Source organism: Cebidichthys violaceus, unplaced genomic scaffold (genome assembly GCF_023349555.1).
Source record: "Cebidichthys violaceus isolate CVI_PGR_0920_01 unplaced genomic scaffold, fCebVio1.0.p SCAF_8, whole genome shotgun sequence".
NCBI classification, from domain to species: Eukaryota; Metazoa; Chordata; class Actinopteri; order Perciformes; family Stichaeidae; genus Cebidichthys; species Cebidichthys violaceus.
The window spans coordinates 2,713,214-2,785,302 of NW_027176964.1; the positions used below are offsets into that span (position 1 = coordinate 2,713,214).

General features: G+C 41.1%; 3 protein-coding genes across 3 annotated transcripts; 2 read left to right on the top strand and 1 right to left on the bottom strand.

The window, feature by feature from the left end:
- Positions 1-7,080: 7,080 nt before the first annotated feature.
- LOC137865857 (kinesin-associated protein 3-like) lies at positions 7,081-26,399 on the top strand. The gene is made up of 20 exons (XM_068701395.1): positions 7,081-7,624; positions 8,872-9,003; positions 9,492-9,649; positions 11,099-11,160; positions 12,021-12,162; positions 13,274-13,373; positions 13,521-13,645; positions 14,006-14,104; positions 16,072-16,250; positions 16,656-16,818; positions 16,945-17,045; positions 17,883-17,991; positions 18,626-18,738; positions 18,945-19,110; positions 20,224-20,349; positions 20,575-20,673; positions 20,842-20,927; positions 22,268-22,421; positions 22,942-23,026; positions 24,046-26,399. The coding sequence occupies exons 1-20, from the start codon at positions 7,596-7,598 to the stop codon at positions 24,146-24,148; spliced, it is 2,331 nt and encodes a 776-aa protein (XP_068557496.1). The 5' UTR covers positions 7,081-7,595; the 3' UTR covers positions 24,149-26,399.
- Positions 26,400-29,089: 2,690 nt separating this feature from the next.
- LOC137865855 (protein Niban 1-like) lies at positions 29,090-41,679 on the bottom strand. The gene is made up of 14 exons (XM_068701393.1): positions 41,508-41,679; positions 39,675-39,805; positions 39,407-39,544; positions 39,203-39,320; positions 38,471-38,632; positions 34,202-34,317; positions 33,980-34,084; positions 33,222-33,384; positions 32,897-33,072; positions 32,665-32,811; positions 32,430-32,540; positions 31,477-31,584; positions 31,264-31,375; positions 29,090-30,751 (listed from the first exon to the last, which is right to left on the bottom strand). Exons 1-14 carry the CDS (start codon positions 41,560-41,562, stop codon positions 29,373-29,375), a joined length of 3,021 nt encoding a protein of 1,006 aa, XP_068557494.1. The 5' UTR covers positions 41,563-41,679; the 3' UTR covers positions 29,090-29,372.
- A 9,894-nt stretch (positions 41,680-51,573) lies between these two features.
- Positions 51,574-72,041, top strand: xkr4 (XK related 4). The gene is made up of 4 exons (XM_068701398.1): positions 51,574-52,794; positions 65,760-65,959; positions 67,342-67,696; positions 69,195-72,041. The coding sequence occupies exons 1-4, from the start codon at positions 52,094-52,096 to the stop codon at positions 69,793-69,795; spliced, it is 1,857 nt and encodes a 618-aa protein (XP_068557499.1). The 5' UTR covers positions 51,574-52,093; the 3' UTR covers positions 69,796-72,041.
- The last annotated feature ends 48 nt before the right edge of the window (positions 72,042-72,089 follow it).

The following is a 72,089-nucleotide window of genomic DNA, read 5'->3' on the forward strand; positions in this document are numbered from 1 at the left end:
AAGTCAAAAGTTTGACATAAAAAGTCATAATTATGAGACAGAAATTCTTCATGGGAAAAAAGCAATAATTATAAGATAACAAGTCATAATTTTGACATAAAAAGTCATAATTATGAAATAACAAGACATAATTTTGACATAAAAAGCCATAATTTTGACATAAAAAATCATAATTATGAGATAAAAATTCATAATTATGACACAGAAAATCTGCATGGGATAAAAGTAATAATTATGAGATAAAAAGTCTTAATTTTGACATAAAAAGTAATAATTATGAGATAGAAAATCTGCATGGGAAAAAAGCAATAATTATGAGATAAGTCATAATTTTGACATAAAAAGTCATAATTATGAGATAAAAAGTCATAATTATGAGACAGAAATTCTTCATGGGAAAAAATCAATAATTATGAGATAAAAAGTCATATTTTTTACATAAAAAGTCAGAATTATGAGACAGAAAGTCTTAATGGGACAAAAGTAATAATTATGAGATAGAAAGTCATACTTTTGACATAAAAAGTCAGAATTATGAGACAGAAAGTCTTAATTGTGTGTGTGTGTGTGTGTGTGTGTGTGTGTGTGTGTGTTAGTGTGTGTGTAGGAGGAAGGTGAAGTTAAAGAGGGGTGAGGTAACAAAAAATCTTATCTCATGCTTCCTGTTGTAGCCAGTGGAGCGGTTGCTTTGTCCTCCTTCCCCTCACTGTCTTCTGTCTGAGGCTCCAGGATCTCCTCTTCTGCTCCGTCAGGTGTCGGACATCGTAAACTGTGTGAGCTGCAACTTTTCCCACCCTAAGAGTGGAGACACAGGAGAATCAAGGAGATGACAATCAAAAATAACCATTACTTGTACTTAAAGGTCCTGTATGAATTTATTATATGATTTACCAGCAGGCAGAATCTTGTAGAGTGTGAACATCCAGATGGCGGCAGTCTGTTGGTTGTGAAATTCCACTGAGGTGTTTCTTCGTCCAGGCTCTGTGTCAAAGTGACTGATCAAAGTCACTGATCTGTGAAGCTGAGTCCTATACTGGTGAGGGTTCCAAAATGGATGAAGTCACTATTCTGGAACACTCCTCATGATATCATTGACGACTATCTGTCACATTGCAGAACCCCGCCCCCCCCCCCCCCCCCCCCCCCCCCACCACACACAGACACACACACACACACACACACACCTTTTTTCAAGTGACTGTTTAGCTACTAAGCTAGCTAGCTATTACGCCAGGCTAGCTACTAAGTAGCTAGTTCTGAGAGCTTTCTCAGACACATTTTGTGTTTTTTTCGCATTAAAAGTTATCTGTTTCTCAGATTGTGTACGCAGGCGAACAAAATAGTCCTTGTCTTTTAATGGGACCATGGTACTGTTTGATGGCTTTCCCCCCACACACCAAGCATAACGGAGTCAAAGTGACTCCAAGCAAAAGATAACTTTCGCTGTATTGCCTCGAGGGTTAGAAGGTTTAAAAGTCTGCATTTTTCTTTTTGAAATATTTCTCCATCTCTGTTCTTCACCGCAACATCTCCCGCCATCATTTAATTCTACTATCTTACATTAACAAGGTCATTATTGCACTATCTACTGTCTGCCACCCACTGGCATGGAAGAGTATTTAACTACTTATCCAGCCACTATATTGCAGGCTCAGACGCTCAACAATGGCAAATTATATATAGGCTATATATATGCAAATTCATGTTTTTATGTACCTGACTGATACACAAACACAATTGAAACTGAATTCATATGAGCAGCTGGAAATTATTATAAAAGTAATAATTATGAGATAGAAAGTCATAATTCTGACATAAAAAGTCAGAATTATGACATAAAAAGTCATAATTTTGACATAAAAAGTCATAATTATGAGATAAAAGGTCAATTATGAGATAGAAAGTCATAATTCTGACATAAAAAGTCATAATTATGAAATAAAAAGTCATAATTTTGACATAAAAAGTCATAATTATGAGATAAAAGGTCAATTATGAGACAGAAAGTTTTAATGGGATAAAAGTAATAATTATGAGATAGAAAGTCATAATTCTGACACAAAAAGTCATAATTATGAGACAAAAAGTCTTAATGGGATAAAAGTAATAATTATGAGATAGAAAGTCATAATTCTGACATAAAAAGTCATAATTATGAGATAAAAAGTCAAAATTATTAGATAAAAAGTCATAATTTTTACATTAAAAGTCATAATTATGAGACAGAAAGTCTTAATGGGATAAAAGGATAAATGGGATAAAATGGAAATTAAAATGTGATTAAATGTTCTTATCTGTAATTCAATGACGGGTTCAGAACACAACACAATAATGAATAGTAGCTTAGTAAAATCATGTTGTTTATTGACTTTGTATTACTGTCATTGTAAAATGTAAGCAAGCAATAACAAAAACACAAAAAGCAATCAAAGGCCTTATGTCACAGCAGCCATACTAGAAATTACAGTACTGTATGTAATGTATGTATTGCCTGATCGCCTAAAAACATTAATTTGCATAGTTGAAATATTTTAGCCTGTTTTGAATGTCAACTTGTTTGAAAAATTTAAAAATCTGTATCATGAAACGGAGAACGAAACAGGTTTTGACGATGGAATTCTGAAAGTTGATTTTAGGAAATACTTTAAAATACATAGAAATGGGTTGAAATATTCTTCCCACACTGGCAGATTTAGTTTTCACCTTTTTATAGTGAAACACAATCTTGAACTCAATTCCAGACTCAAGAGGTAGATTTCTCTGAGCAATGCATCATGTTTTATGTTTAGTATAAAGAATAATCTGCAGAATAACGAGTGTCTGTAGTCGTCAGGTAAATGTAGTGGAGCACAATATTCCTCTCTGAAATGCAGCAGATGTACAATTCCACTGATTTAAAAAGCTTATGTCTTATTTGTTTCAGCAAATACAGGAAAGAGAGCAATGGCATTTTTGAGGACTACACTCTGCGCTGCCTTCATGGCAACTGTGGTGATGTCTAAACCGGTGAGTAGCTCTCCTATTCTGCTACAACCACGGTCAAGCAATCTAATGTAAAGAACGTTTCTTGTTGGAATGCTGATTCAGCATTATTCAGTATTGCTCTTCTAATCTTTATTCTTCAACTATTTCTTCCGTACGTATTTTGGCACTTAATACCTTCCACATTTCTTAAGCTACAGAAACCATTCAACTATTTAAATGTTCAGTTCTTCAAGGACATGCCGGTTATATCTCTTCATATTTCTAATCTTTCAGCTTTTTGCAATTTTTTTTCAATGGGATGTCTATGGAGAAACTTTTCAAATCCTCTTAAACTTTTTCAACTTTCAGATCCTTCTACTTCCTCATACTTTCAGCTACAGACACCATTTACACTTTCAAATGTTGAAAAAACCCTGATCAATGATTGTATGTTATAATCATTTTGATTTTGATATCTTTTACACTTTTTGAACTGAAGCAATTTTGCTTTTATGATTTTTTCAGCCCTTTTCTGACTTTATAATGGGTGTGTATTGCGCAGCTTAGAGTGTGTAATGTCACCGCTAGAGTGAAGCGGAGCTTGAGATTCCTGTGAAAAAAATATTTGTCTTTTGCTACTGAGTCCTCAATTTTCACTCTTCATGCATCATTTTTGGATGGAAATGTAGCTAATCTTGTCCTTGTCGTAGATAAATGACTATGGAATCCCACAGATTTACACATTTGGCACAAAAGCCTTTAATTGAGAGGAAAAACAACTTTCTGCTCCATAGAGAGCAATGTTAAAACGTACTTCAAAAAAGTCTTGCACAGACAACCGTACCCCATTTCTAAATCGCCATTGAAGCCACTTTTATTTACACTACAGACACAATTTTCACATGATCTGTTCTTCAAGTCATCCTTGCACCCCAGTCTTAATAACCTCTGTTTGTGTGTTTCATGCATTCTGATTCTGTCTCCTCTCCTCTCTCCCCCACCCAGCCCCACCATTTCAAAATAAAAGCCCCCATGGATTAACTGTATTTAAGCTCAAAATGAGGCTTTTTTCTTGAAATAATTAATGCTCTTACTAATACTGCGACAACTACTACTACTGCTGCTAATATTTCTAGTATTACTACTACTACTACTACTGCTATTACTGCTACCATCAATATTATTACTACCACTACTGCTATTACTACCACTACTACTATTACTTATACTACATTACATTACATTACAGTCATTTAGCAGACGCTTTTATCCAAAGCGACTTAAAATAAGTGCATTCAACATTGGTAATCAAAAGAACTACTAGTCACCAGAAGTCATAAGTACATTTCCTTTTCCAAACTAGCATCTAAGAGCATGAAGCAGAGCATAACTCAGAGCCAAAGTACAGTGCAGAAGCAAGAAAAACAGTTAGTGCTATAAGTAATACAAATACAATAAGTGCAACAAGCTAGTATGAATACAATAAGTGCTGAGTGGAAGGCTCAGGGTAGCACTTCCTGAAGAGGTGGGTTTTCAGTGTGCGCCGAAAGATGGGCAGCGACTCTGCTGTCCTGACGTCAGTGGGAAGTTCATTCCACCACTGTGGGGCCAGGACAGAAAACAGCCGTGACCGGGTCGATCGGCCGCCAGGACCTCTGAGCGACGAGGCAACCAATCGCCCCGAGGCAGCAGAGCGAAGTGGTCGGGCGGGGGTGTAGGGCTTGACCATGGCCTGGAGATACGAAGGAGCTGTTCCTTTCACTGCCCTGTAGGCTAGCACCAGAGTCTTAAACTGGATGCAAGCTCTTACAGGTAGCCAGTGTAGAGAACGGAGAAAGGAAGTTGTGTGGGAGAACTTGGGGCGATTGAAAACCAGGCGAGCTGCGGCTTTCTGGACAAGCTCCAGAGGTCTGATGGCCGACGCCGGGGCTCCGGCGAGTAGAGAGTTGCAGTAGTCCAGGCGGGAGATGACAAGAGCCTGGATGAGAACCTGCGCCGTCTCGTCAGTGAGGAAGGGACGAATCCTCCTGATGTTGTAGAGCAGGAATCTGCAGGAGCGTGTAACGGATGAAATGTTTGCCGAGAATGACAGTTGGTCATCCAGGGTCACACCCAGGTTCCTCGCAGTCCGAGTTGGCGTCACCACGGTATCATCAATGGTGATGGACAGGTCCCGGTGCGGGCAACCCTTCCCCGGGAGGAACATGCCAACCAATTGTAACATGCCAACCAATTGTAATGCATTATACATTTTACTGTGTGGTACTAGTGGTTCCGGTTTTTTGATGTAGAAAAGGCTTATGATATGCTATGGAGGGAAGGTCTATTGATAAAAATGCATTTAATGGGAATCAGGGGAAAACTGTTTAATTGGATAATGGACTTTTTAAATAAAAGAACTATCCAGGTAAAAGTAGGAGCTGAAAGGTCAAGGAAATATGAGGTAGAAAATGGGACTCCACAAGGGAGTGTGGTAAGTCCTATACTATTTTCAATTGCAATAAATGACATCTTTGGAACGGTCTCACCAGATATGGGAAGGTCATTATTGCAGATGATGGGGCTTTGTGGAAAAAAGGAAGAAACTTGGAAAATATTGTTCAAAAACTGCAAGAAGGGATAAAACAAGTTGAAATATGGGGGAACAAATGAGGATTTAAATTCTCATCGGCAAAAACGAAAGTAACGTTCTTTATGAGACGGAGAACTAGGGGAAACTTTCAGCTGAGTCTGTATGAAAACAAGTTAGAAATAGTAGAGTCATTTCGGTTTTTAGGAGTACACTTTGACAGCAGATTAACATGGAAAGACCACATAATAAATGTTAGTGATAAATGTAAAAAAGTTATAAATGTAATGAGATGTCTGGTAGGGTTGGACTGGGGAGCAGAGGTTGCATCCCTGATACACATTTACAAAGCTCTAATTAAATCCAGATTAGATTATAGTAGTATAGCATATGGTTCAGCATCAGAAACCGCACTTAAACAGCGAGATGTTATCCAGACAAGGGCCCTTAGAATCTGTATAGGGGCAGTAAGAACATCACCTGTGTGCGCCATCCAAGTAGAGACAGGGGAAATGCCATTGTGTCTTCGCAGAAAACAACTGTTGATTAATTATTGGATAAATCTGAGAGGTCATGAAGATACTCATCCAACTAAAAAAGTATTACAGGCGTGTTGGGAAAGACATAAAGTACCAAAGACAAGTTTTGGCTGGGTTGGAGAAGCGACAGCAAGAAGCCTAGGAGTCTCTGATATAGAGCTTTGCCCTACTGTCATGTGGCCAGTAACTCCTGTGTGGCTGCTTAAAGAACCAGAGGTGGACATGGAGTTGATGCAAATTAAGGTAAGACAAAGAAATACAAATTTAGTGAGTGAGTTCTATGAATACACAGATAAAAAATACTCAGAACATGTGCATGTTTTTACTGATGGATCAAAAGATCCAGCTACAGACAGTACAGGATCTGCTGTTGCAATTCCTAGTCACAAAGTGGAAATATTTAAGCGCACTTCGAATTTTTTAGCTGTGTATACAGTTGAGTTGTATGCCATTTGTTTGGCCCTAGAGTGGGTTGAACAACACAGACCAGGCAAAGTCCTTATTTGCAGTGACTCCATGTCTGCACTTGTTAGTCTGAAGTCAGGTTTGTCCAATACTCGACAAGATCTGCTATTAAAAATAATGTCAATTCACTCTAGAGCAGTAGAACGAGGCACTGAAGTTGTATTTATATGGATACCGGCCCATGTAGGTATCAGCGGAAATGAAAAAGTGGACAAATTAGCCAAACAAGCGCTGAAGGAAAACAAAGTAGACATCTGTATCAAGTTATCCAAAGCAGAGGGAAAGAGCATCATCAGGAAAAATATCAACAAAGTATGGCAACAACACTGGGACCAGGAGACGAGGGGGAGACATCTACATTCAATTCAGAGTAAAGTGAGCAGTGTAAGATATAGGGGAGGAGACAGGAGAGAAGAAGTTACAATATCAAGATTAAGAATAGGACACAGCAATCTACGCAGCACATTACACATGATAGGGAAACATCATGTGTAGTGTGAGCACTGCCAGGCACCAGAAACTGTTATCACCTCCTGTAGTAGACACAGCTCAGAAAGGAGGGGCATGCTGGGAGAAATGCAAAGACTAGGGATGAGAGGAAGAGAGCTGAATGATATACTGGAGTGGGGATCCAGTAATCAGGGAAGAAGGTGCTTTACAAACGTTTTGCGAGCAACGGGACTGATGGGGAAAGTTTAGTAGTTGTGAACATACGAACTGATTGAAGAAGAAGAAGAAGAAGAAGAAGAAGAAGAAGAAGAAGAAGAAGAAGTAGTGGTTCCGGTTAGATACGTATTTTTTCCCGGACTTTAGCCTTACAGGCAGCTGCTGCCACACACCCTGCTCTACAATGCGAACGCTGCACGAATATAAATGCTGCCTGATAGTCTCTACTTTGGGAAATTAAACCAGGGCGTAACCCCATGTTTGTAGTCCACTCCTGCTGTTTTGACAGTAGTGCTAGCGATTAGCAGGCGGATTTCTATGATCGTGATTTGAGGGTCCGTTAAATGTAACATTAAGTTCATTCAAAATCTCAAAGATTATATTTGGAGAAGATGCAGGATGACGCGCGCTACCTCAAACGGTGAGAGCAAACAAAGCTAACATGATTGTAACGTTAGCGTTATTTCAAGATGTTTTTGGTAAACGGTAACGATGACTAACCTTACTACAATACCGCTCGTATGTTAATATAATTAAGATATGACAGCACAGTGTGTCAGCTTTAATTATAGACGTTTAATAAGCACCCAGGTCAGATGAGACTAAGGAGTGTTTGGTAAGTAGTTTGGCTGGATGGCCGCGGTTCTATGGCATGGAGAGAAACCCACACCAAATGTCAAACTTTGGGGAATTTCTTATTTACTTGCTCGCTGGGTAAAGCTAGTATCAAGTGTAAGATGTCTTAAGGGCATTTGTAAACCACCATGACACATCAATCAATTCGGCATGTAATGTAATCCACAGATAAAATACATCCGTGAAAGAATATTGCATTTTCTCTCCAAAACCAACCCTTCTCTGAGGATAGCGGTAGCTCATAGCTAGCGTTAGTTATCGGGGAGTTTGTCTGTGTGTATCAGCACAATAAACTAAGCTGTATTGTGAGGGGGATTTCAACAATACCGAATCGACCACAGGACTTTAAAAATCCTAAGGAACGTATTTAATTTGCCTACTGACCTATATTTTCGCCGGTATCCACAACGCCATTAAACCGACAGATTGTTAAACGGGTTTGGCATTACGTCCCCTCAATGAAGGGGGCTGGGATACCTGGGTGACAAGCTAACAACAGCTAGCAAGCTAACGTGAAACGGTGACCGATCAAATGCCTTGCTAATTAGCTGCCTAATAATGAATTGGTTCAATGTCTAAGAGTGTGAGCTGAGCTAATCTTTGTTATTATCCAGCCCTTTATGGAAACATGTTAATAAGCAGCCACAACATCACGTCTGTAGGTCGCTGTCTGGGCGTGTCTTCCCATATCGGTATTGTTTGGGTGGATGGTTAAAAGTTAATGGCGTTATCTCCATTTAACTTGTGCATTTTCCTTCTTCTAATTTGCTTTATCAGCATTTGAAATCAGTTATCATTTATTATATTAGCAAAATTACAGTCTACAGTCCAAATGTGGAAAAAGGAGACACGTGAGGTCACGCTGAATGACCCCACTAATTTATTGTAGAATTCACTGATTTGAGACATTAGTCCAATGCGAGGGTTATGAAATATGTATTTGAAATTAGTTCACTGGAGTCTTGGACAGTTACAGGGAAACATATGTTTGAGGTCTTGTTTACTTATCTGTCTGTACATTATCACCCAAAGCAAAGTGACTGCGGGCAGTCTGGATGTCCATCCCACAGAGAAGGCGCTCGTGGTCCACTATGAAGTGGAGGCATCCATACTGGGAGAGGGTGGAGGTCACATGCTGGGCGAACGAAAGGAGGGACAAAAAATGTGAGTGCACTCTTGATTGACTCTCCATCACTTATTCTTTCTTTAATTGAACTGTAATGGAATGATAAAAGTTTGTCATTGAACTTTTTTTTCATGGTTACCATTTATTTTCTATTTGTATAATCTTTCTTCTTTCGCCATCCGCTCCAGATTCCATTGCTCTCTACCTCTTTTAATTCATATTTATTTTTTCTCATTGGAATTGGATAGGTTTTATACAGGCAGGTTCTTGAAATCACCATTGGGTTACTCTTACCTCTCTAGGAGTAGCTTTCCATATAATCTGTCATTTGCTTGGAATGCTTAAATGGAATGAACTAATTTTTCTTTGCAATGAAGGTTACTAAGTTTTGAATTTCACATATTGCCTGCATTCTTATAAACCTTTTGAAAGCTTGAAGATAAATAAATAAATGAAGTCAGCCAGTGTCGGATCAACCTGTTATTGATCTGTCACCATTCTCTTTGTCCTGTCTTTCTCCCTTCAGTATCCGAGTGAAAAGTCTTTCTCCGAGCACAGATGTGGGAGCCTTGGCCAAGAAAGTGGTGGAGGAATGTAAACTCATCCCTCCTTCCCGTTTGCCCCAGGTGGAGCAGCTCCTCTACTACTTGCAGAACAGGAAGTCGTCACCCGTGGAGGGCAAAAGTCAGTCATGTCACCATTTTTACCCCCTTGCTGTAGAGTCTAAAGCGCCTCATGGAACAAGGCTGTGTGCGCAACCGATCATGTATGATTAACGTAAATGTGCTCTCAAAGACAGTAGCTTACATGTATCTATCACAACAATAAATATAAATTTCCCCTTCCCTCTCACAGACCAACTGCTAACCAACCAGCTAGCTAGCCCTACCACATCTACCGGCATCAAAACTGAAAGGAAATTGTTAAGTAGTAAAACCTGCCTCTTGCTCGATTTGATTTGCTGCCTGGGCCACGTGTAACATTGATGAGCGGTGCGACTCCGTGCCTTGCGCTGAAAAATTAAGATTATAAGATATTAACTTTTACCAGCGTCTAAAAAAAAAGCTCTAAAAGTGCAAAATGCTGCGAAAGAGAGGAGCACACGTCAGGCTCGCCAGACAACAGAGAAAAAAGGGTTTTGCTGACAACGTGCCTCCGGCAACGCACTTCTGGCAACCTTTCACACATGAAGCTTTACTTTTAGGCTGAATAAACGTTGTTCAATTGATTGAATTCTTTTATACGTCACTTGAATTCCAATCAGCTAATTCCTCATCGAATGCTACTCTTTCTATGGCCGACAAATCACACCACAGTGTGGTTGTAAAAGTTACTCAACACTGACTTTTCCAATGTAAAGCAGATCATTTCATTTGTCTGCAAACATTCCAAAACCACTAAACATGTAAGGACTGAGGAATGACAGATTTGAGGAGTGTTTACATCAGTGTTTACCAGTACATTCATCAGCCATGTAGATCTTGTTATGTGTACATAGTTAAATACATGGTGAGAAGACTGTACAGCAGAGGTCTTCAACAGGGGGTCCGCGACCCCTAGGGGGTCCGCGGAGGTACTGCAGGGGGTCTGCGAAATTTTTGGTTGATTAGACAATTTTTTTTTTAAACATTTTTCACAACATGAATCTGTCCATTATTTTAATAGTTCAGTATTGTATGCAAGATAACAGGTGTGTTTATGCATGGCAGTGGCACTAATAAACCATCACTCATTTTCATTTCCACATTTATTTTTAAAATAAAAACGTCAATTTGAATAGCTTGCATTCATGATTATCATACAAGGTATGTTTCTAAATGGCAATGGCACGGCCACCCTACTCACTGTACCTTTAAAATAAAAACATGAATATATGAACCTGTGTATTATTTGAATAGCTTAGTATATTTATACATGGCACTAGGCCCAGTTTAATATAAAACACCATTTTATACAATATATATAGTAGGGGGTCCCTGCTCCATCTCTCTATCAGTTTGGGGGTCCTTGGCCTGAAAAATGTTGAAGACCCCTGCTGTACAGTATTTAGTGATGCAGTGAGGACATTTCCCCACTGGTTAATACCTTCTGTAATGTTTCTATAATGTTGTCTGACTGTTTTTGTGTCACCAGCGGAGAAGAAAGAGAAAAGAACAGTGAAACCCAGAGAGCTGACTCCGTTTGAAGGAATGGAGGTAACAAAGGAAAGCACTGACTGACTCTGCCTGTTTGTTCATGTGTCTTGTTGCATCACAGCCATTTCAGTTTGATCTCAGTTCTCAGACAGCACTTTGTAAATTTAATTCTGTATTTTTTATGATCGTTGTTCTTCTCTCTAATCTGATTTGATGCCTCTGTGTCATACAATAATCTATGACTCCCCATTTATTTATTTATTTATTTCTATTGAATCTAACTTACAACATGGCTGGAAGAAAACAACCTCAATCAAATCTCATGTTTATTGTTCTCTGGAAAAGGGTGCTGCAAGAATGAGACCTAAAACCAGAAATGACTCGGCATTGTTGCCTTTCCGATTCCCTCGTATAGAAGTCAATGGGTTCTTTGAACAGGTTTTTGGTGGTCAGACACCTGATCTGTGTTTAAGACGAGTTTAAGAGATTTGATTGTTTTGTTCTGCAATATAAAATAGATCAGGAGACACGGCTCTTGTGAATTTGGAAACTTTTACATATCTCAAAAACACATGAGACTAGTATATGAAGGCAAATCACTGTCAAAATCCAAGAGTGCAAGTGAGATCCACGCGCGCGCACAAATCCGCCTTCATAGCCTCATGTGACCGTGGAATAGTTTGTTTATAGCTTTTTACTTCAGGCTTCAAAAGTCATTATTATTTGTGAAGATTAAGTATCATACATCTTTGTTAGCCACAGCGCTTATTTTTTTTAAATCCCATTGTCTTCTTTTTTGGAAGGAACCAGTGTGACGCTAACTTTCAGGGTTTTCCTACAAAAACATGTCACTTCTCCAGCACTCTATTGTGCCATGCCTTGTTATAAGTCAATGACAGTATTTATGATTGTCTGTGTAGTTGGATGAGGAAGCCAGTATCACCAGAGTGGATGAGTACATTGAACTGCTGTATGAAGGCATCCCAGAGAAGATCAGAGGCTCCGCTCTCATTCTGCAGCTCGCCCGCAACCCGGACAACCTGGAGGAGCTGCTACACAACGGTATTCCATCAGTCCACCGGCTTAGTTTGGTGCCATGTTTAGCGAAGTAGCTCGAACCTATGTTTACATGCAGTACTTGTTTTACTGAATAGCTAAAGATGTGGATCATTTTGCCCTCATTAAGACAATTGTGATCTGTCCTCTCCTGTACTTTTTGTTGGTGAAGGTTGGCTTTACCTATAATTTCTATATTACTGCACATGACTACTTTTTCATTAATCAGGTTTAACACCGCAGCTCTATGACAGCAAACTGAATGCTTATTGCATTTTACACTGCATGAATTAGCCTAGCGGCTAGCAGACTTTAGTTAATTAGTTCCTTTTCCTTTCTCATAGCGCTTCCACACTGTCAGTGCATCTCCTGACAGAACAGCACCACAGTTGAATTTCAGCCTGCATGCTCGTTTTTTTTCAGCTAATATTGGTAGCGAGAGCGATACGTTGGTGGACTGACTTGTCCACTAGATTCGGTAAAGAGTCACTCTGAGCTGAAATGAAGATATTCTGTCAGATATTCTGTCACTCCATTGATGTAGAGTTGCTCACCTCCACATCGTGATGCGTCTTAGTGTCGTGACATTTCCACACCTCTTATTGCTATGTTGTTACCAGTAAATTATTTGAGTCCATAATCCAAACATTGTTACAGAAAATAAGTTTTCATCTGGTGCAGCATTCAGTTAAAGGGACAGGTCCGGGGAGATTCACAACATAATTGACGTCTTTGATGATGTGCATCGGGTAGAATGGCTGCGTCCAATCAAATTTAATATAATACAATATATATATATATGTACAACAGTAATGATGCAACACATTTCTTCCATCATCAATCACTTCTTTTGTACTTTGATATGTTTACTAAGGAGCTGGCTGTAATATACATCAATATGGCCATAAATAATAGAAACATCAGTGAAAACTTCTGGTGAAGTAAACAATCTACTGTTATACGTTTCTGTAACAGGCAACTATGCCGCAACCTGCTGTACTTGTACCTGTTGCCTCACATTGTGTGTGTGTGTGTGTGTGTGTGTGTGTGTGTGTGTGTGTGTGTGTGTGTGTGTGTGTGTGTGTGTGTGTGTGTGTGTGTGTGTCTATATGTATAGAGGCAGCTCTGGGTGCTCTGGCCAGAGTATTGAGGGAGGACTGGAAACAGAGTGTAGAGCTGGCTACCATCATCATTTACATCTTCTTCTGCTTCTCCAGGTAACACACACACACACACACACACACACACACACACACACACACACACACACACACACACACACACAATGGCACACATTCCTCTAGTGTGTCGTACTGTTCCACTCCATCCGTTCACACAGTGCGCCTCTTCTCCCCTTCCTGCAGCTTCTCCCAGTTTCACGGAGTGGTGAGTCATTATAAAATCGGTGCGTTGTGCATGAGCGTGGTGGAACATGAGCTGAAGAGACACGACGTGTGGCGCGAGGAGCTGCGCAAGAAAAACAAGGCTTATATCCTTCTTCTGCTGTCGCCTGTTTTTATTTATTTATTTTTATTTATTTATTTGCACATATACATGTTTATAAGAAGGCAGTTAGGATTTTAGAAAAAGTTTAGACATGCTGCAGGAAAGGTTAGATGCCAAAAATGGCTCATGGAGATACCTCTTCTATTAGATATTAATAGTCATCAACTAATCAAAGTCCTGTTTTTGTATAACGATCATGTAGAGTGTATTGTAGTGATGGAAGCAGGTTGTTCCAAAGAGATGGTCTTCTGGTTTTCAATGAATATTGATTAAGGGAAGTCCAACAATATGGAAGATAAAAGTCACACACACACACTGTGTTCCTTAACACTGGTTTGTGTACGCGAGTCGGCACCAGAGAACGGCTCTCTGAGAAGAGACCAGGACAAAGCTGTGAGGAAGTACCATGGTCTTCTGTCCAAACAGGAGCAGCTGCTCAGAGGTGGGCTGGCCCTTTAACACTCAAACATTGTGCTGGTGCAAGAGCTGGTGTTTTTCTTTGCTGCGCAGTGAATGCAGTGTTGATGCAAAATTGTGAAATCCAAATAAAAGCTTCCATAATAACCATTCAGCATGTTGTAATTCAAGTGGTACACCGGAGTCGGCAGTTTTCTGGAAAAGGAAAATCAACAAAAAAAGAGAATATACAGCCATTGACCTACAGCTCTGAGCACACGTCTTTGTACGCACTTCAAACAGTAACCTGCAGTCACTAATGGCAAACATCCTCCCGATCGTGCATGCTAGCCCGCTGCTGTTCTATGAGAATCACAATCCTGTTCTCTTTGCAAACGTGTGGGCCTTTAAAGCCCTTTGAGACGACATGCTGCGATTCAAGACTCCAGCTACAAGATCAGAGAAGCATTTCAGAGATGGAGAGAAAGTGTTGCTAATAGTTTAGCCTCTAAACCTTTGGCTACAGTTAGCAAAAGGCTAAACTTTCTCTCCATCTCCGGAAGACTTCACTGATTTTCCGAATCTTTTTGATGAGTTCCTTGTTTGGGTTGCTGTGCAGTGGGCGGTTGTTGCCATTACTGGAATAGCAACTCTCTTTTGAATGACCTGTGGTTGGCCAAAGAGGATGCGCAGAAGTCTAGTTTTCTCTCAGACCACTTGAATTAGAATATGCTGAGAGCTTATTATTGATGTTTTACCCAATGACATCAGAAATACACTGCAGACCCCAGCTTTAAGATCAGACAAAAGTGCATTCCTTGTCACATCCCAGCAACTTGTTTACATATAAATTCTGACTTTCTCATCCATATTTACCATATGTAGTGTAGAGCGAAATCATCCCATTATCTCCACCAGTGTTTAGGGGTGGGAATCACCAGAGGTCCTGCGATACGATATTATCACGATACTTAGGTCACGATACGATATTATCACGATACTGTGATATGCTGAGTATTGCGATAACCTATATTGCGATATATTGCAATTTCTTACCTTTTTTCAACTGCAAATCATGTTTTATCTAATAAGAAAGTTTTCAGTCTGTTCATCTCACGTCAATCATTTTTATTGCTGCAAAATGGGATTGTCAAGCAGACAGACTGACCAACACTCATAAATGTTGCATGCACCTGACAAACTGTTTGTATTACAGTCTACATAGTCCAACTTAACTGAATGCAAACGTGTGAGGACAGCTGTACTATTACAATAATTAACAATGCAACTTGTACAAAAAATGCAGCATAAGACTGGGGGATTGCTGACAAAAACCTGGTGGTTGTAACCAACAACGCTTCTAATGTGTGCGTTGCCATTCAGTTAGCGGGATACCTGCATGTGAAGTGTTTCGCTCACCTGCTCAATCTGGTCTCACAACGGACGATCTGTTGACAGCAGCCAGGCTCATGGGGAGAGTGCGGCGCGTAACTGGCCTTTTCAACAGAAGCACGGTGGCGTCCACGTCCGACGCATTTCTGATTTCTCCGATGTCTCCATCTTTTTTTGATCAACTTTCTCCCAATAACGCTGACCCGCGACCTCTGCTGACCTCACCAGAAAACAACTCAGCACCATCTAGTGGACTGAAAAAGCAATTGATTTTATTTTTCTAGTAACAAAAGGTTTATAGTTTATATAATGAAAGATCAGATACTTGGCTTCCGTGTATTGATACAATATCGGCACGCAAAATATAGCGATACTATGCTGTATTGATTTTTTTCCCCACCCCTACCAGTGTTACCCGCCAAGCATTACTCCTAGTCATAGCTAGTAGCTTTGTGAAATGTACAACACAAAGGTTTTGAATGAAAAGTATAAATCAGTATTTTTTTTTTTTTTTTAACGTGACCAAAGAATGCCACCAGAAACAAGAAGTGGCCTACATTGTATCTTATTTCCTTTTCCTTCATATCCTTCTCTCCTGCTTTCCCTTTGAATGTCTCCCAGTGTCTCTTTACCTCCTGCTGAACCTTGCTGAGGACACGAGGACGGAGTTAAAGATGAGGAATAAAAACATCGTTGTTCTGCTCGTCAAAGTCCTTGAGCGGGATGACGAGGAGCTGCTGGTCCTGGTGGTTTCCTTCCTCAAAAAACTGTCCATCTTCCTGGAGAACAAGAATGACATGGTGAGCGGAGATGTTCTTTACAATTCGTCCTGTCAGCCCAGATCAATGCAGAGCGGAGGGATGGAGGGGAACCCTGAATATCATTTCACCTATTAATTTACACTGAGACAAGCGCTGTTGAGGGTGGGTCTTAGGTAACACCCAGTGAGATCTTTACTCTTTGAAATGTTTGCCTGGTGTTCTTGTTGTTCCTGTTCAACTTTATCTTTGTATCCGAGTTTTGCTTCAAGGATACAAAGAGGGAAGCAGTGTTTTTGCGTTAAAAGTTCCCTCAAGCTGTAATTAATTTTTAATCCAGGATTCAAATTGGGATTTTTTTCTTACTGTCGAAACTAAATGTGTGGTAGTGATGTAGTCTGTGATCACAGACCCCCATCAGATAATGTCTGTGTTGATGATTTTCAGGCCGAGGTGGATACTGTGGAGCGATTGGCTCGTCTGGTTCCCTGTGACCATGAAGACCTGTTGAACCTGACTCTGCGTCTGCTGCTCAACCTCTCCTTTGACTCTGGACTCCGAGCCAAGATGGTGGAAGTCGGACTGTTACCTAAATTAACGGCTTTGTTGGGTAACACTAACGTATACTTTATATACTGTCTATAGTACATTATACGTATATGTGAAGAAGTTTTTACATAATATCTTAAGATGGTAGTTTATTTTCCCATTTTAAGGTTTGTTTGTCATCATGCAGGTGATGAGAACAACCGTCAGGTTGCCATGCGTATCCTGTATCACATCAGCATCGACGACCGTTTTAAGGGCATGTTTGTTTACACTGACTGCATACCTCAGGTACGATGTCATCATGTGAAAATCAAACTTCAAGGAGTAATATGTTACACTGACTAGCATTTTTCACATAGTAAATGGACTGTACTTGTATAGCGCTTTTCTAGTCTTTCCGACCACTCATATCGCTTTCACACTACTTGTCATCATTTACCCATTCACACTGATGGCAGGGGCTAGGTGACACCTGCCTATCAGATTCTATCACATTCATACAGGAGCAATTTTGGGGTTAAGTGTCTTGCTCAAGGACACATCGACATGCGACTAGCTGAGCCGGGGATCGAACCCCCGATCCTCGGATTGAAGGATGACCCTGCTCTCCACTTACCCACAGGGGTAGTGCAGGCAAATTTTAAAGTGTTGGAGACACGCGCCCCTCCTCCTGAGATTCGACGCTGACGCAGGTTGCCAGGATTTTCGCATTTTCAAATTTGAGTGAATTTAGTGTAAAACTTTACTTAAAATGCGCATCCCTACTCCTAGCCGTGACAAATTAGTTGAGGTTAGCTAACCTCAGCTGGAGCTCACAGCTTACCCGTTCAGGAGCCAATTAGCCAACTCAGCAACCGTCTTAAAATCTCTCTGGGCTCTCAGCTGTCTCCATCTTTTAATATGCATCTCCAATATTTCCCCTGGTAGAATCCAACGTTATCTGTTGTTGTAGAAGCCAGGATTTCAACTTAGCAGGTTTCCTTGATCTCTGAGGACATCACATGGTGATTTTATGATTTAATATAGTAAATATATTACATTCCTTTAATGAATATGAATTGTTAACCTCAACATTTACATTGATAGTTGTAGAGTTACAGGTGAAATTGGTGTGTGTGTGCCTAGCTAATGCAGATGCTGTATGAGCACGGCGAGGAGGAAACCGAAGCTGAGCTCATTTCCATCTGCATCAACCTGGCTGCAAACAAGAGGAACGCACAGCTCATGTGTGAAGGTATATCTAGCTGAGCTGCATTTACTGCACTTTTATTTCCCCACTTAAGTTATTATTTTTGGGGATTTTTTCCTTTTCCGATGCAATGACGGAGAAAGTCCCCTGTTGTACAGATTGTAAAGCTCTCTGAGGCAAATTTGTGATTTTTGGGCTGTACAAGTTAGTTGACTTGAATTGAATTTTAAGGGCAGATAATGGCTCACTATCTCTGCAAATTCCTCCAAATTACTGACACGAGTAGATCTTGTATTTCCTGCTATTTGTAGAATTAGATTCCAGTGGTGGCTACATAGGATTGTTTCTGACTCAAGCGATCCAAACATTTACAATAACTCCATGGCGTTGTTAAGTCCAAAGGTCAAGAGAGATAGAAGTAATCACTTCCCCATTGTTTTTATCGAACTAAATATTCTGCTTCAATCCATATTTGTTGATGTTTAAGCCTTTCAAAAACACTGCAGATATAAAAACAGTTAGCTCTCCCGCTTACCCCAAACTAAAGGAGACATGCGATGATGAGTTATCATTTAATCCGATGAAAATCATGTGCGTGCGCACACGCGTGTGAGATTTTTGGAAAAACAATTATTTTGTTTTACTGAACAAGAGTCTCTGTTTGTGTCTCCGTTTGTAGGAAATGGGTTGAGGATGCTGATGAAGAGAGCTCTGAAGCTGAAAGACTGCCTCCTGATGAAGATGATCAGAAACATCTCTCAACATGACGGACCGACCAAACCAGTGTTCATAGTGAGTTATACATACACAAGAAAAAGATCTCAAAAGGTTTATGAATAACTGAAGCTTTGAACAAGTATGGTTGGTATTGGTATACTGTAAGTATCAGTATAACTGTATTAGTGGTAAGTGGTAGTAGTGCAAGCAGGAGGAGCAGTCTTTTATTTCACTGGAGGGTCTTTGTGTTATGAATAATGTCTCCTGTCTGCGTCTGTCAGGACTATGTTGGTGACCTGGCAGCAGAGATCCGTGCAGAGGAAGAGGAGGAGTGGCTTCTGGAGTGCCTCGGGACGCTGGCCAACCTCACCATCCCTGACCTGGACTGGGAGTTGGTGCTGAAGGAGTACAATCTGGTACCCTACCTCAAAGACAGACTTAAACCAGGTGCAGCTTACATTTAGAGAATACACATCCCTCCATCCCCTAACTATAGGGGATGGAGGGTGCACACTATGTGCACCAGTTTTAGAGCCCAACTGATGGAGCCACACTTCTATTAAAGTTATTTTTGCATTGGCATATACATGTGTGCAGCATATACTGTATGCAAAAACAAAACCCCTATATCCTTCATTGGCTGCAGTATATGTATAGTATTGCAATTTTTCTTGCATTTTAATTTATAGTTAAATAAATTAAATAAATCATTTTATTTACAGTGAAACTTCAGAATGTCCTGTTACCATATATTCCCTGTTATTAGGGGATATATATTGGACATCTTTTTTTTTTTTTTTTTTTTAAAGAGTCAGAGCTCCTATTGAGGTCTTGAATGAAGCTTTGAATGTCTGACGTTATCCCCCTAAAAATAAAAAAAACTCAATAAAAGTAGTCCTATTGGAATACAATGATTGATCGGATTAAATGACGTAGTTTTTTTTTATTAACTCAACTTTCTGTAATGAATATAATCAATGCATGCTGTTTTTGAAAGGCTAAACGCCAACCAATATGGATTGAAGCAGTATATTTAAATAGTTAGATAAAAACATATTGAGAATTTTGGAAATGATTACAATGCAGCCACCACTGGAATCTAATTCTGCAGTAATACTAATAATATAAGTGTAGCCTGATTTTATCTGCAACTGCAGAAATCTTGGCTTTAGACACAATGAATAGATATGCAAAATAATAAATTATTTATATTGATTTAGAATTTGAATGGCAACGCTGTGAATGAAGCTTCAAATCTTTTCTTGTTCCTGTCATCTAAAGTTTAGTATTCAAGTGTAAAATACTATACCTCAGACATATTTTTCTCACAACTCTAAAGATACATCATCTGGCAAAATGTTGAGTTTTTACACAGCAAAATAAGAAGGAAAGAGGCAGAATGCAGGGTCTCTTTAAATAGAGACACACACCTCCAGTGGGTCAGAGGACATGATTGAGAGGAATTAGTGTTGTGTTGTCTATACATTGTCTTATAGGAAAATGTTGCATATTATACCGTTATACATAAAGTTACATTTTTTGGAATTGCTTGTGTTCCAGGCTCAGCAGAGGATGACCTCATCCTGGAGGTGGTGATTATGATCGGAACAGTTTCCATGGACGACGCTTGTGCTGCCATGTTGGCGAAATCTGGCATTATTCCTGCCCTTATCGAGCTACTGAATGGTAACACACACACACACACACACACACACACACACACACACACACACACACACACACCCTTTTGAGATTTAGAATTTTCAGATGCTCTCTGATGTTAAAGTCTTCAAGATTCAATAACGTCAAAATAACAGTAGAGTAACTGGACTATAGTGCAACCAGATGGCTCAAGTTAAAGTGCATGTGCTTGTTTGATGTTTCAAATGTTCTTCTGTTTGCTGAATGCAGCCCAACAGGAGGACGATGAGTTTGTGTGCCAGATCGTCTACGTCTTCTATCAGATGGTGTTTCACCAAGCCACACGAGACGTCATCATCAAAGACACCCGTATCCTTCCCACAATGCACTCTGTCTACCCCAAATTTACACACAAATGAGAATCCCGTGGCTGGCTTCACAGCTGCTGAAGTTCGAGTGAGACAGGTTTACACTCTGTAAAAAAAGATCTCGCACCACCACCCTTGGAAGAATGTCTTTCTTTAACCTTCTCTGTAGAGGCTCCAGCCTACCTGATAGACCTGATGCATGACAAGAATGCTGAGATCAGAAAAGTGTGTGACAACACCCTCGATATCATTGCTGTAAGTGAACGCTTTGCTGATGCACTCGCATGGAAGCAACCTGAACTAACTAAAGTGACACTTGGGTGGGATCTGTTTTTTTCATTCATACAAGGTTATTTTATTTGTCATTGGGGTCGCACAGCGAAATGCAGATTGTGGTCCCAGTCTGCTACATAACAAAACACAAAAAACTATATTATATATTGAGAGTGGAGGATGAGTTGAGGAGTCTCACAGCCAGAGGAAAGAAGCCGTTCTGAAGTCTGGTGGTTCATCAGCTGATACTTGTATCTCTGTATCTCTTTCCAGACAGCAGCAGGTGAACAGGTTGTAGCTATGGTGGCTTTAGTCTTTAATATCCTTTAGCTCCTCTTCTCACCAACACCACTGATGCTCAGTAGATGGTACCAATGATGTTTTGATCACCCGCTGTAGAGCCCTCCTGTCCTGTCCCATGACAGTTTGTAATGTTTCCAATCAGGATGCCTTCTATTGCTCCTCTGTAAAAATTGACAAGAACTTGGCACAGGAAGTATCCTTTCTTAAGTTTCCTAAAGAATCAGCCATTTATGAGTTTTCTTCACCAGATGGAGATGTGTGATGACCATGTCGGGTTTTTTGCGATTCTCAGGAACTTAAACTGCTAACTTGCTCTACCTCACCTCCATTGATGTAGACAGGGGTGTGTGTCTTCACCTCCTTTTGTTCTAAAGTCAACAATCCGCTCCTTGGTTTTACTGACGTTGAGCAGTAGGTAGTTCTCTGAGCTTCACTCTGAAGGTTGTTGATTTCCTCTCTATATGAAGTCTCTCTGTTGTTTGTCATCTGGCCTTCCTGACATTTCACCGGGGTCTACGGTATATGTGTCCAAAGACTAACAACAAAACCAACGTAAAAGCTGCTGGTGCTAGCATGTCTGCAAATCCCATCCACAAGTACTCCACATCTCTAAGATTATCTGTAATATAATTAACACTGTAATTATAGTTTGTTTTAACAATGTTTTTACTATGTACTGGCTCTGTGGCACTCTGAGATTCCATGAATGAAAAGTGTGTTACAAATAAAATGTATTATTATTATTATTATTATTATTATTATTATTAATATAAGCCATCAGATTTCCCCATGCTTGGTCAGTTCTGTTTGGAATGTTCACCCTGGCAATCATATTTTCATATGCAGCTGTCTCTGTCATGAGTTTGAGTCAGGAGTGACATTTTTTGACGGTATTGAAAATCATACCTTCTAAATATCGTGGTATACCTATAACCCATCAGAGAGTCATTTCTTTATTAAGGAATGTCTATGTCAGTAGGTTGTTCTGTACTTGATTTCCTTTTTCCTTCATCCTCCAGGAGTATGATGAGGAGTGGGGGAAGAAAATTCAGTCTGAGAAGTTCCGTTTCCATAACAACCAGTGGTTGGAAATGGTCGAGAGTCGCCAGGCTGACGAGTCTGAACCGTATCTCTATGATAATGATGACAGGACTGATCTATTCTACAGCGCAGGTACGCACACGAGCAAAACACTGGCCCATAAACGTAGAACAACTAAAAGAGACATGCTGGTCATTTTAACTTGACCATGAAAAGCAACTTATCTCTGATCTTTCACCGGAAGTGAGCAGCACAAAGCGTCTGTCCACGTCTTCCACACTGACCAGCAGCAGCGCAGACGGCTGACTTCTATCAGGAACGCTACATAAAGTCCTCTGTATATTCAGCAGACAAGTAAACCACAAGTATACAGGAAGGAAACACACATTCATATTTGTATTGATTAATTTATTCACCAACACTGAAGCCTTTGGTGATAGTGTGGATTGACCATTGAATAGAAGCTGCAGTGTTTTGAGGTATTGTACTGTGGTAACATTAAGAAAAGACGAAAAGATGATGATGACTTTGGTTTAGTATGACGTGTAAGCACTATATTTAACCCCAAGGAGATGGGAAGAAGCTGTGTGTGTGCGTGCGTGCGTGCGTGCGTTATCCTGATGTGTGTGTGTGTGTGTGTGTGTGTCTTTAGATGGAATAACTCCTGCAGACGGTTCAGTCAGCCCAGATTTCTTCAATGACCTACAGGCTCAAAATGGAGACCTGCACCACACAGGGTGAGTTAACTTAACTCCAGAAGCATGAGCTGACTCGTCCTTTTAGTTAGCGGATTTAATGGTCGAGAATTCAATTTTGTAAATAATTAAACTGTATATTGATTGGTGCTGAAAGTCATATTTCAGAACTAGAAACTATTTTTCATCAATAAAAATACAATCATTCTTTTCCTAATCATATAGATGACTTTCACAAAGTAAAATTATATTGTTGATTTTATAATAATTATAAATATCTTAGTTCAAATATTAAGATTAATAATTGTGAAAACCTTGACAATACTCACAATATCTAAATGTTGATATCGTGACATCCCTAATCCCGACCTGTTCAGTCTCTTTTTCAAATACAGCTGTTCATCCTGTATTTACAGCTCGTTGCTCAGCAAAGACCTCTGATTTATGTTATTTAATTGAAGAAGAAAAGCCTACAGGCTGTTGTGTTTCAGTCAAATTTGATTTTCATATTAAAGACTGCGGATGTCAGCGGGACATCACACGGTTGGTTGGAACATATATATCACCCAAACCTACCAGCAAGTGCTTTGACATTTTCCCCCCAAACAATCAGGTCAGCGTTCTTGTTGTCGAAGATGACCCGTGACCTGAGAAGAGCACGCTGCAGGCGTTCATTATGTTAATGCCCACATTTTACAATATCAGCCTATGCACACAAACACATCACTTCAAGCAAATTTCACAGAGAACATAAAGGGCTCAACAGCATCACCGATCAGTTTGAACAAATATTCTATTCTGGATTTGCTCAAAACCAAAAAACACAGAATACATCAGAGCGTTATCCTGTCTGTTTGTACCGAGCCTGTCTGTACCGGGCCTGTCTGTACCGGGCCTGTCTGTACCGGTACTGTCTGTACCGAGCCTGTCTGTACCGAGCCTGTTTGTACCGAGCCTGTTTGTACCGGGCCTGTTTGTACCGGTACTGTCTGTACCGAGCCTGTTTGTACCGAGCCTGTTTGTACCGGTACTGTGTTCATTCGACCGGCTTTGTTTTCCAGAGATGGCAGCGATGTCTTTGACCAGACCAGCTCATCACCTGGACGACCAGCTACCGCCTACGGCTTCAGACCTGATGAGCAACCCTTCTATCAGTACTCATAGACACACACAGGACGTCGTCTTAGACCCATTCCCCATCCACCTCCTGCATGTCCACTGTCATTCCACATCCTCATATCCAATTTCACTGCCAGAATCCCTCATGACTGAAGGCTTCACGTTGGTATAGTTACCAAGACATTGACCATAAAGGCTGAAATACATAAGAGGACTGAAACACTACCACTGCAGATGTTAAACTAGTTATCACATAAAATACAGTTAGTCACCTTTCATTACCCATTTCAATCGTTCACCATTATGTAAAAGGAGTAGTCTTCCTTACACACTGGCTACAGTCTTCTTATAGTGACTTCCCAGTGGGTCAGCTTATAATTTAATGTGAAGAGACTTAACATTTCTACTATATGTTTGTAAGTTTTTGCATGTTTTTCCTATGTAATAATGAATATTTGTTGCCTCTTCAAATCCACTGAAAGAAACGATTAATCAAATGTTACATTTTCCTGTTTGACTCCTCTATCACTATGTCTACATGCTAACCTACAGTATCATTTTAACTACGTGCACTAGCATTAACATAGCTGTCTTTTGTCCATGTTACTGTAAAATGGGCACATTGTTGTTCGTGGTACTTATAGCTTATGGTGCTTTCACACCGACGCTGACTCGAGTGAAATTGCTCTCTGGGACATTTCTCAGACTTCATGGAGCTCTCTCTAGAGACACAAAGGACTTTATACAACGTGGCAAACGTCACTCACCGTTCAGTGAATTTACTAACGTCAAACCATAACAGTATTGACATTTATTCAGCGATGACGAAAGAAGTTGGCCCTCTCTTTCCAATGCCCTATGTCGCTCTATGATAACATGATGTAATTAACCTGCCACTAACCCTAACCCATACATGAAGCCCCCAGGAAGCCTTTGAAGGCAATTTTCGTAGTGGTCGTACCGTGGAAGTACAACTTCCATGATACCTCTGGGCCCAAAAAGCCCTTCCCTATAGACTTACACTGGGAAAGAGACATTTAAAAGTTGTAAAATGTAAAACATCTTCCCAGTACAAACCCTTATGTAGCCCATATTTAAATCATTATGTCCTACAAGTTGTTAAATGCACTAATAGCTGAAACCAGATTTACTGTCCTTCCTCCGTTCATGTGAATGAGGCCGAGCAGCTGGCAGGATGAATTAAATGAAACACTAGTGCGCTTGCTTTATGGGAAGATGGATGTGGAAGGTCTGGCTAATTCTATTCTCTAATTCTGTCCAGCTGCTCTTTGTGGATGGAGTCAGTTGCAGACTTGCATGTTCGGTTGGATGGCGCACTGTGTCGTCCTCTCTTAAATTATCTCATGACCGTAGTCCAAAAGTCCATATTCATTTAAAAAAGATTTCAATACATGTTTTTATCCTACAAAATAGTCTGCTTCAAACCATATGTGTTGGTGTTTAGCCTTTCAAAATCCTTTTTCACGGTTTGCTCTCCAGAACACACCTGCTTTACCGTTGTGGTCTAGCAGCAATCTAATAGCACCATGAATGACATTTATACAACCCAATAACACAAAATCAGACATATGCTAGCAGGTTGTAACCTTTTTGTGATACGCTACAACAATGTGGTGAGGCATAGAGAAAGCAAGAGGACGAGAGACTGAATATACAGCAAAATTCAAAGCTTTGCTTAAATTGAATATTGGTCTGTTATTGTTGACACGTGTCGTCATATGTAACCAGTTGGGACAAAGCTTTTGTTTGAGGTTATTCTGCAGATCCTGTTCTGACATAATGAATGTCAACATTATTGGTATGATTTTTATGTGACAACAAGTATAATTTAAGAAATTGTGACTCGATTCTCGCCAATTTAAATCCCAGTTTGGTTAAGGGAACAAATAATGTACCCTCAAGCAGGGCACCTACTGCTAGACAACAGAGCATGTCTGAATGTATAAATGTGAATCAGAATAGATTCTTTTTTTTTTTTACTTTTATTGTGCCGTTGACTAAACACATACTGTATTTGCAGGACACTGACAATTAACCACATGCGGTGTTACTTAGAGGCATATTTGCACATATAGTTAAGTTTTGATGTATTGTTATGTTTTGTTTTTTATTGTTTAAATTATTGTTAATCTGTATATTATTGTGTTTTTTACAATAGTTGATTTTGTTGCTACTTAACAAGACACTGTAAACGTAGAACTGGACTATACATACTCTCCATCTGTCTTTCATCCTCAGGTTCTTTAATAATAAATAAATCCCACATTTCACACAACGCATGACTTTTGTTCACAGTGACATCCTGAACATATTGGGCCCCGTGGAGTTTTCTTGGACAAGCGTTGTTTTGTGTTTCGCACCAGAAGGCGTTGTATGTAACTTATAGGCACTTAAAGCTCCAACAGTGCAAACAGCAACGGTGCTGACAACATTGAAATTCAGATTAGTATTTATTAGTAGTAGTTATTACAGTAAAATAAAAGGTACATGCGCTGGTATACTATCGTTTTATTCCAAAAGTCATGAAGAAAGCAAGCGAAGCCTTGGAGGGCCAGGTTAAAGAGTCAGAAGAAAATGGGAATCAATTCATTGATCAACATCACACCTGGCAATCTATCGGTTGGTGAATTTTTACAGGATTTTTGAACAAAGACAATCCAAGAGCAGAGGAGGTATCTGAAGATATTTCACGAGCACACAGGAAGCAAAAAAACAAAACGTTACTTTACAGCCACAGACCTAGGTTCTTTTTTTATTATTATTATTTGTCTTTATCACAGTTATTTAGATTGTGTTTATTTAAAAAAAAAATGTAAACCATTTCAATTTATAATGTGACACATAACAATGTGAAAAGAAATGTGATATCTTCAGACCTGGTCTAGAATAAACTATGAAGTGGGATGGCTCTGCCCTTATCAGGAAATTACAGTTTCAATTTCACACTTTGTGTGTGTTACATGACGTTGAGTCTGCGATGTTTTCATGCTTGGGTTTGGTTTTGATTATGCTGTTTGTAACTCAGAGAGTTGTCCTTTGAGTACTGCTTATTGTTTTCTGAGTTTGTGGAGTACGTTCTCCTTTTACAGGTCATTATAGACCACACCGCATATTGGAAGACGGAGAAAGCCACGGAACATGCGTCAATGTTAATAATGACATGAAATGAAAGCCATTTTTGATTGCGTCCTATTATCACACAATTCATTTGTGTCTTGCTCATTTGCCCTTTTAAAGACACTTCTATTTAATTGAAAGAAGCCTCTCTGTAATTTAAATATATGCAAAAAATTAACCTCACACAGAAGTAACGGGTGTTCTTTTTGGCCAGAGCATAACAAGCATCCTCCATACAATTAACTTCACAGCTTCAATCGTGTATCTGAAAACTTTAATATAAAAATATATATTGACTGAAGGATTATTTTGGCTGTGATAGATTTAGATATTAAACATACTTACGGTACAGAGCATGTTAACTCAAAGGTCCACTTACTAGGAGCTCAAAGCTTTCAAACTCGTGTTGCGGTCTTCATCTTTATGAACGTTAATACTCAGAAATGACAAACGAAATCAGTTAACACTTCTAATCTTCAAAAAAACGTTCATACCATTTGAAGGCTGTTGGATGAAAGAAAGACGCTCTTCAGATGCATTAAGAGAAATGCAAGTGTTTTGGGTCGTTGGACCTATTTGATGCTAAAAGCCAGAATATGTCGGGCTCAAGGTGCTTCTTCTTTTTGATATCTATTTCTTGTAAATGCACCTATTTCTGTCAGAGTTATGATCAAGACAAAATAATGAGACACAAAGTGAGGTCATAATTATGATACATTAAGTCAAAGCTATGATAAAATACAAAGTCCAAAAATGTACTCGAACAAGATAATATTTACGAACCATCTCATTATTTTACACATTGTGAGTCAAAATGCGCCACAAATTTCAACTTTCTAAGTAAAAATGTTGATTTATTATCTCATCATTTTAACTTTGTGTCTCATGCTTTTAATCAAGTATCGCTTAATTACCCAGACGGTTTCTAATTTAAAGCTAGAGTGCAGAAATGTTGTCTCCCTCTGCTGGCAGTGAGAGTAATTCAATTAAAATAATTAAAATAGTAATATTTGAATCAGAATTTGAATTACACAAACACTGTCAACGTGCTTATGATGCACGTATGGCTGCAGGTGAGCTTGCCACATCTCCCCGTCCTCAGGAACGCTCATTTGCCATTGATTGCTGTTGTTATTGGACTTCCATCCTTCCTCTGAACGCAGAGCTTCTATCATACCTGGAATAAGGTATAATAGCATTGCTGTTGCTGGCCACCAGCCTGCTGTTTTCTCATTTTCTTTAACCAGTGTAATGTGAGGATGAAAACATGCTGGAATTAGTTAGCCAACATTAGCTAGCTAATTAGCTAGCCGCTAAATGAGGAAAAAACAACCAATAGACGCTGTGCAGAGAAGCCAGGAGGGTCTGATTGAGTTTCCCAAGCGGTCAACTCTGTCAGGATTTAAAACAGTAGATGGCATTTAGAGCTATTTTCATTTGAAATGCAGATTTTTACAAATTTGGAAAGAAATGTCAATATTAACACCAGCTGTGTGTTTCATCCCAGTACAGTCATGTCATTTACTTTTACAGCTAGAACACACGTTTAAGTGTGCAGTTAATCCTTAACCATAAGGTTGGTGGTTCGAACCCGGGCTCCCACTGCCCGCATATCAAAGTGCCCTTGAGCGAGACATTGAACCCCAACATGCTCCGTGGGCTCTTCACAGCAGCCTCCTGCTCCTAAATGCTTAGGATGGGTTAAATGCAGGTGTCAAAATTCATGTATGAACCTGTATGTATATGACAATCTCATGAAGTTTTAACATTCTTGCTTTATAATTCCATAATAGGTTAGTGCTGGCCAAATGGCCAACAAATCAGTGAATGCAGTTTTGAGATCATAAGGTTTTTTTAAGCCTTTATTGGGTCATTTTACATATTTCAGTGTTAGCAGAAAAATAAAACAGCAAATGTAAACATGAGAAAACAAAAGAATTTGAACCTTTCATAAAACAAAAATGCTTATTAAAGTATGTAAAAACAACGTTTTATTCTTCTTCATGTAGTAGTATAAATGTGATGCAGTAGCCTAATAACATAACAAGTTGACCTTTCTCTTTTCTGGATTTTGTCACATTTCATGAGACACTGTGAAGTAGGAGACCTGGTCGTCATAGTATCGTGTCTGTCAGGCTGTGTGGCTGCTGTTGGGACAGGGGCCGACAACTGTCTCCACTTCAGTAATCTCAATCACAAGATCTCTGATGATCACCACACTGTCCAATGGCAGCTCAGCAGCACTCTCTGGCTGCGGATCCATTGGCCGAGGGCTTTGGAGAACCTCCTCCTCCTCTTTTTCCTTCTTTCCTACTTTTTCTGCATGATCTTCTGTCTCCTTTCCTTCCTCCTCATCATCTTCTTTTCCTTTCTTAGTCTCAAGCTCGCTATTTTTCTCTTCATCATCTACCTCGTCTTTGCGCTCTCTCTGCTCAGTGGTTAAAGCAGTGGCGCTCTCTGCTGGTGATTCAGAGAGTTGGCAACCTTCACCTCCTGATTGGGCTACACCTTCTATTTTCCCTTCACTGATGTCCCCTTCTTTCCCTTCTCCTTCCTGTGTCTCTTCTTTCCCTTCTTTAATTCTCTCATGTACCTCTTTCTCCTCCGCTGCCTCTGTCTGGTTCTCCTCTTTTACCCTCTCCACCTCCCAGTTGTCCTTTACTTCTCCCGCCAGGTAGACGGCTCTGTCAGTGGGGTGCTGTGGCATCGTCTGCGTTATAGAAGGCGCCGCGGCGTTGCAACCAATCGCCTCGCTTAGTGACCCAAGGCTGATTTTCGTTAGACTATGTGTCCCAGGTGGCTGTGACGATGAGGGGCAGGGATGCTGGACAGTTGTGTCTTCTGTTACTCCGTCTGAGGTTGAAAGGTCAGGTGTGGCAGAATTCTCAGGTGTCGACGATTGATCACTTTGAGCACATTCAGCTGGGACATCTGTGGCCTGCGGCGAGGACAGAGTGGACATGGAAAGGTCAGGAAAGTCTGGGATGGGATTAGTGGAATCTTGGTTAGCAGGTGCATTGAGTGCACCGACTTGATTTGTAACAGCCGCATCAGAGTCAGTTGTGGCTTCGTCCGAAGGCTCAGCTGTTGTAGATGGTGTGTCGGTTCCAAGCCGGACTTCTCCTTGTGTTTCCTCGAGGCAGGAAGCCTCCTTGGCTGCAGATTCATCAAACTCTTTTGTCACAATGATGACAGGAGACGGAAGCGCCATGCTCTGGGCGCAGCTTTGAGCAATACTGCGTTCAGATTTGACATCGCCGTTAAGATCTGGGTCACTTCGAGGGCAAACCTCAGCTGTGACCGTGTGACCTCGCTCCTCCCCTACAGGAGCAGGTTCTTTATTGTCACTTGGCGGCGCCGCTGAGGAGGAAGAGTCTCGAGTGGCAATGGCGGGGCTGCCTGATGGAGAGCGAGGTGGCGTCTCCCCCAGCAGACTGTACCGACTAAAGGTCAGATCCGAAGTGTCCAACAAGAGACTGTTGCTCTTCTTACTGGCCGCATCCTGGACCGCTGAGGAGAGGGGAAGACAGGTATGTTCCATTTAACATTGATCATTATCTTCAAAGACTTGGCCAGCAGGACAGAGCTGCAGCTCCCATCAATGACACAAAGGTCATGGACTTTCAAGGAGTTTGTGGCTCTTTTTGACCCGAAGAGTTAACGTTCTACAATTACACACAAATCACATGTGGGGAGGTTTTTATGCCTGATTGTGTCACAGTGTTTTAGGCACGATGAATACTGACTTAAATACAGGGGAGTTCTTTGCTAGAACTAAATTCCTGTAATTTGCGGAAAACAGCATTTAGATCATTGTTGGACTTAACTTCACCCCCAGGTCTGAGCCTAACTCCACCACTGCATAATTTAGAAAAATGCAAAGGGCTGAGAGATGAAACCCCGCCCACTCCACTAATCTTCTTGGTGAAATTGAATCAATGCAGAAACAAAGAATATGGCAACATAAAAGGAAGAAGAAAATACACTGTAATACAGATATATGTGTGAGTGTGTGTTTTTACCTGTCTCTATCTCCTTACTGAGCATCTTTCTCAGTACATCATCATAGACATTACGAACCACAATGAAACTGCTGTAGTCTGAGAAAATGTACTGTTCAAACTGCTGCAGCTCCTGGACAGAAAAACGCATGTAGACTCAATGAGAGTGAGTATGAACGTCAACACTGTAATGTGTACGGAGTGGGACAGACTGCAGCAGTGTCTTTGACCTACACTGATCCACTTGCTGTCCATCTTCCTAGTGAGCGCAGGCAGAGTGATCTCCAGTAGAGCTTCCTGGTAGAGCCTCCTCTGGACAACTCTGCTGTCATAGTCCAGCTGCTGCTCACACACACACACACACACACACACACACACACACACACACAGAATTCACAAGTGGGATATTTAACAAATCATTCAAATCTTTTAAGCGTGTGTTAATTACAGACCTTATTTAGGGCATCTATCCAAAAACAATCTTTTTAAAAATGGAACCACCAAAAATGCTGACTCATTAGAAGGTTTTAGGACTCATTCCTGCACCACTGCAACATATCACTACTTCACTTCATCAAAGTGAAGTGAATTGTCCACTTCTGACCATTTTTAGGTTAATTTTGTTCTTTTAACATACAAAAGAAATGTCAGCCAACAGTAGTATAGAAAGCAAGAAGTATGAGATGGTATATAAGAGTAGTAGTCTGCTATCGTAAAGCTAAAGTAATCAGCCTACAGATGGAGTCTGCGGAGCAGCATTGCAGCTGTTTTGCTGCTTGTATCGCCATTTGAAAATATCTTTTGCAAACATAAGAAATGATTAACCTAGCGTGACAGAATACTTTACATGCACTGCATTGCACATACACACTATACATACAGGTGCGTATGTAAAAATGCATACACACCAGTTGCCTGTACAGTATATAGGATTTCTAAGGTGTAAGAAAATTAGAATCTTTTTTTTAAATTTCATACCTGTATATTAATTTTAATTTCTAAAACACCAACTTTTCTGCACATCATTGATCCTACACACTTATCCATATGCAGAAAATAATGATGTCGCTCACACATTTATTTTGTCACAAAGTGACTTGGTGCATGACATGTTGATTTCTAATGCTGAAAAAGCATTTCTTGCCACATAATTCATTTGATATTCTATCTTGTCATTTTTTTTTTACCTTCAGGACTCGTTCTTTGGCTCTCTCCATCTTGACAGGGATTTGAGAAGGCTGCAGTCTGGCTGATGACTGGAGGAAGAGCTCTAAAGTGTGCACAGCACTGTCCAACAGCTGGAAGACACAAAGGACAAACAGCGTGTTTCTCTGTGACACAAACGCTTTTAGCTGTATTGAATGTTACACTTTGCCAAACCCAGCTGAAGGCCATGACCGAGCCTCCGACGCTGCGCCATACCTTCTCCATCTCCAGGTGCGCAGAGTGAACCAATCTCTGAGTGCTGCTCAATCCAAACCGCTGTTTTAAGTCCTCAAGTTTCTCCATCAGGTTCTCCACCTGCCTGTAGCACGGACCAAGACTGATGGAGCGCAGAGGGGACAAGGCCTGTAGAACACGTGCAAAACCACAATCATGAGCTCAAATAAAAATGAAAATACTAATAAAATGCACACACAGAGGTCTCTCTCACCTTCTTTGTCTCCTCCGTTCCTCCATTTGTGGGTGTGAAGTCCATCTGTGTGTGCAGTGTGTGTTGCATCCCCTGAATCCCAGCGCTTATGTTTTCTGTAAGCGCTTCAAGGATGGAGGAAATGTAGGGTGCTACCGACTCGCTGCAGACTCTCTGTGCTTCTTCAAGTACACACGCTGAAACACAAACACACATATTCACTTAAACTGGGTGTTATTAGACAGGAAACTCTGATTGTAGCACCAGATATTGGTTAAAAAGCACTGCTTGCTCTTCAAAAACATCGGATGATATGTTTTCTAACTGAAGGGGTTAACTTTGGTACCTTTGACTTTCTCCTCCAGGAAGCAGTGAGAAGATATTATCTGGTCCAGGTTGGATCTGATCGATGCCTGATTGGCTGATGCTGTCTGACGACACTCCTCCCTCAGAGCCTCCAGACTTGCAGTGAGTTGTTCCAGCACCAAAATGTAGGTTGCCTGCACTGTCTATATGTACATAAACACAACACTTCCGCTCAGTAAATATAAGTTAAAAGATAGTAGTGTTGCTAGTGCTTAAAGCTGCATGGGAAAAAAAGTTCTGAAATGAATATCTAAACTCTGACAAGTCAAGCATCTTTCTGAGAAGTCCGAATTATAAGATTACAATCAGAACTTAAAGGAAAGATATGTCTTAATACTTAAAGCGTTAAAGCTGCATTGCACTGAAAGCATGCAGTGCTTTTTGTGGCCCTCTTGCAGTTTAATGTACAGCCCTTATTCAAATCGTTAGGGCCTAAAAGTTGTAAAATACACTAATAACTGAATCTAGAGTTATTTTTCTTCCTCCGTTCAGGTGAATGAGAACGAGGCTGGACCGAGGGTTAAAGGAAACGCCTGTGGATGATGACATTGATGCGAAAGATCGTCCAAGATCCGGGTAATTTCATCTGAATTGTATACTCAGAAGTCAAACTTTTTTTTGCTTCATGCATCAACTTTCATAGGAATGAACGGGGCCCCGCCTCCAACACCGTATCCAGTTCTCTTTATACATCCACGCTCTCAACCTGTGTTGTGTTGGTGCATTAGTTTAACTCACTGCCAGCCACTGTCGTATCCTGTCAGTCTTCTTGCCCTTCACTCTGGACTGAATCTGACTCTGTAACCATGACAACACTTCCTCCATCATCTGGAAGGCCAGCACCTACACACCCAAACAAAATTTGATAAGCAAGTGTACAAACAGAAAGCTGAAGTGTGTGTGTGTGTGTGTGTGTGTGTGTGTGTGTGTGTGTGTGTGTGTGTGTGTGTGTTTGCTGACTTGCTCCTCAGTGCCCTGCAGCATTTCCCAGGATTCATAGCATCCTTTGTCCTGTCGGTAGAGTCGGAGGGCTCGGACATACGCCTGGCTCTCGTAGGATGAGTCACACCAGGGGTCTGCAGGAAGGACTTGGTTATGTTAAGGAGGAGTTTGGTTCAAATCATACTCTTCACTTTTGTGTATCATAGCTTGTTATATGTTCTTCCTCTCTACCATAAAGCTCCACGGTTAAAAACACATCAATGAGTCACACTGTTGCACTGGGTGACATCTTTGTTTATCACACACATTTAGTTTGTTTTGACTCAATCCCAAATACATTGTTCTACTGCCCCAAGTACTCACTAGAGCCCCGAATGTGTGTTAATCCGCCGCTAAAAATAGTCCCCAGCTAATGCGCTAATTCCTCCTGTTCGTTTAACGTTTGATAAAAACTACAGTGACCAGATATTTTAGGAAATTACTGAAATATTAATATATCGGAGTGCCCTTGTGGCCTATGGATTAGGGCACATATCTTAGTTACTCCTCATTTTTCATGCATTTTCCTACAAAAGCTAACAACACGTGTCTATTTCCGCTCGTTACATGAATGCGGTCTGTTCAAAATAAACTTCTGTCTTCACAGGAAATTCAGTTAGGTTTAGGCAACAAAACTACTCAGTTAGGTTAAGGAAAAGATCATCGTTTGGGTTAAAATAAGCACGGAAGTGTCCAAACTAATAACGAAAGTCACGTGAGAAAAACCTTAACGTTGACTTTTCGTTTCGCATGAGGAACGAATGATCTCCCGGCTGATGACCTCTGTTTGTTGGACGACATGTACCTCTCCTCCCTCCCGGCCTGTGTGTGACGTAGCTTTCTTCATAGGTCTTCATTCATGATTTCGTGGATAAGATACAAAACAATTTCGTGGGATATCTACGAATTACGCCACATTGTTTTTCGTAGGTATTGCTACGAACGCTGGATGAGACCATTAGGGTTAGGGCATATACTGATTTTCAAAGACACAGGTACTTGTGTGCCTGTCATTCTCAGCCTCTCTCTAGACTCATTTCCTGTCATCTCTCTGCTGCTAGCTATATAAATGATAAAGTGTTGATAGAAGAAAACTAGTAAATGTGATTATATGACAGGTAATATATCTATCTAATGTGTTCGTATGTGTTAGTTTTCACTAATGTTACTCCTTACGCTGTCACTGCGATGATGATCTACTGTTCAGTTTTTACAGTTATTAGTTCTAGTGTTGCTGTGATCAGTGGCTTTAAGTTTCACATCTCTAATTTTCAACATTCTTATGTTCTGTTTTTTCTATTATCTTATTATTATTTCTTCATGTTCTTGTTCCCCATAAGGCTTTTGGGCATTCTTTTTTCACTAAATCGATGGAGGATATTTGAGGAACAGAAAGCTCCACTAATGCTGAGTATACTTCCTTTGTCATTAACACCACCAGTATGAATCACACCAGTGCAGCTAATAACTGAAGCACGCAGCATGAAATGATTGCCCAGCTGACATGTGATGGGATGTTCTCAGTTGGTTAACGTGTACACCAGCAATACTGTTTGAAGTAGAGAACTGACATTTAGTTGACTGTAAACAAAGATATTCCCACTACTAATTTCTAATTATGCTTGCCTTCTTTTGAACTAACCCTAACAGTCCGGTTCTCACACGCACGCACACCCACATGCACACGCGCGCACACACACACACACACACACACACACACACACACACACACACACACACACACACACACACACACACTCAGCCAATATGGTGACATGATTTCCTTTACCATTTATTTTGGGGGACCTAATGTGTCATATTTCCAAAGTATAACACTTTTTAAACACATCAATTATTCAATAGGCCTACAGCTGCTCTCCCTGTGTACTAACAGTAAATAAGCTGTTAACTGTGATATCTAACTTTTTGCTCTTAAAGCTTTATTAAAGCTGCATTTATCAGTTATTTTGGCCACTTGGGGGCAGAACTCCCAAGCTGAACATCATGTTTGACACGCTATCCCCTTATAAAGTTGCAGATTGATATTAGAGTCTGTAGACCAAAAAAACAAATCGGATCCAAACCACATTTGGAGGTGGTTTGCAATGCAATTCCAACTGGAATTCTACAGATGTGTCTCAGTCCAGACACTTTGGACGCATCGGATTTCAAAGTGTGGAAGTGCTGAGCAAGATCCTGCTACTAGCAGAGCGCTATGGAGGACAGACGTCGAAATAAATCGTCTGCAGGTACTTTAACTTTAACTCTCTGCTACATCTCCCTTGCAAGTATACTAGTCTCCACTGAGTTTGTCTGGTGTGAGGGAGGATTTCTGCCCAGCGTGAGAGGGCCTATGCTTTCACGTTGGAAAGCCACGTCACTAGCGTAGTCAAGTAGTTATTAACGCCTACGTAGTTACCGCAGCAACCCATCTAGATACGTTGGTGATGTATGGACACAAAAATCCGATCGGATCACTTGCAAATAACAGTCTTGCTTTAAGGTCTAATTTGGGAAACAAAGCGGATTTGCCTGGAGCCTGAACGTATCCCAGGACTAATGGGTCTGACCACCTTGCTGTGTCGAACATTAAATCTCCTTCTCGCTCTGTTTTGGTCTCCACCAACACGAGAGAGGGATGTATACACGCAAATGGTCACCTATGTTTACCAGCTGGTCGCTAGCTTTGTTAGCAGGCTATTTGGTGCTGGGAAGGTAGTGTAATGGGAAAATAGCTGCCTGCTACCGCTGTTAACTAAGTTGATGAGAGCGTTGAGACTTAATCAGAACAGGAAGGTTTTGGGTTATAAAAAAACATCAATTGACGGATCCAAAGTCCCGCTTATCCTTAGTTACTGTTGCTAGGTCAGACAAGCTTGAAAAAAAGAAACATGGCACGAGCCAGCTATTGCTAATATTGGCTAACTTAAGCTGCGACTGTGTACAACGAATGTGTCTGTGACGATTATGACACCAGTGACTTAGATTGTAATGTTATCTTTTACATTACATTACAGTCATTTACAGTCAAACAGAAGAAGCATATATATGTATTGGAAAGGGGAACGTTGACCGAGGTTCTTTCAGGTTCCAAGCTTGCTCGGCAGTTATTGGAGCACACAATGAAAAGGGGCGGAACTTAGGAAGGGTCAATTAGGTGAAAGATGCTGAAAAGCTCTTTAGAGGTGAGGGGAACTGCAGAGACATTGCCCATAGTCGTTCTACTCATTGATTATAAAAAAATATTTATTGATTTGAGTAGTTTTAAGAAATTGTAGAAATGAACTTGGGTGATCTTGGATGAGAACAAGATTAGAAAATTGTCTCCCCATTTACTTTTAATTTGATCTGGTCATGTAAAACAGAAGGGCTGGTCAACGCTGGTTTCATGTGAAGTTATTTTTGACACCACAGGAAGTCTTGTCTTCAGTTTATCAAATCAAATAATTAATGTTCCAAGAAAGTAATAAGGAAGTATTTAAAAAAAAAATCATTATATCAATATAATTTTTTGTAACCATTTTAAAGCTATAGTACCCGTTTTTTGTATTGTAATTCCTGAACGTGTCTAAAGTAGATAGTCACTGCTGGCTATCTGCGTGTGGTTTCCTGTTACTGCTGAGAATATCTCGGTGGCTGTGCAGATATGACATGCCGTGTTTTCGCAACCTTATGATGCAAAGTAAAGGGGCTGTTTTTGCTTTGTATTCTAACCACACAGGAAGTCAACAGCATTAATATTTGTATCTGTCACTGGGGCAACTGCCACCACATGAGTGACAAATTCAAAAAGATGCAACCAGCAAGGGCCCTCTGCTACAGCAGGTTTAGATATTTTAAAAACTCATCTGACTTCACGTGTTAAAGTGTTGAGGCCTATTTGATTGATTAGAAGCCTTGTACCAAATCTTTCCGAATGTATAAAACAGGACTTTTACCTAGTTTGGCATAAAATATGACACATCTGATATGTTTAATCAATACATATAAAAAAATATAAGGGTTGTTTTTTTCCAGATGTGAGTAATTCCTAATTTTCAGCTACGTCTTACATTATGCCGTGTGTGTAGTGCCATATGTATCCAGTACTGTACCCCCCACAATTTTGCAACTTGCAAAAGATGTCTGCCATTATGAAATTACGTCCTTTTATCTTTAGTTTAAAAATGCTACATATATCAAAAATAGATAAAGAACTAAGTGTAAAAGTGGGCAGAGAGAAAATGTGCATGTGAGTGTGTATTTTACCAAGGTTGCAGTGTCTAATGCAGGTCTTGAGTGCAGACAGGAAGTTATCTCGCTCCTCTTCCTGTTGGAACAGGAAGCAGGTGTGGCCCATATAAGGCAGGTGTAGATACACAGCAAGCACATCTGGAGACGATACCACCGAAGAAGAATCCTCCTTCACTCCTAAACACACACATAAGCGCACACAGACAACAGTGTTACAGATGTGGGCTTGACTGTGTTTTTTCTCTGAAGCATGAATTAGTAGCATGAACCATGAACCATGCTCAACAAAATAAAAGCAGCTGAGGTTTATGTTAACCAGTGACAGCAACACCTGATACTTTTGATTACATAATTTTGTAAGAAGTCCTCAAAAAAGAGAAGGCGAGAGTAAAAACACACCAACAGAGTATTGAGTTTTGTGAACATTTCAGCATGGGCCTGAAACAGGACTTGGGCCGTTTTGTTATGTGAAGCAGTTGGTTTTGGTTATTTTATTCTCTCTCTGACTTAGCCAATTGTCTGCACCAGAGATCTGTAATATTCAACATTATAGCTACTTTTTGTGCAATCTGAGCCCCTTTTTGCGATCTAGTGTTGGGGAGTCCAGGAGACACTTTGTAATGCTCTGTTATTGTTTCCTGTGTCCATGTTCAACCCCATAAATTCAATAACTACAACAATAAAACATAATAAAATAAAGCTATTGTTGAACACTATCTATGTTGTAAAACAGGAATAAGTTAATACCATTGAGTATTCCAGCACAGGTTTGCTCCAGGCGAGCCCTGGACTCCTCCTCCGTGGTGAACACACTGCCCCCTGCTGGCTGGAGGACCAACTTGGCAGCACATCCACGACCAAAAGTCTACAGGTGGAAACACAGACCAGCACTAGCATACATATAATTTATACTCTGAATATCATATATTTATGTTTGTGTGAAAGTGTCACCTCCATGTTTTCATGTATCTCCACTTTGTAATCTCTTCTCAGGATGGTGTATCTCTCTCTGCATTTCTTTCCCTGCTCATCCCAGCAGGTGAACTTCATGCTCCCTTGGTACAGCACTTCCTCCGGAGCATGCTGAGGCTACACACACACACACACACACACACACACACACACACACACACACACACACACACACACACGGTAAATCAGTGTTGATTGACGATTGTTGAGCGTTGTTTATTGACAGATTGACAGTTGCGGCTCTTACCCTTTGTGTGAGCAATAGGCCCCTCCCCTCTTTCTTAGGCTCCACCTCCTGGTGTAAGTGTCCGATGTAGGCTGCTGAATACTGCTGGCGGTAAAACACACTGAAGCTCTGGAACGTACTGTTGACAAGTCCTGCATGCACACACAACACATGCACATTTTTTTAAAGTCAAATATTTACTGTCTTTACCGCTTTTTTAAATAACTATGTGTAATGTGACATTCCCCTTGTCTACCTTGTTTCTTGTTTTCAATAGTACTGATAAACCAACTGTACGCTACTTGCTCAGCGCAAAATGATAGACAGACAAAGTTCAAAGTCATTATCATTTAGCTGCTAAAGAGCCAGGTATTTTTCTCAGGACTAGGTGGAGACCTAGTCTGATTTATAGGTTGTAGACTGTGGGTATAAGCCCGCCATTGGCTGCGTATTTTAACGCTATCCATTTTAAAGCGCACTGTCGCTGCATCCTGTGCTTAGCGCTGCCTAAGACAATTGTGATTCATTTAAAGATAATACAAACAAGTCAGATTAAAACGGAACACAAAGGAGAGTGAATAACTTTATCTTGAGATGACTTCCTCCAACTACAAAGGCAGTCAATTACCACATGATTTTATTTAACCCCCATCACTACCCGCACATTCGCTCCACTCAGCCCACTGATGTGTCGCATGCGCTGTGGCAACAAGTGTCATCAGATCTTCCAGCAAAGATCAGGAAGGTATATACAAATTGACACCGCCGAAGCCTAATGATGATTTTAAAGTGCATCCGCTCAGGTTGCGCTGTAGTGAGAGGCGGTAATGTATTAACCATGATGGCACTGCCCGACAAAAACTGGAGCTCAAACACTCCTGGAAGACTTTTTGATTCAATGCCACCACGTAGATGGTTTAATCAAATCAGTTATCCACCGATGCAATAAATACGTTAAGTTAGTGATTCTGGTATAATGGATTAAAACAGGCGACCATCCCACTACTGCTCTGAGTTCAGTTAGAAGTATAGAGGACATCTGGTGAGAGGAAGATAGCAGTTAAATCACACACACACACACACACACACACACACACACACACACACACACACACACACACACACACACACACACACACACACCCCGAATGTCAAAAGCACAACTTCTCTCCAAATCTCATCATAAGTAATTTGAATGTGGATCAGTCATAATCAGTTGTTTATCATTTGTTTACAGTGTATGGCCACTATCACACATTGTTTGGGTCACTCTGTAGCCTGACTTTGATCTTACACACACACACACACACACACACACACACACACACACAGAGCGAGAGAGAGAGATCAGACAACCCATAATAATGTAATGGTTGGTAATGGCAGTAATTACATAGAAGGAGATTAGTGACAGGATGTGACTTTGCTGTGCTGATAACATGTTTAGGAATGCACACATAGAAATGAGACAAGCAACTCTCATTGCACATAATATGTTTTACTTAATTTGTTTGTCTAAGTCCAGTCAAAGTCCATTTTGAGTTAAAGTTATAATTTTCTTTGAATTAATTTTTTTTTGAAATTCAATGAAAATAAAGAAAAAAAACTGTCCTGGTGGTTAATGTGAGCACCATATACCATCCCCACTTTGATTCTGAGGACCTTTGTTGCATGTCACACCCCTGCCCATGTTTCCTGTCTTACGTCTTAGCCGAAAGCTATAATATAAAGACCAACATCAATTGTTATGTTGTACACCCCCCCCCCCCCCCCCCCCCCCCAACAAGAAGTGTCCAAAGCTGCAGAATACACTTTAGAAATGTGGAAGACAGAGAAGAGATCTCCCAGTTTTACCTTTGATGTTGTTGGCTTTAGCCTCATCCAACAAGCCAGAGGAAGATGCTCCCATAATGTATCTCTTTCCCTTCCTCTCGAGTGAAAAGCTTAGTTCAGTCTCAATGTGTGCACACAGTTTACACAGGAAACCTACAACACACGTCAACTGAATGAGCTGCTCTGATGTGTCAAGAGGTTTTTGCCCCGCTCATTTCCTCTGTTCTCTGTGAGTCAGTGTGTGGTGAGCTGGGCGGTACTGTTAAGACCTGAAGCAAACTCTAACAGCAACTTCAACATCACACACAAGTGTCACAGACTCTTTTGTAGGGCCATCTGCTGGTGAACACGGAATCAATATTCTTGAATGCAACTGTGTTAAACTACCATCAGAAATGCTACCATCGTTTTAGTCTTCAGAATGATTAACTATGTAAACATACTGCTGACAATTCAACTTTCACACAGGGCTTTTTATGCTGTTTTGTGTTTTTTTCTTTGAGAATGTGTTAAAGACATGCAGACTCATCTATAGGCAGAGCCTCCCCTGTCATCATGACAAGTAAAAAACAAACAATGCTAAAATAAATATTAATATTTCTCTAGTGATCTGTGCTATAAATGTAATTTCTGTATGATTACAATCATTTCAAGCATTTTTATAATCAAAATCGCTGAATTAGCGCATGTCCTGTTCAAACAGAGAGGAGACATGTGAGGCAGCAACGAGCTGTGCCTCACCTCAGACTGTGAATCCCTCACTAACTGGTTTGAGCGCGTGCCTTTTGCTTTCTCATTGTTTGTCACCACTGTAATATTTTTAGACACTTTTATTGTATGTCCTTTCTTTACATAGAATAGGTAATGTATTTCACGTCTGTGTAGAACATATTTAGTGTTGCTGATCTGACATTAAACCGCAGTGAAAAAGCACAGAGGAGGCAAACACTACTCTGCCTTCTACACTTCTCTTCTTCTTCTTCTTCTTCTTATATTTTGCTTTGACCACAAACATGTAAGATTCTATATCCAAGCTTAAAAATGTCTCAAAAAACAAGGAAATATGAACAAATCAACAGCAATTCAACCTCGGACAGGTAAAGTAACCTTTTATGTGTTTGTTGTTCTCTTTATACATGCGTGGTTGTTACACAGATTATCTCACGATTTTCGCGGGTGGTGCCCGCGAGCTCTCCGCTTCTGAAACGCTCCCGGTGGGGCAGATCGGTGGGGCAGATCGCGGTACACGCTCCGGGTAGAATCAAATATGTACCTTACCTATGTGTGTGTTAATAATGCTGATATGAAAAACAACCAGTAGTCAATGTGCAAGCTGCCGATTGAATGGTGATTTAAGCTTCTCTATTGGGTTCATATATTTGTAAATCTGATTTATGTAGTGTCAGTGCCTCACCAGCCACGAACCTCACCGCACGTCACTGATATATATTGTGATGTCATGAGAGGGAGTGTCATCCATGGGAGATACATCCCCTCCCCGTGGTTGCAGCAGGGACTACAACCCATCATGGCATCCGGTTAACAGACTACAATTCCCATAAGTCAGCAGGACAGCCGGGGCCAAGGGTGCTGCCCAGCTGAAAGAGGGGTGGCTGATTACCCTGGAGGTGCTGGTGTGGAGAACAAAGGAAAAACGTTTGGAAGGAGAAAGGAGAACGGCAGCAGACGAAAAGAGAGAGTTTTTGTTATGTTAAAGACAATGAACCAGAATTAACTGAAGATACTTATATTTGTTTTTTTGTAATGGCTTTCTGCTGGAATTAAGTTTACCTTTTTGCTAAAATACAGCATTTTGTGTTAGAAACTACCGCTTGTTGTCCTAATTTGTGCACCCACGTCTCAGAAGCCGACCTCTCAAGACATCACAATATATATATATATATATATATATATATATATATATATACTACACCCATCTATCACAGCCATCTTGCCTGCGTCCCCTGGTGTCACTCAACAAGCACAAGCAGTTAATGACAGTGTAACAATGAACAGACTTCCTATGCCAACAGTGTTCAGTGGTGAGCAAATCCATTTTATTGAACAGAAAGCCTCCTTTATGTCCCTGAAAGACCAGTAGGGCATTTCTGCTGCTGATGAACTGTATTATCTGAAGAAGTGTGTTCCAGCTCGTAAATGCAGAGAAGGCACCTTCTTTAGAAGTAGTAAGCTTACCAAGAAGCCTGGAAAAAAACTCAATTAGAAATACGTCAGGCATTTGTTATTCAAAAAGCATTCAGACAGACGTTATCAAGCTGGCCAAAAATACTTCCTAAAGATGCTGAAGGACTAAGCAGACGTCATAAATGCTCGTCTGCCAGCTATGCCTCATGTAAAGGGACTGGAAGAATCTGCCAGACTGGTCAGCAGCCAGATGGAACCACCAGGTTATAAATACACCGATGGAAGGTAAAGACTTTCCCAATTTCAAACATTGTGTTGTATTTCTATTATTGGAAGCAGAAGTTTCCTGTAACCCAGTCACCTCCATCTATGCTCTTGGTTCTTTGAGTTGTGCAGTGACTAAAAGCAATCTAAAGGACAGCAAGAGGAACAAGGCTAGTGTCTTCTCTATAAAAACAGATGCACACTGTGACAAGCAAATACAGAGCAAGCCATGTGCTAAAACACACATCAGCTCCAAAAATCAAGAGAAGTTAGCTGGAAGATGTTGAGGACAATAAACTCTGTTGTGGCAGTTTGAAACAAGGTCAAATTGTGAAGGGTTGTCGTCGCCACCTCACCTGTGACACGAGAATGCACTCAACCTGCCTTCATGATGGCAACTACATCAAGGATGTGGAAAGAGAAAACCATGTGAGTCCACAAATTCATATATCAGAGAAAACAGCTGCTATGTCATTTAATGTTACCAGGGAAGGACATGCTGCCAGTAGTTCAATGATTGTTCCAGTTTGGGTCATCTGCTGCAATCCCATACAAAGGAAAACATTATGCTCAAAGTGACACTGCCTTCGTCGATCAAGAGGTGAGTCGTGAAGATCAAGTTTGTCCAGTGAAACTAAAACTAACCACCACAATGGGAGCGGAACATTGTTGTCTGGTCTCTGTGTGAGAGGTTACAGCACGGCAACATACCTCCACCTCCCTGTAAAGCTGAAAGTATCGCCGCTCTTCATTCGTAAAGGTCTCTGTAGGTTAGAACTGCTCCAGAGCATTAGCACCTTAACAAGCGATATTAGGCAGTGATGAGCTCTTATGCTGTTCAAACAGATATAAGGTGAAGCGTAGTTGGCAGTTTAGCACCTTTCCTTGAAACAGGTATGAAGAACAGTCTTTGTCACTGTGTTGCTGTAAAAGAGATTTTCCCCATTAACTCCCCTGGATGCAATTCGTGCATTAGAAAGTGAGTTTAAAGAAATCAGTGGGAATAACAACACAGTGTCTCAGGAGGATCTCATCTTCCTTCACAAACTTATGGAAGGCATAAAGAAAAATTTCACAATATGAAATGCCATTGCCTCTTAATGAAAGGCCACCCATGCCTAGGAGACAGCTCTCAGAGGTCAGTCTCGGCCATCTCAAGAAGAAATTCGAGAGCTACAAGGAAGATTATGCTAAACACATAACTGGAATTTTCAAAAGATGTGACGTAGAAGAAGTTCAAGAGATCACAGCATTTACCACCCAAAGAAACCAGAAAAATGTCATGTCGTCTTTGAGGACCAGTCTTATCGAGCACCTTCTGTCTGGACCAGACATGATGAACAGTCTAAAAGGTGTCCTTGTACGCAACATCACATAGCTTCAATTTCTGACATATGAAAAATGTTCCATCAGAACAAGAAAAAGAGCGCAACTACCTCTGATTCTTGGAAAAATTTTACTTAATGAAACTTAATATAGACATTTCTTTCCAAATGTATACAAATCCTTATTCCATGGATTCAAAATGGCTCAACACGCCATCTACTGTTTTAAATCAGCCCAGAACCTTGCAGGCCAACGCTGACAGAAAGCCGACCAGTCGGGACTTTTCTGTGCCATAAAATCTAAAAATAGAATTCTAACACCCACTGAGCAACCCCCGCCTCACACGTCCATGCACTCCCCAAATATGCTGACTAGGGATGGCCATATCAAGCAAAAGTACTATTTGATAATCACTGGGAACCCTTCGATCAATATTCAAACATTGATTATGGTATAACCAGGATTTAAGCCACTGTAGAAAGTATCAATATATATCCAGAAGTCATTAAATCTCTGAGTAAACTGGTATGTAGTTACTAGCATATTTCCACCTCCTAAAATTAAATATTTCTACTTATAAGAGCAACGTTACAGTATTTAATTATTATAAATAATGTGATGCAAAGGCAGAAATCCAGGCATCATGGGCACGGTAGCCTCTGCCAGTGTGTGTGCATGTGTGTTTTAATGGGTGAATAACATAAAAGTGCTTTGAGTGGTTAGAAGATTAGAAAGGCACTAGACAAATACAAGTGCATTTACAAATAAATCATATTTTGATTGTCATCGAGATAGGAACTTCCGCAATAAACACATCGCAAAAGACTGAAAGTTGATAAATAACAGAAATCATCATCATTACACAGCAAGGGATCAAGCGTCGACCATTAGCAACACTCAGAAGCCATTTAACTGCAAGCACTTTTCCTGTTTAACGTTAAATGAATTTGTTTCTTGAACTCTACAATCTTGCAATAATTGTTAGTATTTTGCTTATTATCAGCTGTTGCCTAAACCTAAAACCAGAAGTTTCCCAACTGCTATTTGGAGCCGCGGATGTGGATATGACCGTTAAATTGGCATCTAATTAAATTGTCACCTTTGGTATCAGCTGATCCAGCTAAAATCATCATCAGCTGTAGACATCATCCAACCATTTCCTTCATTGCAGCCCTATATGTCACTGTTAGTGTGACACCATATCCCAGTCTTATTGGACTCTTGATTTATCTTTCAATGCTAGGGGTTCTGCAACAATCACAAGCTCGTATTCAAGTCATACATCCTACAAGTGCCGCAAGTCCATGTCGATGTGTCCTTGGGAAGACACTTAACCCCAAATTGCTCCCACAGGCTGTTCCTGCTGTGTGTGAATGGGTATGAATGAGTTCTGATGGACAGGTGGCTCCTTGCGTTGTAGCCTCTGCCATCAGTGCATGAATGGATGTGAATGGGTTAATGACATGTAGGGTTAAAGTGCTTTGAGTGGTCGGAAGACTAGAAAAGCGCTGAAAAGTACAGTCCATTTACCATTTCCAAATGTCAAATTCTGCCATTGTCGCAGTCATCATTCCATCCATGTTTCTACTAGTGTTAATTAATATATGGGGTCGTTCATGTGGAATTAGCCCGTCCTGATTAGTGTGACACACTGAGGACATTTCTTCATGCACAAAGCACAGCTGTGAGTAGTAACTGAAAGCTAAGGGCATCGTTGAGTCATTCTTTCTGCTGTGAAGCATTTAGTGTGAGCTAATCTTATATTAATATCATAGGATTAGTATAGGATCACTTAGCTTTGGTAATACCACCACTCGACACACAAACACTTGCAACTGACTAGCTCTTGAAACTGAAGGCACTTTATTTGTTTTTAACTATTTTGAGTTGTTTTTGCCATTGGCGTGGTAAGCGGGGGTGCAGAGGGTACATCATTATATCCTTGCTCGTCTCCTGTATGAAATGGCTGTATCTCCACTGTCCTGCAATATTCTACATTTATAATGATCTGGTTATGAGGGACGTCTTTGTTCTGTGCAGAGAGCATCTGGACGAGCCGACGCACCGTACCAGGGTGCTTTAATTTATCGATACAATGTTCACACCCCACAAAAGCAGTAGATAATATATTATTCCATTAGAATGCAAGGTCAGAACTGGTTGTGGAACTGGATGGTCTACTATGCACACCACTGCCTTTGTCATTAGTTGGTCCTGAGCAGTGGAAAATGAATCAATAGCACAACAGTAGTAGTTAGTTATATACTCATTGTGTTATATCTCGGACTCACCTGATGAACCTGGTGCCGCTCAGCAGCCCTTACTGTTGAGCATCAGCTGGTTCAGGTGTGCTGGAGCAAAAAGAAGTGAAACATCTGCAGGTTTGTGTTTTTAAGTCTGGAGCTTCTAACCCAGGGTCTAGGCTATAAATTAGTATTATTGTCATGAGCAAGCTCCTTTCTGTAAACCTCATTTCAAACGTGTCTAAAATATGATTTCACAGGACAAACGGTGCCAGAGAATTTAATGATCAGACGAATGCTCAGGCTTTGATATGTGTAAACAATAAAATAATTAGTCAACAACAGCAAATTTAGTCTTTGACCTTTTTTGGGTGTTATCTATAGCAAAAATAATAATCCAAAATTATGTAAAATTGCATAGTTGTAAGTCAAAAACCTTCAAATTGTCTCAGGGGAGGAGCCCCATTTTACCTTCAAAAAGGGTTAAAATGAATGTAAAACCAGTAACATTTAACATTTCTGTAGTAACAAAGTAGGATTGTAACATGAGTGGCAGTGAGCAATACAAAGCACTGTGGTATTTTAGGACACGGATTGGAAGCTTCGGTAGAGACCGAGTGAATCAAAAGAGGCATGGGAAATACTGTTTTAACATGAACCAATTATTGTTATCTAACTGTGTCGCGTGTTAAGGAGCTCGGCGGTAAGTATTGTTAAGACAGCTTACTAACTTTAGCCCTCCAACTGTCACAGAGTCAGCATGTTGGCTAACCACCCAACCTACTGACATATCGTTTCGGGAGCTCAATTGAGCTGTTGTTGATTTGTGTCTATTGTCGCTGTGTGCGAGCAGTTCAATATAAATGACTTGGGGATATAAACAATTGACCGTTTAGCCGTAAACTGATAATAAGTATTTAGTATTAGTATTTTGTAAAGGAGAATAGCGGTGGTCCATTTCAGTGTGGCTGAGCGGGAGCACGTTGTTACAGAGTTGTTGCTAACTTTGAGGCTAACAGCCTTCACTTTAGCCAGCAGGTGGCTGCCAAGCTAGACACTGGAACTTAGTGTTGGTCTTGAGGAGTTGCAGCATGTATTCACCAACAAATAAACTGTAACGTTACACACACTTCACTTCTATGTTTACAGCTATAACCTCACTGCTAACTTCATCGTCACACACACGCTCTCTGTGTTCCAATACCCAACACAACCATGCTATTCAGTATGCCAGAAAAAGAGTGTTAGTGTGTCCCAACACGTAGTATGTCACTTGCAGTATGTCAAAAATACCAGGACATTCTGCCATATCTGATCATGCTTTCTGGCTAATCTGACCCACAATATCTTATATATATGACAACTGTGGCTAAGTGGTAGAGCAGTCGTTTTTCAATCAGTAGATTGGTGGTTCAAACCTCGTGTGATTTTGGGGGTATGAATGGTTAGTTAAAGACCTGATAGGAAGATGGCACCTTGCATGGTAGCCACTGCCATCAGTATGTGAATGGGTGAATGATGACACGTAGTGTTGAAAGGACAGAGTATGCCAGGCAGAAACAGCTGACAACGTTGCAGCTAAACTAATTAATGCGGCGGAGACATGCTAGGAAAGTGACCAAGGCTGCTAACTGGGGACTAAGCTTCCTGTTTTGCGCATCCACTGAAACAGGTCAGATCATTGTCTTCAAATCAGGTTGTTTGCACTTTGTAGTCGCACATAAACAGAAAAGACGAACCATGTATTCAGCGGAGTAACAATAATACTGCACATTACACACTAGCAAGTGAGACTGTGACTGCCCCCATCAGCAAAACATTTTACACATGCATTAACATTCAAACAACGTTGATAATTATACCAAGTGGAAAATTACGTCTAAATAAATGTATCGCCCCATTACACATTTTTCTGGGATAAATAGTAAACAGAAAAGATATTTCAGCAAAACTGCTACAGTATCCATGCTGTGAATGTGTGGAGATTAGCCTGGGCTAATGCAAGATTCCATGGCTGAAATATTCTCCATGTCTGGCCTTGTCTGTAGGCATTCTAGCATGCATGGGCAATAGGATATGGTATCAAATAAAGACACATTAACTATTGTTTGTCCAAAACATATTTACTCAGTCCATTTATTATAAATATTGCAGTAGTATTACTGTAGAGTACCAAATTCCATGGTCATCTATTTAATCGTTTTTGAGATATTTCACTCATGACCAAAACTGGCAACCTGACTGTGACAGGTTAGTGGATCACTTAAGTCGAGAGGTTTTATCATCTGGGGACGATGAATTTCTATTCAAAATATTATGGCCATCTTTCCTAAAGGGATTTTTTGTGACCGACCAGATGACTGACAGACATGGACATTGTCATCCCTAGTGCTCTGCTACTGGCATGTGCATCAGTTTGATTGGGGAGGTAGGGCAAAAATACTGGTGAGTCAGTTTGGACTGGAAAGTCAATTAGGACCCTTTTTCGTGGTGGACACATGAATTGAACGCATCCTGACAATAAAAGACTATACAAGAAGTCGTTCAGAGCTACAAAAAAAACAGACAATCTGTGTCCCTGTTCATGAACCAATAGATTGCATTTTGTTGTCCTGCTGTTCCTGTACTTGTACTGCTTCATATGTGAGGTGAAGCAGTTATGGTTATGGTTGGTTATGGACAGTGCACATTGCTAAAACATTGCTAAAACATTGCTGTAAATGCGTCAGCATTAGCCAAGAAGCTATTTTACATCTGTAGTCCCAGGGCAGATGTTACAAAGTCAACCTAAAAATAGAATACAAGATTAAATTTACAAAGTTATACAATATTTACCAACTTCTGAAAAGTATTTCAAAGCATATTATCCAACTATAATTTCAAAGTATTGATACACTTGGTAGCGCAGTATTATGTTTGCGATACTGTATTGATTCTCAAAAACAATGTATTGATTTATAATTGATAGTTTACATGATTGATGATGATGAACAAATATTTGTGGCACACAGTGGCTCAGATTGCATAACAGGTATGATGCTGATGTATGAGAGACTCAAAACAACTACAAAGAGACTTGAATGACTACATAGAGACACAAAACAACTACAAAGAGACTCAAATGACTACAAAGAGACACAAAACAACTACAAAGAGACTCGAATGACTACAAAGAAATGCAAAGCAACTGTAAAGAGAAGTAAAATGACTACACAGCAATAAGAGACTCACAGCAACTATGAAATGGGACAAAAACACAAAGAGACACACAGCAGCAACAAAGAGACTCAAAATAACTACAAAAAGACAAATCAACTGCAAAACGACTCAAAATAACTACAAAAAGACAAATCAACTACAAAACGACTCAAAATAACTACAAAAAGACAAATCAACTACAAAAAGACTCAACATGATTACAAAGAGACACAAATAAATTACAAAGAGACTGACACAAAGCAACCACAGAGACACAAAATGACCACAAAGCGAGGCTGAACCACTATAAAGTATGTGTGTCCCGCTCCTCAGTAGGAGAGGTGATGGGGCTCTTTGCATGTCTGCGCCCAGGGGGCCATTTTCTCATTATCCACCCATGCCCACATGGGCAAACCTGGTGTACTTTAGGTCAGGGTCGGTTTCCCTACAGTATATGATGCTATTTCCGACATCAGTGGCCTATTCTTCCAACTTGTTGGCAACAGTTTGGGGAAGGTTTTGAGTGTGAGATGGCCTTCTGTTGGGCAAAGGAAGTGTTGCACGGTATAAAATGATGTGGTGATTGCTGCTAATGTTTCGGGATTAAGCACTTTGCTGTAGGAGTATGAAGTTCAAGTCTCTGCAGAGGCTGCTGAGTAACAGTAAGTAACTGTCCATGGTGCTGGAAAGCAGTCTGTATTCTGCAGGACTAGAGGCTGCTTCACCTCAGGTTTTTAACATCCAGATTGACAGGACATGCTGCATGCTGACAGGTAAACTGAGAGGCGGATTGATTCGCCTGCAATAGGATATTTTGACCAGAGTAGTCTTTACTTTGTTTTGTAACGGAGCTCAAATGGTTTGCAAACAGCCGCGAGACAGAAAGACTGGCATTAAGAGGGAGAGAGTCATCGAGGGAGAGAGAGGAGGATGATGTCATAGTTTTTAGTCTGTGCCATAGAAGAAGCAGATGGATGCAGCCTTCCTCCTTTTCCTCCGCGCTCCTGTCTCCGTCTCCATCTCCACCCTCAACATCTGCCTCAGCATCAGGACTCATCGAGGACAAAGAGGGACACACCGCAGAAGCAGAATCTGCTCGGGTAGGCTGTCTGCAGGCGGAGAACACAAAGCGGAAAAGCCCCTTCCTGTCGGCTGGATGTGAGCGGATCACAAACCAGAGAAGTCCAATAAAGACGTGATATGGACCAGAATATCGGAGCAAGCTGTGGGTCAGTCCTCTATTTTGTCTCGATTGTGTATTATGAGCAGGCGGCAGTGTGAAGGAGCCAGTCCTGCCCAGAAAGGAAGAGGAGGAGGAGGAGAGACACACACAGAAGGGTGTCGACGGAGAGAGGCAGGGGGAAGCCTAGAGGAGAAGAGGAGGGGAGGACCGCTGGAAAAATAAGAGAGTAATATTACAAGCTTCCAATAATGGCGGCTAAGTCGGACGGGGTCCTGAAGATGAAGAAGAGCGACGTGGCCTTCACCCCGCTGCAGAACTCGGAGCACTCCGGCTCGGTGCAGGGGCTCCACCCGGGCGCCCAGCCCGACTCTGCGGGAACCGGGGACGGGGACTTCGCCAACGGGGAGTCGCGGTGCTGCGGCGGCGGCAGCGGGGGCTCCACCTCGACGTGCCTTCGCCCGGGCAGGGAGCAGCAGAAATACACGGTGTGGGACTGCCTGTGGATCGTAGCCGCGGTGGCCGTGTATCTGGCCGACGTGGGCACCGACGTGTGGCTGTCGGTCGACTACTACCTCCGCCGCGACTACTGGTGGTTCGGCCTGACGCTCTTCTTCGTGGTGCTGGGCTCCTTCTCGGTCCAGCTCTTCAGCTTCAGATGGTTCGTCCACGACTTCGGCACCGAGGACGGCGCCGAATCCGCCGCCGATTGCGCCCACATGGACGGGAACAAGCTGCTGAGCGGCTCGGCCTCGCACGGCGACGTTACCGCTCAACACCACCCGGCCACGCCGCAGAGACAGGCGTCGACCGCGAGCAAGAACACCACGACCAACAGCACTGCGAGCACCGCGATGGGCGGCAGGGGCAGGAAACGGTCGGCCTACTACTCCTTCTGCGTCTGGTTCGGCCAGTCCGTCATCCACATCCTCCAGATGGGCCAGATATGGAGGTAGGATGGAGGCCTTGGGATGGGTAATAACGGTGTGTGTGTGTGTGTGTGTGTGTGTGTGTGTGTGTGTGTGTGTGTGTGTGTGTGTGATGTGTTTGTTTATGTGTGTGTGGTATTTAAATGAATGAATGAGCAGAGGGCTGCTCTGACAGTAGTTGGCACAATTGGCACCATGGTGGACTCTGAATGAGGCCAGATCTTACAGCATGGCTACCAGCTGCCATCTTTGACATGCTCCCATCTGCAGGGCCAACAGTCATGATACTGTGGGAGGCTATTGGGTCACTTATCTTCTATATCCATATACAGATGGGTCATCATCACACGGCAATGATAGGTAGGGAGTTGGCCCAGGCCTGTCAGTCACACCTGGTGTCAAGCAGCGGATGATGCAGATGCTATGGATGCTTCTCTCTTTTGGTGCCATTAGAAAGAACTTCCTACACCTGCCTCCAGGTGCAGACATGAATTTGAATGACCCCGTAACTCAAGATGCACATGGTTGCGTTTGACAACAGCCAGCCCAGAGTCATTCATTAAATCATTAAAGCTGCTGACTTATCCTGGGGTGCACATGCTGCAGAGTAACCAGTGGTGGAAGACATATTGGTAGCACTTTCTATTTTGCCCATGTGCATAAGATAAGATAAAGATAAAGATAAAGAGGTTTTTATTGTCATTGTAGTGATACAATGAAATTTCGTTTGGGAGCTCTCAGCAGCAAACAGTAGCAATAACAACAATATACAATATACAAGATTATATACAAAAGGAAATACAAAATATAAAAGGAACGCATTATTAACAGTCTTATGATCTTATAATCTGTTTATTGATTATTTGTTGCCACTCTAATGTTTTATATTGAAATTGTGCAAAATCTCCCACATTCTCGAGCTTAACTTCCGTTGGAAAATGTACCAGAAATTGACTGAGTCTTTGCAACCCTGTCACTTTGTTTAACCTTCTGCTAGTGAGAACAAAGACAAGCAGCAAATCCTCAGAGTGTAGCCAGTAGCCTTTTATCTCAATCATTTAGTGTCTAAAAATCCAAATGTCCAGTTCTCCAAATCAGATCTTTGCCAAAATTGAGAGTTACACAAAGCAGTGGACGGCTAAATTACTGGAATTAGACTGCAGCAGCCCTGCTTCTGACATGTTTAATGTCTACAAACCTGTACATTAGTACGACGGTTTATTACAGAACTATTTGCTGTTTTTTTGTGCATAAATCTGATCCTGATGTGTCCATCATTGGTGATATGGGATGGAAATCTCCAAACGTCAGACAGAGATGTGAGATGTGAACATGCTAGTGAATTTGGCGATTCATTTTACGTTTTGTAGAAACCTAATTTGGAAACCTACATTACTGTTAACAGTAACAGTAACATGAGAAACATGAGAAAAGTACTGAAACAATAAGTTCATTAGCTGACAGGATATTTTTCACCAGCAATGTTTGATTATTTTATACAGCTTGCTGTTCCCACAGTGTGCTTTGCTGCTTTTCTCTGTTTGCTGTCACTTTTAACTGAATATTTCTATACTTCTCCCACACGCTGCATCCAACATAGTCTGCCGAAAAAAACCCCTGCATTAACGCGTGATAAAATAATTGTTGGCCTTAATTAATGAATATGTTAACGCGATAATAACGCGTTAAGTTGCCCAGCATTAATATTAATGTAATTTTTAGTATGGCGATATCACAAATCGGGCCAATACTGACTCAAATAGCTGGATATTGGTGGCAATGGGGCTTATCTATTCAAATCAATTCTATGTTTATATACCAAATTAATTTCATACTGGAATTTTACTTCCTGTTTAAGTTTTAGCAATTTGTTGCTGCATTAAAAAGTTTACATTTGAATTGCAATTCCCGTTAATTTTGAAGTTTTTTTTAACAAGTTGCTGGTGAACAATTTATCTGTGGACATTAGAGGTTAGATTAGTTTACATCCTGAAAAACGGCTGCTATATTGGATTTTCATTTTTTTCAGTTTTCATGTGAGCAGATGGAATTTGGTGCTTTTATCTACATTTGAACAATTCTAATTATGCACCTAACTGTACTGAGGGCAGATGTTTCAGTGACGAGCAGACTGTGTCTCACAGTTTCACCATTTCTTTTCTCACTTCTGGTGCAGCTCACTTTTATTTTCATTACCCAGTAATGTTATATTTCACCCAGCTTTCAGTCTGCAGAATGTCAGAAATAACATGAGATTCTCGTCTACAGGCCCCAGTGATGTTTTCACATTTCTTATTCAGTCCGAACAACAATCCTGAAGCTGACGACACAGTTCTATTCATTATTGATGTGGCATTCCTGTCAAAATAACATTAAATATTTTGGAATTCATATTTCTAAACGATTCAAGAACAACAAGAAGGTAAAGCATGGCGGTATTTCTAGATTATAGATCTGTTAATTTATTTACAATATATTCCTAAAGAAATAAATAACACTTTAATTAATTTAATCATCATGGCATCATCATTGCCATCATTAAACTTTTTTTTTTTTAGCAGCTTCAAGAGTTGACAGCAATTTGGAGATACTTTATGGATGTGAATTATGACCAAAGGTTAAAATGGATCAAAGAGTATTTGAAAGCTTCAAAAATATTTTTGGTATTTCATACAACAGAGGACTACAATTTATATTATAATAGTTTGTATTATCAAAAGTTAGTGGCAGTATTTTAAATGATGTATTTTAAGTAATGGACTATTGATCAGTCTCACCAGCATGTGCCAATAACTACATTGCAATCAACATATTGAACTTGGGGGCTCATCATACTTTTCATTAGCTGACGTTCAGCATCTTAATGAGATATTAATGGACATGCAGCGCTTTATTCTGGATCCATTCAGTCGGTCCCCCGTGGATTCTCCTCACAGAGTCATTCTGCCGGCTCTATACACTATTGGATTCTATAATCACAAATTATTAATATATCGTCTTTAACTGTTGGACAGTGAATGTTATAGAATATATTGTCAACATACAAATATTCATTGTGGCTGGAGATACTCCCTGTCCTCTGCTTTTAAGTGTCTTGGTTGATGAAGGCAATAGAGTCAGTTCAAACAGATCTACACACATGCATATTACGCCATGTACTTGCAATGAAACAAGCTAGCAGTGTAAATTGATCTTATACATTTTGTCGGGACAGCAACGTGCAGATTCAGTAGTTCCTTGTTTCTACCTAAACCTGCATGAATTCATGTGTTTAAGTCAAATGAATCGATGCAATGTGAAAATGTCGCTTGGAGGGAAATTTCAAATTCCACCCAACTCTGCTACTTCACAGGGCTGTTTAGCCTTTAATAGATGATTGTTTGGTTTTACAGTTTACGTGTTTTGTTATCAACCCCACCCCCATGTAGGCAGCCATTTTTGGTATCGGAAAAGTTCTGATTTCCACTTGTAGTCCGAGCAGTATTGACCAATCACGTTGGAGTAGGCTTTGGTTGAATGTAGGTAAACAGTCCATGTGGAGAGCAAAAGTGGCGGAATGCACTGGCTGCAATGTAATCTGGGAACCCACCAGCTATTGTTTGATGATAATAGCTACATTTCAACTCGACTCTCCCTTGTTTTGTTTTTCATGAGCAAAAGTTGTGGATAGCACCTTTTTTTTTTTGGTTGAGTTTCAAAGTTAGCGGAGCCTATATTAGAGGGTGGAGTAAAAACACTTCAGACCGCTGATTGGTCAGAGAGGATCGTCACTTGCGGGACATGGGACATTTTTAAACAAGCAACCGTCAGTAGTGGCCGCAACATTTTGCAGAACTTCTTTTGATTGGTTGCTGACTCAGCGAGTGTCACGTTGAAGATGATGACATTGATTGGCGGTGGCGATCAGTTGAGGGGATACTGTCCACAGTGGAAAACAAAATAGAGAAAAGGACCTGGTACCAAAAGTGAGTTGAGTCAAGTCGAGCCGAACCATGCTCTGGAGATGAAGCATTAGAGTACAGCTGGGGAACACAGTGGAGCATTTAGCAGTTAAAGAGACAGATATTAATCTCAGGAGTTGGTGGAGACCAAACCAGAGTTAAGAAGAGAGTGACTATTGGACTTACACAAACATCGCTGCATATAAATGATCATGTTGTGCTGTCTCTCTGCTGGAAACGTTATGGTGTGATAATATGCCAAAGTTGTGTTTTCAGCCTGTTGCAAACTTCCACAGCATAATAAATGTATTACTGCAGCTTTAATAATTATCTTGAAGTTGGGTTGAAAGAAAGGATTTGTGGGTTCACAGTGGTGGACAGAAGTGACACAGGGCTGTAAGACGGACATGTCCTGGACATGTCCAAGACTGATCTCAGTTCAGCTGAATGTGATAAAGTCCAAAAGGATTTCAATACCAATTTAAGACCTAGACTGGTAAACTAAGTCCTCATCCACAAATTAGAAGTTAGTAACTCTTAATTGTTAACTTAAAATATTTAAACCTAAATACTGTTCATGTTGAGCCAATATTCATAAGACAACAACACAGAGGCTCCGTAGTCCGGACCAAGATGGCCAACTTTATTACTGCTTTCAACCTCGACAAAGGATTCACTCCTTATGTTCTTACCTTTCACAATAAAATCCCTGGATAAATCATATAGAGTGCTGCAGGAATGAGTCCTAAAAGCCAGAAATGAGTCAGCATTGTTGAACTTGCTTCGGTTGATGCCTTTATTCAGGGTGCAAAAGAAAAAATCTACCTTCCTCTGAAAAAACATGACATCGCTTTCTCACTGTCTTATTTTCAAGTGAAAGTATTCATGACGCAAACAACAGTTTAAAAAAATATATTAAGGTGTGAATAAATTGCACGAAAAACACACGCCGACCTTAACTCTGATGTTGGGGTTAGGGTTGGGCAATTGGTTGTGATGGTTAAGATTAGGGTCATTATGTCAACAAATGTGTGTGCGTATGTGTGTAAGGCCTATCTGCCTCTTGCATTATTCACAGTCTACTTCCAGAGCAGGAACAGTGAGACAGTGAGGGGGGTGTTGAGAGAGCAGCAGACTGTGATGTAATAAGACTCTCTCTCAGAAGCAGGTAGATCTCTGTATCGTTGCATGTCTTTCTTACACTGATAATAAAATAGAAAATGCTTAACAACATTTGCAGTGCACATACAGTATAGACAAGTGACTTCTCCATTCAAATACAATACATTATGGATACGTCATCATAAAAAACACATACACACAAAATGTTATCACTGTATCCTGTAAGTAATTTGTGTGATATTGTCATAATTAGCATATCAATTTGGATAATCAGTTCATCATTGAGTCCAGGTGGACGTTGGTGTTCCTGAGATATTGCGTTCACGAGAATGGATCGGACAACCCAAAAAACATAACGCTATCGCCGCTGCAGAGGCATAATGAGACTAAAAGTGACAGGAAGCAGGAAGGCTTTGAAATAATCCAAACTTTGGCGACGACAGAACAATATGTAGAATGGCATGTACATGCAACTGTGGTGAAAGTGGCTCGTGCAGCTCAAGGATAATTCACTGTCATTATGCAACACATCAGTCATGTGTCATCAGTTGCAGCCCAAGACAAACATGAACAATGCAAAAACAGTAGTCCGTCCCTGTGGTGCATTTGTTAAAGATTTTGATCAGGAGGAATGTAAACAGCAGCAACAAAACAATCAATATGGCCGACATCTTAACATTAAAATTCAGCATTAGGGAAACATTTTTTCCCTAACTTTTTCCATCAACTTTGACTGTGTTTGAGCACCAAGCATCACTGATGTAAACACAGAGTCCACCTCCTCTCGTCCCTGATCCGGGATGCCACCATGGAGCCAGGTCTCTGTAAAGATGTGGACACAGCAGATCTCCCGCTGCTGGTTTCACCAGAAGTCTTATTTCATCCATCTTATTTTTCTGCAAACGGGCATCAGACAGCAGTCGGCTGGGTAGAGGAGTAGCCTCAGGTCCTAGCTTAGTCAGTTTAGCTTCCATCTTGGCTCTCCTCCCTCTGTTTCTGGGGCAGTCGACTGCCTTCAGTGGCGTTTGGTTCGGCAGGTCTGGTTGGGTAGTTGGCCTCGGGCGATGATCGTCTCAAGGTATGCTTATCACAAATTAATCTAATCCCCACGCTTCTTTCTCAGATATTGGACTTTCCCTATTCTGAATTGTCCCTGGTAATATTTTTTTGGGGGATTTTCAAATTGCATCTCGTATTGATTGAGTAGGTCTCACTTTATCCCCTCCGATGAAGAGCGGGGCACAGCTGCTTATTTAAATCCTCCAGAGTCACAACGGGGTTCTGTGTCTGTCAGATGTCTGAAGGGGACACTACCAAAAATTAGCAGAGCAATGACGTAATGCACAGCAGAGGACAGGTAGGTATTTTTCTCAAATATTTTCTCAGGGAACCCAGATATGTGGGACGTGTCACATATGTTTCACACAGCAGACATGAGCTCTGTCTAACCCCGCTCTCCCCTACTCACTGGCAAGGTAATGCTGACAAACATTGACTTGATCATTGTGGTAAATCAGAATGCAACAGCTTGTTCAGACCTATAGAAATATTTGTCCTTGTGCGTTAAAGATACAATCAAACCAGTTAATTTGAAGATTCTCTGGGTCATTCATTGAAATGATGTTGAGACCAAACAGAGGTGTTGTGTTGCTGCTGTAGTGCTGCCTGACTAATGGATTTGGAAACTCATGTAGGGAGATGGTTTATTTTTTCCCACACTACAAGATGTGTTTACCAGGAGCCAAACAGAGGTCAGTCAGGAAACTAGATACGCTCACTTTTCACTTTAACTGCTGGATAACCTGCGTGAACCTCATCCAGCTGTTTATTCATATTTTAAACCTATTTAACAGATCAGCAAGTACAGCACAAATAGGGGGGATGTGACTTTTATTCTCTACCAAATCAGTGTGCTCCAGATACGAGCTGATTATGCTTTGAAATGTTTTGATCAGTTCAGTACTGAGATGGTTAATCTGGTTAGACCTCAGAAACTAAGTCAGCACTGCAACACTCAAGTTACACTCTGTCTGAAAACTTTATAAGACAGAGAAAGTCTACAGAGGCTTAGTATTAATTATTGATTTAATTAATTAACAACATTAATTAATGAAATGTTAATTGATACATTTTGTATTATGATTATTAAAACAAGTCGGGGTAGTTTTGAGGATGACAAAATTTCTTCATTTTTCTTACTGTCAACAAATCCCATGTGCAGACCCAAACCAACAATGAATGAATTCTACTAATATTATTTATTGTATTGTTATTATGTATTAGTATTATTGTGTGTGTGTCGAAGCCTGAAATAATTTATTCCTTGCCATAAGAAAACCCATCATCTAGCCTCCCCGTTGTACCAGAATACATGATACTTCATTGCCAAGAACTAAATCTTCAGCCTGGTCTCATATAAATTGTGCTCCTTTCCTACAAAACTGCATTGTCAATTGCGTCACCAGAGAAATGCATTTCCACCCAAATTCCGTTTATTTTTTACGTCAACATTAACAAAAAATATTTCACAATGTTAATATCATGTTAAAACCCATAACAAGGTATAAAATATGTTTCCCTTGAAATGTAATTGGGAATGCAGTTTAGTTGTATGGGAACGTCATTTTGAAAAGTTGAATTCTGAATTCTGATGATCCTGACTGCTGCTGCCAAAGTTTAGACCAGAACCCGACCTGAGTTTTTATTTTTGCTCTATTTCATCCATCATAACATCCTTCATTTCATGGCTCGCCAGGCCAAAGGCCTCAGTAAACAGTAATTCAAACAGTCTCTGTCAGATCATATTACTATCTATACCCCCTCTACGACCACGTAGCCCAGCTCTCAGACAAGTTTGAGACTCACAGATCTACTAAATAATAGAATCATTTATATACAACTTAAAGGTTCTGTATAGGCGATTTAAAGCAATAATATTGCAGCAAGCAACAATTCGCTATGTGAAGATATAGTTGTTGTAATCCAAAATCTCTAATATCTGTGCTTTGTTGATATAGTTGGACTTGCCGTGCATGCCTTTTAGTGCATATTAGTGCATGTGATCCCCACTAGCTAGCTCATGGCCGTCGCTCCGGTCCGAGCCCAGGCAAACACTGTTAGCTCTGTCAGCATTGTTGCCGTTGGTGCTGTTAGCACCGTTAGCTGCTAGCCACCAGCTCAGCCGTCACCAGGTTGAAAGCCGGTGGGAGCAACAGATATGCTCTGAACTTTGAATTGGCGATGTATTGAGTCGATGAGTGAAAGTTGTGTTGAAAAAACATAAAAGAAAAGAGAACAAAAGGCACAGCACAGAGGTGAGTGGGGAGAGGGGATCTGAAAGGGACTGACTGATGCTCTGACCTTTTATGCGTGGGGAACAACAGGCCCAGGTCTGGTCCATGCCGCTGTTAAAACTGCCACAGGTCAGCAGAAAAGGCAGAGCAAGTCATATGATCATTTGTTTGAAGCATAGTGAGGCCTTAATGCACTGCATTGGCTGCACTTTTTATTTGAGAGTAGACAGCAGCTCAAACCTTTTAGCCACTGTGGTACCCCGAGCCATTTAAAAAAAAAAAGAATTAGATCATCAGTAGGGACAGGGATGTACTGGGACTCAAATTCAGCCTGGGACTTTAAAATAGAGGGGTCTTCACGTTCATGTTCAGGACTGAGCCAATCAGATTTCAACAAAAACGAGCATCAGTCCAAATTGGTTTGGGCCGCTCGTATCACCCCTCAATATTGAAAGTGTTAGATTGGCCAAGTCTCCTTTGAGGGTCAGCTGGCCTGACGTAAGATATTGAAAAATAAAAAAGTTTCAGCCTGCAATGGATCGGCGGTTTGGGAGTCTTCCAGAACTTCTCGATGACCAGTCCACTCCTAAGAAGGGACAAGGGCTACGGAAGTCAGGAAGCGATATGGGCTAACACAATGGTGGTTTTGGTCTTTTCATTAGATTTAACAATGTATCTGCAACACAACAAACTTGTATTCAAACACAACAGCAGGCCTTGCAGGTTATGAAATTAAAATGTGAGTTGCTTGGTACGACAGTGGCCATCGTTTTTTATCGTAAAGTTGTCGTTCAGATGGTTCATCAGTGGAGCACTGGTACCTCGAGCCTCTAGCAGCCAGTTTCATGCGCAGTGCAGACAAATGGTCCAGTGCCATAAATATCCTATCATGAAGAGTAGCATTGCCATGGTAATGCTGGCAGTACTGATGGCGGTGACGGTGGCTTTGCTTCAAGGCTGAATGAGCTGACTTTTTTTTTTGGAGATGTGAGTGAGGCAGTCAGAGCACCTTCAGTAACAGCATGAATGTATGTGTATCTGTATTTGTAGACACAGACACACAAACAGTGAGATATGTGTCATGTCCATCTGTCCATGTACAGGCTGCAGCTTTATTGCCCTCAGCCCAGATTTCATTTTCAAATGCTTTATTGATAGTGGAACTTCATTTCACGGCCTATTAGGCTGCCACTAAATGAATGCCATGTGTCGCTGATATTTCAGAGATAGACGGAGGGAGACACATTAAAATGTAGGCCACAGACAGACTGAAAAGTAATAATGAATTCACTTCATTAAATGAGCTCTTGCCTCGGGTCTGGAGAGGTACAGTTGGAGCTGAAGTATGAGCACTGCTCAGGCAACGTCCATGTTGCAATCCGGTCTTTTCAAATGCAACTGCATGGTGAAACTACAGACTACAGTATATAGCACATAGCACTTTCTCAACAAAGAAAGTTGATATTTTCCTTGCTGTTGAAAGGTACTCTGCCCACTTTGGGCATTGTAGAAAAAAAAAGTGAATTCAAGCCATGCTCTGTCTGCAAATCCGGATTTGAGAGATTTGTAAGCACTGAACAAGTTTGAGAAGAATCATGATTTTGTGCACACTGGGGGTTGAATTCACAAATGGATGGCGTGGCTTTTGCGGTAGCTAAATAAGACAAAGACAAACCGTGTGCGTGTCAAAGCACCTCAATGGGTAAAATGCAAGCAAATAGCTTCTTGTTGCTTCTGTGCTATTTGCGCGTTGTTATATTTAATAATATTCAGACATTTGGTGTAAAGTCATCCCCTTTCTGTGCAAACGAGCCTCAATGCAAATACAGTCCAATTCACAAAGATCAGCGCTGAGAGCCACACACGTCTTCAGAGAGTTGGTGGTATCTGAAGCACATTTACAAGGGGTGTCCACTCATTTATTGTGGTAGATCGTGACAGGATGCAGTGACGATTGAGTCATGAAAAAATAAATGAATAAAGCTCCCCTACATGTCATGTTTGAAATTACATGCACAACTTTGGTCACCTGAGCATCAGAAATTACAGCCAAGTTGCCGGCTTCATGTCAAACATTATTAAATAAGGCTCCCAGGCTTGAGGGGAGATTATTGATGCAGCTAGTGCTGGGGCCAGCATGGGTAATTATAATAACATCAGATTAGGAGTCATTTAATTCCTGGAAGTTTTTGGACATCCAGTTTTTTATGTCGGCAAGGCAGGACATGATACACAAAATAGTGGTGGTGCCAGGCTTAATGGGGATGTACAATTGGGTATCATCTGCATAGCAATGAAACTCGATATTTTGTCGACGTATAACGTGTCTCAGAGGTAACATGTTATAAAAACAGACCCAATATAGACCCCTTGGGGACCCAACAGAAGAGAGGAGCAGAGGAAGAGGAGGCATCTCCAAGCATTACAGAAAAGGACCTGTTCGACAGATCAAACAATCCAACTGTGTCAAAGGCTGAGCTGAGGTCAAGAAGAATTAAAATGAAATACAGGCCTGTGTCGGCAGCAAGCAGAAGGTCATTTTTGACCTTGACCAGAGCAGTTTCAGTGCTGTAAATGGAGCGAAAGCCTGACTAAATTTCTCAAAGATTTCATTGTTATCCATAAAAGACAAAATCAATTGAGTGGAAACAGTCTTTCATTTCATTAATTGCACAGGTTTTGTGCCCTTTTCTAATCCAATCTACAAAGGCTTTATAAAATTAGAAATAAGGGTTACGAAAAGGTTCTTCCTGAAAGGCTGAGGTTCTACCCAGAACCTCTGAAAACCTGGTTTTGGGAGAAAGAGTTCTTCAAGGATCGTTGAAAGCATAGGTCTTAAAAGATCATCGCAGCCCACACCCCCCCCAAAAAACTTGGATTTTTGTGAACCAGGATTGTTGCGGGTTGCGGTGCACCACATCATCCCCGGCCCTTGAGGATCCTAATGAGGAACCCTGGGTGTATTCTAGATGAAGCCCTTGGAATATAAAAGGGTTCTTGTTGGAACCCACTGGGTGGGTTCTTGTTGGCACCCATAGAAGGTTGAATTCTGGATAGAACCTCTAGAGAGGATTCCAGGCAGAACCATCACACCATAGAAGGGTTCTCTGTAGAACCTCTCATAGGAGGTTCTGGGTGGAACCTTTCACAGATAAAACACTCTGAAATGTTTCCAGGTGGAACGTGTATAATCCAGATGTATAATGGGGTGGCCGTGGGTAAGTGGAGAGCAGGGCCGCCTTTCAATCAGAGTGTCAGCGGTTCGATCCCCGGCTCCTGTCAATGTGTTCTTGAGCATAACACTTAACCCCAAAATTGCTCCCGTAGGTGCGTCTACGGTGTGTAGATAGATACTGAATTGTAAGTTGCTTTGGATAAAAATGACTGTAATGTAAACGTGTCTTAAAGCTCTTTAATCCCAAAAAAGTGTTATGGGGACAAGCCAAAGAACCCTATATATGGTGCTAACTAGAACCAGTATACTGAGATGATTCTTAAGTGGTAGCCTGTTGTGTACCCTAGAAATCCCCAACTACAGAAAAGGATTTGGTTGAACCTGGTATGAAATTGTTCCACTAGTGGCTGGGAAGAATTTCTTTTCTTTAAATCACTATTGAGCACTATAGCAAAATCAAGGACAATTGGGCAATGTTGCTGAATGGGCCTATAGAACAGCAGCCCTGAGAGCTGAACACGTTGCAACCTGAGGAAACATGTTCATCAATTTTGAACACATTTCAAATATAGAAAACACAACCAAATACAGAAAGGTGCTGCATGTAGCACACAGCACAATGGAAACTGTTTCCACATGACTGTGAAAAGTTTAGTGTTGCAAATTAACTAACCTGTAGTTATGGGTTTTTTGGGCTTATTTTAACATTGCCATGGCATGATTCAGATATCATTGCAGTTATCTGCTGTTGACCCAGCATAAACCTTTTGCCAAATACAAACAGTTCATTTTGAAAGAGGCTAATGTTTTCTTACTAGTGTAGTTACTTTCAGAATTGTCACCAAGGACAGAAATAAATTGAAACTCAAATTCAAAAGTCGATGATGATGATCCGATCCGTTCAAGCCTCCCTCCAAAGACAATCTCCCAAAATGATCAATATGAACGTAAATGTAAGGACTCACAGCTGTCAAGCTAGCAGCCTCTAGAAGATTCTAGTGACGAGCAATGAGTGCACGAGCAGAATACACACAGGTAGACAGGTAGGTAGATAGATGGACAGGTAGACCGTCAAATCATTTGAATTTGAATTAAATGATCTAACGGGCTTATATTTGAGCTCTCATGGCCAGTTTGCTATAGCCACGTCACAATCTGAAATTTATGTCCAGCCTGATATATCTGTTACACTGATATAAGGCAACATTTGCTCACAACTACCAGTGCGCCTCAGTACTGCAGCCATCAGTGTTTCATATATCGATATAAGTAGAAGGCTGTTTAAGAGGTAGATACATTTGACAAACTGAGAGAATGCCTGATTATTTTTACTCTGGTATTTCAAAAGAGAAAAGAAATTAAGACTGAATTCCAGCGTATTGTGCCTTTCTCCTTCTTCGTTCACTGTAATGCGATGTTAATGCTGAAGCATGATATTTTTCCTCCATGTCCTCCAGGTATTTTCACACCATCTACCTGGGCGTTCGGAGTCGTCAGAGTGCTGAGACAGAGCGCTGGCGTTACTACTGGAGGATGGTCTATGAGTTTGCAGATGTGAGCATGCTGCATCTCCTGGCCACCTTTCTGGAGAGTGCTCCGCAACTGGTGCTGCAGCTGTGCATCATTATACAGACACACAAGCTCCAGGCTGTGCAAGGTAACACACTCACTTACTCACAAGCACAAGCACACTCACAAACCCTAATGTGTTAGGGTTAGAGGGTTATGCTATACACTTAGAGGAGTTTAATATTATTTAACATGTGCCTGTGCACCACAGGCTACACCCTCGGGATTTTGACTGCATCTCTTTTGACCTAACATAAACGTAATTCTACCGTGAACCTTAAAACCAAGTCTTAACCCTCAAACAGTCTTTTGATGTAGCGAGAACCGGCCAAAAGAAAAGCTTCCTCTGACCACTCTATCCATCCAGGGGGAGAATGTCATGGTGATTCACTCCTAAATAACCTCAGAATGCACCCGGACGACGGGCTAGAGTGGGCTGGGAACACGGGGGCCCTCAACAAGAAGGGTCAAAGCGAGCTCTATTATCTGTGGAGGCTTCAGAGTCTGCAACAAGATGCTGAAGAGACACTAACAAGCAATGCTGTTTAGCCATAACACCTTTTTACTCATCAGTAGACTGAGAGGCTGCTGAGGTTAGCTGGACTCCCTAACTATACGGTATGATTACATTTTCTGTAAAGATGTAAGCACTGGGACGGTAGTGGTCCAGCTCCGCCCAAGTACGGATTGTGGACTGTAGCTGGAGAGGTGCCAGTTAACCTCCTGGCTGCTACGATTTGGCCTTGAGCAAGGCACCAAACCCCCGACTGCTCTGACCTCTCTTCATACAATAATGCATGTGTAGGTCCTGTGTGTGCATGTGTGTGTACAAATAACAACAGAGTGATGAAATAGAATTACCTCTAAAGGGATTAATAAATTGTGCATACTTCTGACACAATGTCCTCATTGAATTAAGAGCAAATTTATGATTTAGGGAATGTCTCCACACAGCTTTCAATATGACGATAGCTGAGCCAGCAGCAAGCAGCAACATAACTCCACTATATATTTACACAGCAAATAGTGGTTTCCTACCATATTAATGTTCAGAATGTTGAATAATAAGCTCAGACCAAATAACTCCCGCACAAACCCTTTTACTCGCTCTCCTCGGGTATCATTTCCAAATAGTCTGTTCGAACAGAACTGCTCTCTCTCTCAGTGATGTTCCTGTATTCTGTGCAATGACAATAAAATTGAAATATAATCTAAAAAACAAAAAAATAAACAACCTATATTCTAAGCTAACACTTTCCCCTGCTTGCAACGTTTGTGCTAAGCTAGGGTAAACACATACTAGGTCTGGGTATGCACAGAGAGGAAATCCATACTCATCTGCTTATCTGACTGTGGGTCTGATGGCAATTCAGCATATTTTCCAAAATGTGTGCGTTTCTGTCTGTACTGTTCCCATGATGTGACACTGGAATCAAACCCGTTGTGTCTCTGTGTGCCTGACTGTTGCAGGTATGACAGCTGCAGCCTCCCTTGTCTCTCTGGCCTGGGCCCTGGCCTCCTACCAGAAGGCCTTGAGAGAGTCTCGGGATGACAAGAAGCCCATCAGCTACCTGGCTGTCATCATCCAGTTCTGTTGGCACTTCTTCACTATAGCTGCGAGGGTCATCACCTTTGCCCTGTTTGCCTCTGTGTTTCAACTCTACTTTGGTATCTTCATTGTCCTGCACTGGTGCATCATGACCTTCTGGATTGTCCACTGTGAGACAGACTTCTGCATCAGCAAGTGGGAGGAGATTGTGTTTGACATGGTGGTGGGCATAATCTACATCTTCACCTGGTTCAACGTTAAGGAGGGACGGACAAGGTGACACTCTCAATGTGATGTAGACCTGAAGAAATAAATCTGTTCTTTTTAAATTAGTTATTTAATTTAATTGGAAGTCTCCATTTTTCTGTAATTGTGTTTATTTGGAAGACTATTCTACAGTTCGATCAGCTGTCAACTGTGTAGCTCTCAAAACAAACAGATCTACGATGAGCCAGGAAGGAATTTTGGGATTGAAATGATTCAGTCTAGAAGTAACCTTTTTGAGCTGTACCTTTTATATTACAGTATACGCTACCAAATGAGCTTTCAAAGCAGATTTTAAATATCACCATATCAGTCACCTTTTTAAAAATTGATTTGGGGTAATCCAGTATGGATTACTGAGACAAGCCAGGGTTTCTGAGGTGCTTGAACAAACAGGATGTAGTACAGACTAAGACAGGTTGAAGCTCCATTACTGGATTTTCTTCTGGCTGCTTGGGGGCAGTCGAACAAGCTGTAACAATAGCATTGACATCTAAGTTGTTATAGTAAAGGTGTTGGCAAGCCTGTTTACACGTCTAACAGACACAGGGCTACATTAGTATGTATTTGAAGGTGTGCCAATGAGCTATGAGAGAATGAAAATCTCCATAGAGCTGATATAAACTGGAAAGTCAGTTGAAGTTTGTGAGTTTGTCCTAACTGTATCACCAGACAATGTGAAAGTGCCTTAATCCTGCATTCTTTCGACTGGCAATCAGGAAACTGCTCTGGGTGAAAATAGAAGTCAGATTGTATAGAAGTCTATGAGAAAATGACCCTACTTGATCCCACTTGAGTTTATAGTCTCAATCTCTAGTTTCAAGTCTTCTTCAATACAGCATGATGTTCATTTAGTACATTGTGGTCCATTTAGAGTCAAACAGACCATAAAGCAGAGTATGCTTTAGGGCGGGGCTAACTGTGATTGAGAGGTAACTACCACGGTGTTGTCCGGTCTGGGCGTTGTCCGTGTTTTTGTCTTAGAACTTTAACCCTTACACAGTGGGTTTTCAGTTTATGAAAGTCAATTGTAACATTTTGGTGGCCCTAAAATGTTTTGTTCAGCTTGTGTTTGTTTGTAGCTTCACCCTCTCGTGTCACTTCTGGTTGCAAAAGACGGCGTCTAAAATGCCGTATTCTAGGCTTCAATACTGTTTCGCTGCATAATGTTTGTGCTCTCTGTGAAAGTACTCATGACAAAAACACTTTAACAGTATATTTTAAACATTAAGTGGAAGTGGTAGATGTGTTGGATTGATGGAGGCTCTAATGGAACAATCATTGGAAATCATCCTCTGGCAATATAAATTTAGGAAACAGTTTTAGAGGTATCTGTGTTGGAAGAATGGTCTGACTCATTAGTATATCCATCCTCAAGCCCATTGTCCAAATAGAACATAAGCATTTCCAACTGCACACTAAACATATTGTGCTAATACTTAAGAGCTGCTTCATGCTTTGTTCACTGATTTGGTTCTTATTCATTTCTTTTCATCATGTCTTTGTGCAGGTGTCGGCTTTTCATCTATTACCTGGTGATTCTGGTGGAGAACGCTGCTCTTAGTGCGTTGTGGTATCTCTACCGGTCGCCTCACACCACCGACGCCTTTGCAGTGCCAGCACTCTGCGTCATCTTCAGCAGTTTCCTCACCGGTGTGGTTTTCATGCTCATGTACTATGCCTTTTTCCATCCCAACGGGCCACGCTTTGGGCGCTCACCAAGTGGCCAGGGTCTTGACCTAGACCCCACTGCTCAGTTCTCCACACTACCATCTGAAGGTGCCACCAACTCACTACGTTCCAACCGAGGTGCCACCGCAACCCTGGAGCGTGACGCGGGGAAGTATTCTGAGCGGGACGGCTGCATGCCAGTTTTTCAGGTCCGACCCACAGTGCCATCCACTCCATCGTCACGTGCTCCACGCCTCGATGAGACCGTCATCAAGATCGACCTTTGTAGGAACCGCTACCCAGCCTGGGAGCGCCATGTCCTCGACCGCAGTATACGCAAGGCAATCCTGGCCATAGACTGCTCGCTGACCCCTCCACGGCTGCAGTACAAAGATGACGCTCTGGTGCAGGAGAGGCTGGAATATGAGACCACATTATAGTTCCACCCTGCTCTCAGAACCCATAGAGGGGTGCAGTCGCCAGAGGATTATCCTGCTATCACATAAACAACAACAGGGACTGTGGCAATAAAGAATTTGTTACGAGCAGCAATTCCACTTTTCATCTCTCATTACTCTTTTTCTGTTTCTATTCCTCGGCATCAGTGCCCACCCAGGAACATTCAGCCCTGTTGGTAGTGATCGGAGGAAAAATTTGGCACAATTGCAGTTGATGTCACCAGATGTGTTTGGGTTCTTTGCAGGGTTGTTGCTGTTATTTTTACTTCCACTCATCAGGGAAAGCCCGTCTGGAATGAACTAAATGCAAATGCTTCGACACTCGGCTCAAACGGTACAAGCGTTATGCGTCAAGGTTGGAAAAGTAAAGGATATATTTCCACCCAGACACGTTTTAATTCATCGGATATTCCACCTTAACCTAAATGACACCTTAATTACACAGAAGTTACTCTAATGTGCTGAAAGGAAAGGATCCCTCATTCAGCATCAGTGGAAACTTCAAACTGTCCTAATGTGTTGGTGACCTACTGTTTGGACGTTCTGATGATGTGATCCTATAGTAGCCCCAACTGGGTGGGTACTTCCATCTCTATCTACATGATAACGCTCATTGTTTCTGTTCTCTTAGTGCCAAAAAGGTTCTTTGGACATGTTCTTCAAGATTCAGAGGAGTTGGAACACCCCACGTCGGGTTCAGACTACACAATATCAGCCCAATTATAGCCTGACCCAGCAGACGTAGGGCGTTAGCTCGGATCGGGAACAAAAATGTAAGTCGGACGCGACAATTGATCGTTTTATCTTGTGTCAAGGTGGACAACTTGATAACCTTACAACATCCCAACAGAAAGATTAGCAGATGTCATGACTCATCACCTCATGACTGTGACTTTGGCCAGTAAGAGCAAAGAGTGCCCTTTCACGCACAGCGTAAACATGACGAAGCGAGAAGAATGATGATGTTGCTTTCTTTTTTAGGCTTTTCCCGAACTCAAGACAGCCAGCATCAAGCGTTGTTTGTTTACATTCTTCTACTTAGCAACTCCTTCCCAATGAAATCGCATTTTGATTGGCCGGGGACCAATGTGTAGTCTGTCATGTCTCTCGGCCAAATCCCGGAAAGAATTTATGACTTTTTTAATCGCCTAATCTGACACAGTGACCATCGTAACAGACAAAAATATTGTGTAGTCTGAACCCAGCATTAAGGATGGCTGGGAAGTCCAAAAAGTTCTTCTCTAGACTAGATATTTCATTCTTCTTGGATAACTATGGTCTACACTGGAAGAAGGTCAGACAGAAAGTGAACTACATGAAGACAGTGGTCAAAGTAGCATCTAAACTCAGTCATTGTGTTGTCTTTGGATAAATCAACCAAGCCTGGAAGGAAGGAAGGAAGGATAGGAAACAAGAAAGAAGTGGTGAACGCTGGACAGACACAACCTCACTATCTTTCTCCCATAAGGAAGTAAGTCAAACTCACACAATGCCAAGAAAAAAATCTTCCTGGCAGCTCAACTCAACTATTTGCAGTCCAGCCTCATATACCTGGTTGTGCAGTGATGCTGATCTCTGCTCGTCTGTGGATGTGACTGTGTGTGTGTGTGTGTGTGTGTGTGTGTGTGTGTGTGTGTAGGGGGGGGGAGCAAGACAGAATGACACAGGAAATGGAAATGAGTCAAGGATGGAGAAGAACAGGCTAAGCAGCCATCTCAGCCAAACTAAACCAACCACCAGGATGTACAGTACTCTGATACAACATGCAGCATTTTTTTACTTAAGAGATGATGTAGAAAGTTCTAAAGTCATTGTGTGTGTTTTGTTGTGGTGTGAGTGTGTATGTGTCGGCAATAGGCGACATTTTGACTTCAAGTCTGCTTGTTCTTTGATAAACACACGTCACCTTCTGGGGCACATGTTCCTGTTTTTCCCAGCAGCTTTTAACATTGTTACACCAAGCCACACAACACAAGTCAGCATGTTGTTGGTAGTGTCCACGGGCTTTAATGAGAAATGCTAACTGAAGTGCCACTATGGAAGCTTGACAACCGTTATACCACATATCACGGTCTGGGTAGAGCAACTAATGAAATCTATTTTCAGTGAGGAACTTCTATGTAGGAAAAAAATAATTGCAGGTGGGTGCAAAACATGATTTATTACAAAAGATATAGGTCAATTCAACACAAGTGTAAATTTAAGAATAAAAGCACAATGTTTCTTCCTCGCTCATGGAATGGGGAGAGGGGGGGGGGGGGGGGGGGTCTGTAACT

What these genes read in the sequence shown, in the direction of transcription:
- LOC137865857 (XM_068701395.1), top strand. Translation starts at nt 7,596, where the DNA reads ATGCAGGATGACGCGCGCTACCTCAAACG. An exon ending in ATCTTCTTCTGCTTCTCCAG is followed by an intron (nt 13,374 to 13,520) that starts GTAACACACACA and finishes CCCTTCCTGCAG; the next exon opens with CTTCTCCCAGTTTCACGGAG. An exon ending in CCTTATCGAGCTACTGAATG is followed by an intron (nt 20,350 to 20,574) that starts GTAACACACACA and finishes TGCTGAATGCAG; the next exon opens with CCCAACAGGAGGACGATGAG.
- LOC137865855 (XM_068701393.1), bottom strand. Translation starts at nt 41,562, where the DNA reads ATGGGAGCATCTTCCTCTGGCTTGTTGGATGAGGCTAAAGCCAACAAC. An exon ending in CCTGGAGGAGAAAGTCAAAG is followed by an intron (nt 33,073 to 33,221) that starts GTACCAAAGTTA and finishes TTTGTGTTTCAG; the next exon opens with CGTGTGTACTTGAAGAAGCA. An exon ending in CAGTAAGGAGATAGAGACAG is followed by an intron (nt 30,752 to 31,263) that starts GTAAAAACACAC and finishes CCCTCTCCTCAG; the next exon opens with CGGTCCAGGATGCGGCCAGT.
- xkr4 (XM_068701398.1), top strand. Translation starts at nt 52,094, where the DNA reads ATGGCGGCTAAGTCGGACGGGGTCCTGAAGATGAAGAAGAGCGACGTG. An exon ending in CAGATGGGCCAGATATGGAG is followed by an intron (nt 52,795 to 65,759) that starts GTAGGATGGAGG and finishes CATGTCCTCCAG; the next exon opens with GTATTTTCACACCATCTACC. An exon ending in CAAGCTCCAGGCTGTGCAAG is followed by an intron (nt 65,960 to 67,341) that starts GTAACACACTCA and finishes TGACTGTTGCAG; the next exon opens with GTATGACAGCTGCAGCCTCC.